This window comes from Myotis daubentonii, chromosome X (genome assembly GCF_963259705.1).
Source record: "Myotis daubentonii chromosome X, mMyoDau2.1, whole genome shotgun sequence".
Taxonomy (NCBI): Eukaryota; Metazoa; Chordata; class Mammalia; order Chiroptera; family Vespertilionidae; genus Myotis; species Myotis daubentonii.
Genome location: NC_081861.1, coordinates 138,587,094 through 138,648,041, shown reverse-complemented (window position 1 = coordinate 138,648,041; position 60,948 = coordinate 138,587,094). Strand labels below are relative to the sequence as shown.

The window sequence follows — 60,948 nt, the reverse complement described above, 5'->3', positions numbered from 1 at the left end:
GTGGTGGTGGGAGCCTCCATGGCAGCACTATAGCGGGCCTAAACTGTCCGTTGGACATCCCTCAAGGGGTCCTGGATTGGGAGAGGCTGAAGGTTTGTCTGAGGGACCCCCCTGAGTGCATAAATTTTGTGCACTGAGACTCTAGTACTATTATAATAACTCTGTATGGTGTCAGATGGGTATGGGATTAATTCCATGATTTCTGAGTCCATTATATAATGTCCAATCATTGGGGTGTACCCCTGAAATGAACCGAAGGTTCTATGTTAACTCATTTAAAAATGTTTTTAAAATTCCATAGGACCATGTTACCTTCATAGAGTCATATTTTACCTTAAATATTTTGTAGAGTTTTTTCAAGAAGAGAGATCTAAAGCTAAAAAGAAAGAAAAGTTGAGATTTATAAATTTGCAAAATAAACCAAAGGCAACCACAAGCACAACGGTAAAAACCAACAAGATAAAAGCCGAGGTAAAATACCTTTGGAGACCCGATCCCCTGTCTTTTGATGGCAGGACCGAAGAAGCGAGGGGCTCTGAGAAGCTGTGGCTGTTGCTCCGTTGTCCACGGAGGGGTCATGGCCGAGCTCCCATCAAAGGTGCACCTCACCTCGCACCCGATCTGTCTGAAGATCCGTGGCCCCTTGATGTATGAGGACGAGAACCAGTGCACGTGGCATCATTTTGTCATGGACCAAGGAGGTGACCTGCAAGTACGGTTGTGCCAGGTGAACATCCCCAGTGGGCATATGGCACTCACCACCAGCCCGCTGACCTCCAGCACCATGCCTTCGATGTGGACACTACACCTTGGCAAACGGTACCTGGACTCCATGGGCTGGTTCTGGCGCATCGTGAACCACGTCAAGGAGGATGACATGGAGGAAATGAACCTTAAGCTGATGAAAGATTCGTAGAACATGTGATGGGGTCCCTGGCTCTTGTCAACCTGAGCCCCAGTCCTGCTGGCCTGCCGGTGGGACGTGTATAGTTCTGTTCACCTCTTTACTAAGCTCAGTTGTTCTATCTGCCACCCACTGCGTGCGAGGGCACATTAATCTCTCTCTCTTTCTTCTTCTTCTTCTTCTTCTTCTTATTATTATTATTATTATTGTTATTGTTATTATCCTTTCTCTCTCTCTCTGTCTCTTTGTCTCTCTGTCTCTCTCTGTCTCTCTCCCTCTCTCTCAAATCAATAAAAGCATTTTGAGCCAAGCTGGTGTTTCTCAGTGGTAGGGGGATGACCTAGGAACCCGGAGGTCACGGTTCGATTCCTGGCCAGGGTACAGACAAGAATTAACCAATGAGACCTAGCTTGTCTGGCTCAGTGCATAGAGAGTTGGACTGTGGACTCTGGAAGGTCCCAAGTTCGATTCTGGTCAAGGGCACATCCTCTGCTTGTTGACTCGATCCCCAGTAGGGGGCGTGCAGAAGGCACCCGATGTATGATTCTCTCTCATCATGGATGTTTCTCTCTCCCTTCCTGTATGAAATCAATCCTATACAATAAAAGCCTAATATGCTAAGTGTCCAGTCAACTGGTCATCTGTTCAACCAATCAAAGCATAATATGCAAATGATATACTAAGGTTGCTCAACTGCTCACTATGACATGCATTGACCACCAGGGCAAGTCATTCAGACTGGTAGGTCAGCTTGCTGCTGGGGTCTGGCTGATCGGGACTGAGTGAGACATGCTGGACACACCCTGGAGCCCTCCTATGGTCCCTCCCCAGATGGCCAAACTTCCGTGTCCATCCCCAAACCTAATGGGGCACCAGTGGGGTATCTTGGCCTGGCCTGTGCCCTCTCATAATCTGGGACCCCTCGGGGGATGTCAGAGAGCCAGTGTCGGCCAGATCCCTGAAGCCAGGCCTAGGCACCACACTGGTGCAGGAATTCCCCCAAACATTCGTTCTTCTTTTGGAGAGGGTAGAATCCTTGCACGAACCTCAGGAGATCAAACAATGAGAAAGCTGGTCATTGAAATGAAAACTATTTCCAGTGATGTCTTCGAGCCTTGTCTACCGGGGCTGGGCTAATATTCTAAGCCTTAAGGACTTTTTCTTTTTTCCCCCTGTTTAATATGTTTTTATTAGAGGCCCAGGTTTAGGGCTCGATCGCTAGTATGGGACGTGTGGGAGGAGGCCGACCCATGATTCTCTTTAATGCAACCTTGGATGTCCTGAAATTGATTTCTGGGATCCCTCCGGCTCCCCCTCCATCCTCCTCTCGCTGATGCAATGGTAGATGAATTTTATGATCGCTGGGCTTTGTTTGGGGCTGCTCAGTGTTAAACACAATTAAAAACCCAAATGCACACAGAGCTATACACTAAAGCTGTGATTCTCTCTCATCAAGGATGTTTCTCTCCCTCTCGATTTCCCTTCACTGTGTCAATAAAATCATTTAAAAAAATATTAGCAATGGTTGCATTCAGAGAGCATGCACATTGTTTTAAAATATTTTATTATTATTTTGGTTTAACATACCATGTGGGTAGTCATTTAGAGATGACCTAGAGCCCTTGATGGTTTGGTGGAGTGGATAGGGTGTCCGCCTGCAGACTGAAGTGTCCTGGGTTCGATTATACTCAAGGGCACATGCCCGGGTTGTGGGCTCAATCCCCCATTGGGGGCGTGCATGAGGCAGCCAGTCCATGACTCTCTCGCATCTTCACTGAGGTTTCTAACTCTCTCTCCCTTCCTCTCTAAAATCAATAAAATATATATATATTTTTTTATAAAAGAGCCCTCGCCTCGAGATCTGTCATGTGTCGCACTGCAGACGCTCTGTCTCATGACCCATTTGGGCTCAATTCCTTTGAGGGAAGTATGACGGTGACATTTGAACTCTGTTTTTTTCTCCCATTTTTTTTTTGTTTCTCCTTAATGCCAACAGGCAAATCTCTGACATTTCCATAGGACTCCATTCATCTTCCCTTCGTAATTGGGGAAGAGTTTTCCTCAGTTCAGGTCATTGAGCTGGGAGTTGTTTTTAATTATTTTTTTTTTTTAGAGAGGAATGGAGAGAGAGAAACATCCATGATGAGAGAATCATGGATCGGCTGACTCCTGCACGTCCCTCACTGGGTATCAAGCCCACATCCTGGGCATGTTCCCTTGACTGGGAATCAAACCCGGGATCCTTGAGTTCACAGGCCGACACTCTATCCACTGAGCCAAACTGGCCAGGGAAATTTGACTTTTTCAAAGGGTGCAAATGACTTGAATAAGAACGAAGCATCTCAGCATTCATGACACAGTGGGAATTACAACTCACCTCGCCATTCTTTCCAAATTGCTCCTGTAACTGCAGACTCTGACTAATAATGAAGCTTGTAGATAAACAGCATGTTTGTATAAGAATCCTAGGAGCTAATTTTAGAAGATATGAACTCTGACCTTCGCAGTTCTGGGAGATTTGATGACCTTCAACCTTAGAACCAGGAGGACAAAGTCTCAGATGACACACACTGGACCGTCACCTGACCACTTGCAAGATCCTTATCAGATTGTACTGTGCCTGTCGACACTTAGAGGACTTCTCAAGCCCCTCCCCCTGACCTCTTTTCTCTGTTTGGCCTATCCCTCCTTATAAAAGCCTTTGCCTGCAATGAATTGTGCAGATCGGTTTGGGGACGAGCTTCCCCCATCTTCTCAGGTTGCCGGCACCTGAATAAACCTCTTTCCTTCCTGAGGACCACCTGTCTCCGGGACTGGTTTCTGGGGTGTGAGTCAGGGGAACCTTGTTTTTCTGGACACATTCCTGGCACAAGGACTCCTGGTAAGATATGTATCATGGTCATGTCCTTTCTTCTGCAGGTGATAGGTAAAAGCAGAGACCGGTAACAGAGGAAAGGAGAGAAGAATAGTGCTTTGCCTTTAGAGCAAGAAGAACAAGTAAGAAAAAGATGGATGTGAGGAGGAGGAGGACGAAGTACTGGGGATGGAGTCTGATCTGAGGGAGGAATTTGGACTTTGTGGACTGAAGTGAGTTTACCAGAAAAACCATACAGCTCTTGCCAAGAGCATGGCTGAGGTTTGGGGAAGCGAGAGATAATTCTATATGTGATGCTATGGAACCTCAGGAATCCTACTTGCTCTTTCAACTTCTCTTTGCTTCCTGTATGCCTGATCAGCTATTCCAGGTATCTGTCTTTCACTGAATATTTTGGTCTTGCCTCTCTCACCTGCACTTGAGAAGCAAGACGGCTGTTAAGAAGTCCACCAGGACGCAGACATTCCCTTTGTTCCTCTGCCAGCTGTTAAAGATAAAGCATATTATCTGCATGGGGTGGGTTGTTCTATGATGTGTGAGTTCCATTGAGATGATCAGAAAGAAAATGGTGGTAGTGTCATGACAAAAATTTGAACCAACTACAAAGTTTTTATTAAGAAAAAAGAAAAAAAAGAGCCCGAGTGGCATGGCTCAGTTTTTTAGCTTAAACCCAGGAACCAGGAGATGTGGTTTCGATCCCCAGTCATGGCACAACCTGGGTTACAGTCTTGATCCCCAGTAGGGGGCATGCAGGAGGCAACTAATCCGTGATTCTCTGTCATCATTGATCTTTCTTTCTCTCCCTCTCCCTTTCTCTCTGAAATCAGGAAAACTATATAAAAAAAAGAAAGAGTAGTCATGGAACAGTAAAGTAGAGCATTGAGTCAATCCTATATAATAAAAGGCAAATATGAAAATCGATAAAATGGCAGAATGACTGAACGCTATGAAACGCACTGACCACCGGGGGCATATACTTATGACAGGAGCTGTCCATCAGTGTTCAGTGAACTCCCACAGGGGGAGCACCGCTCAGCGAAAAGCCAGGCTCAAAGATGCTGAGCACAGGGAATTGCGGTAGTATCCACGGCAGCATTAAAGCCAGCCTAAGCCGTCAGTTGGACATCCCTCAAGGGATCCTGGACTCTGAGAGGCTGCAGGGCTGACTGAGGGACCCCCCCAAAGTGCATGAATTTTGTGCACTGAGCCACTAGTAATATTATAATAACTGTGTATGGTGTCAGATGGGTATGAGATTAATTGCATGATTTCTTAGCCCATTATATAATGTCTAATCATTGGGGTTTACCACTGAAATGAACCTAATGTGCTATGTCAACTGTCATTTAAAAAATATTTTTAAAATTCCATAGGATCATGTTACCTTCATAGAGTCATATTTTACATTAAGTACGTTTAGTACAGTTTGTTGAAGAAGAGAGATCTACAGCTAAAAAAGAAAGAAAAGTTGAGATTTATAAATTTGAACCAAAGGCAACCACAAACACAACGTGAAAAACCATAAAGATAAAAGTAGATGTAAAATGCGTTTGGAGACCCCGTGACCTGTCTTTCGATTCCAGGACCGAAATAGCAAGAGGCTCTGAGAGGCTGTGGCTGTTGCTCCTTGGACCGCGGAAGGGTCATGCCAAGGCTCTCATCAACTTTGCATCTCACCTCACACCCCATCTACCTGGATATCCGTGGGCCCTCGGTGTATGAGGATGACAAGCATCGCACATGGCTGCATCTCGTCATGGAGACAGGAGGTGTCCTGCAAGTACTGTTGCACCAAGAAGACATCCCCGGTGGGTATATCCCACTCACCACCGGCCCGCTGACCTCGAGCACCATGCCTTTGATGTGGACGATCCAACCTGGCAACCAGTACCTGGACTCCATGGGCCGGTTCTGGCGTATTGTGCGCCACGTCAAGGAGAATGGTTTGGAGAAAATGACCCTTGAGCTGAAGGAAGACTCGTAGGACACATGATGGGGTCTATGGCACTTGTCAACCTGAGCTCCAGTCCTGCTGGCTTGCTGGTAGAATGTGTATAGTTCTGTAAACCTTTTTACTAAGCTCTGTTGTTCTTTCTGCCACCACCTGGGTGCGAGGGTATATTGATGTCTCTCTCTCTCTCTCTCTCTCTCTCTCTCTCTCTCTCTCTCTCTCTCTCTCTCCCTCTCTTTCTATCTTCATGTTCTTATTATTCTTGTTGTTCTTGTTCTTATTATTCTTGTTGTTCTTGTTCTAGTTCTTCTTCTTCTTCTTCTTCTTCTTCTTCTTCTTCTTCTTCTTCTTCTTCTTCTTCTTCCTCTCTCTCTCTCTCTCTCTCTCTCTCTCTCTCTCTCTCTCCGTCTCTCTCAAATTACTAAAAGCATTTTGAGCCAAGCTGGTGTTTCTCAGTGGTTGAGGGACAACCTATGAACCCGGAGGTCACGGTTCGATTCCTGGTCAGGGCACACACAAGAATAAACCAATGAGCCCTAACTTGTTTGGCTCAGTAGATAGAGGGTTGGGCTGTGGACTCTGAAATGTCCCAGGTTTGATTCTGGTCCACAGCACATGCTCTGGTTGTGGGCACGATTCCAGTAGGGCACCTGATGTATGATTCTCTCTCATCATTGATGTTTCCCGCTCCCTTCCTGTATGAAATTAATCCTATATAATAAAAGCCCAATATGCTAAGTGTCCAGTCTACTGGTCATCTCTTCAACCAATCAAAGCATAACATGCAAATGATATACTGAAGTTGCTCAACTGCTCGCTATGACATGCATTGACCCCCAGGGAGCAGACATTCAGACTGGTAGGTCAGCTAGCTTCTGGGGTCTGCCTGATCTGGACTGAGTGAGAAGGGCTGGACACACCCTGGAGCCCTCCTATGGTCCTGACCAAGGTGGACAACCGCCCACATCCCACCCGGGCCCCAATCGTGCACCGTTGGAATCCCGTGGCCTGGCCTGTGCCCTCTCATAATCTGGGACCCCTCTGGCGATGTCAGAGAGCCAGTTTCGGCCAATCCCCACAGGCCAGGCAGAGGCACCACACTGGTGCATGAATTCTTCCATCGGGCCTCTAGTAAAAATATATTAAACAGAGAAAGACAAAGAAAAAGACATTAAGCCTGAAAATATTCACCCATCCCCAGTAGACAAGGCTCAAAGATATCACTGGAAATAGTTTTCATTTCAATGGCCAGCATTCTCATTCTTTGATTTCCTGAGGTTCGTCAACCGATACTACTGTCTCCAAAAAAAGAATGAATATTTGGGGGATTAGGGGTGTTTTATGCTGATCATCTCTTTCCTTTGAGGAATTATGAGGGATGCCAGGGCTCGTCTCCTGAAGGCTCGACCTGGCTCTGTGTATGGCTTTAGCATCTAGCTCTGGATGCATATGGGTTTTTAGTTGTGTTTAGCACTAAATAGCCCCAAACAAAGCCAAGCGATCATAAAATTCATCCAGCATCGCACCAGAGTGAGGCGGCTGGATTAGGAGCTGGAGGGAGCCCCAGAAATCAATTTCAGGGTATCCATGGTTGCATTAAAGATATCACTGACTGCTGATTAAATTCTCCTCTTGCAGGAAAGTATGCAAAAATGCAAATTGAGACCTGTAAGGCTGAGGACTGGGGATCGTGAGGGATGTGTTTCTAAGGTGTGTTTCTCATATTCAAAATACTGAACTTCCTGCTCGGCCACCATTGCTCAATGGTTGAGCTTTGACCTATCAAGAAGGAATTCATGCATATGAAAACATGCTCAAAGTCACTAATCATCCGAGAGGTGCAAATCAAAACAACAATGAGATACCATCTCACACCTGTCAGACTGGCTATCATCAACAAATCAACAAACGACAAGTGCTGGAGAGGATGTGGAGAAAAAGGAACACTTGTGCACTGCTGGTGGGAATGCAGACTGGTGCAGCCACTATGGAAGACAGTATGGAGTTTCCTCAGAAAACTGAAAATGGAACTCCCATTTGACCCTGTGATCCCACTTCTAGGAATATATCCCAAGAAACCAGAAACACCAATCAGAAAGGATATATGCACCCCTATGTTCATAGCAGCACAATTCACCAGAGCTAAGATCTGGAAACAGCCTAAGTGCCCATCAGTAGATGAATGGATTAGAAAACTGTGGTACATCTACACGATGGAATACTATGCTGCTCTAAAAAGGAAGGAACTCTTACCATTTGCAAGGGCATGGATGGAACTGGAGAGCATTATGCTAAGTGAAACAAGCCAGTCAATGAAGGGAAAATACCACATGATCTCACTCATTCATGGATAATAGAGACCATTATAAACTTTTGAACAATAATAGATACAGAGGCAGAGCTGTCTCAAACAGATTGTCAAACTGCAGCGGGAAGGCCGTGGAGGGTTAGGGAGCAGGAGGTAGGGGGGTAAGAGATCAACCAAAGGACTTGTATGCATGCATATAAGCATAACCAATGGACATAAGACACCAGGGCATAGGGGAGGCTAGGGGACTGTCTAGGGCAGGGGGGAGAAAATGGACACATATGTAATACCCTTTGAGATACTTTAAGCAATAAAAAAAATCATAAAAAAATAATAAAAATAAAAAAGAGAGAAGGAGGTCATGGTTTGATTCCTGGTCAAGGGCACATACCCTGGTTGCTGGCTCATTCGCCAGTAGCTGGCGTGGGGGAGGTGACCGACCTGTGATTCTCTCTCAACATGGATGTTTCTCTCCCTGTCGCTTTTCCTTCCACTCTGAGACAATAAAAAAATTTAAAAAAATATTAAGCAAGTGTTCCACTCAGATTAAATGCACATTGTTTTAAAATAGTTTATTATTTTTTTTGGTTCAACATACCAGGTGGGTAGTCATTTAAAGACTACATAGCCCCCGAGCTAGTTTGGCTCAGAGGATAGGGGGTCGGTCTTTTTTTTTTCAAATATATTTTTATATTTGATGAGAAAATCATGGATCGGCTGCCTCCTGCAAGTCCCTCAGTGGGGACCAAGCCCCACAATCTGGGCATGTTCCCTTGACCAGGAATGAAACCCAGGACCCTTCAGTTCGAAGGCCAACACTCTATCCACTGAGCCAAACCGGCTAGGGCCTATTTGACATTTTCAAAGGGTGGAAACGCCTTGAAGCATCTCAGCATTCATGTCACAGTGGGAATTACAACTCACCTCACCATTCTTTCATAATTGTTCCTGTAAATGAAGACTCTGACTAATAATGAAGCTTGTAGGTAAACAGCATGTTTGTATATGAATCCTAGGAAAAATTTTACAAGGTACAAACTCTGACCTTCCCAGTTCTGGCAGATTTGATGACCTTCAACCTTAGAACCAGGAGGACAAAGTCAAGGATGACGCACACTAGACCATCACCTGACCACTTGCAAGATCCTTATCAGGTTGGATTGTGCCTGTCGGCACGTAGAGAACATCTCAAGCCCCGCCCCCTGACCTCTTTTCTCTGTGTGGCCTCTCCCTCCTTATAAAAACCTCTGCCTGCACTGAGACGTGCAGATGGGTTTTGGGACAAGCTTTGCCCATCTTCTCAGGTTGCCGGCACCTGAATAAACCTCTTTCCTTCCTCACCACCACCTGTCTCCAGGGCTGGTTTCTGGGGTGTGAGTCAGGGGATCCTTCTTTTCTGGACACATTCCTGATACATTGACTCACTGGAACAGGTGTATCATGGCCATTTTCTTTCTTCTGCAGGCAACTGGGGGAAGCAGAGACCGGTCACAGAGGAAAGGAGTGAAGAACGGTGCTTTGACATCAGAGCAAGAAGAACAGGTACGGAAAAGGTGGATGGGCGGAGGAGGAGGTGGAAGGATTGGGGATGGAGTCTGATCTGAGGGAGGAATTTGGACTTTGTGGACTGAAGTGAGTTTAGCAGCAAAACCATAGAGCTCTTGCCAAGAGCATGGCTGAGGTTTAGGGAAGGGAGAGATCATTCTATAAGTTATGTTATGGGACCTCAGGAATCCTACTTCCTGTTTCACCTGTCACTTTGCTTCCTGTTTGCCCGATCAGGTATCCCAGGTATCTGTCTGTCCCTGAATATTTTGGTCTTGCCTCTCTCACCAGCACTTGAAAAGCAAGACGGCTGTTAAGAAGGCCACCAGGACGCAGACATTACCTTTGTTCCTCTGCCAGCTGTTAAAGATAAAGTATATTATTTGCATGGGGTGGGTTGTTCTATGGTGTGTGAGTTCTATTGAGATGATCAGAAAGAAGATGGTGGTAGTGTCATGACAAAAATTTGAACCAACTACAAAGTTTTTACTTTGAAAAAAGAAAAAAAAAAGAGCCCGAATGGCATGGCTCAGTTTTTTAGCTTAAACCCAGGAACCAGGAGATGTGGTTTCAATCCCCAGTCATGGCACAACCTGGGTTACAGTCTTGATCCCCAGTAGGGGGCATGCAGGAAGCAACCAATCCGTGATTCTCTGTCATCATTGATCTTTCTTTCTCTCCTCCTCCTTTTCTCTCTGATATCAGTAAAACTATATAAAAAAGAAAGAACAGTCATGGCACAGGAAAGTAGAGCCTTGAGTCAATCCAATATAATAAAAGGCTAATATGAAAATTGACAAAACGGCAGAATGATTGGACGCTATGGCACGCACTGACCACTGGGGCAGATACTCATGACAGGAGCTCTCCACCAGTCATCAGTGCACTCCCACAGGGGGAGCACTGCTTATCCAAAAGCCAGGCTCAAAGCTGCCGAGCACAGGAGTTGGTGGGAGCCTCCACGGTATCACTAAAGAGGGCCTAAGCGATCAGTTGGCCATCCCTCAAAGGGTCCCGGACTGCGAGAGGTTGCAGGACTGACTGAGGGACCCCCCTCAAGTGCATGAATTTTGTGCACTGAGCCACTAGTAATATTATAATAACTGTGTATGGTGTCAGATGGGTATGAGATTAATTGCATGATTTCTTAGCCCATCATATAATGTCTAATCATGAGGGTTTACCACTGAAATGAACCTAATATGCTATGTCAACTGTCATTTAAAAAATATTTTTAAAATTCCATAGGATCATGTTACCTTCATAGAGTCATATTTTACATTAAGTACGTTTAGTACATTTTTTTGAAGAAGAGAGATCTAAAGCTAAAAAAGAAAGAAATGTTGAGATTTATAAATTTGAACCAAAGGCAACCACAAACACAACGTTAAAAACCATAAAGAGAAAAGTCGATGTAAAATGCGTTTGGAGACCCCATGCCCTGTCTTTCGATTCCAGGATCGAAGTAGCGAGAGGCTCTGAGAGGCTGTGGCTGTTGCTCCTTGGACCACGGAAGGGTCATGGCCAGGCTCCCGTCGAAGGTGCATCTCACCTCACACCCCATCTACCTGGATATCCGTGGGCCCTCGGTGTATGAGGATGACAAGCATCGCACATGGCTGCATCTCGTCATGGAGACAGGAGGTGTCCTGCAAGTACGGTTGTGCCAGGTAAACATCGTCAGTTGGTATATCTCACTCACCACCACCCCGCTGACCTCGAGCACCATGCCTTTGATGTGGACGATCCAACCTGGCAACCAGTACCTGGACTCCATGGGCCGGTTCTGGCGCATTGTGCGCCACGTCAAGGAGAATGGTTTGGAGAAATTGACCCTTGAGCTGAAGGAAGACTCGTAGGACACGTGATGAGGTCTATGGCACTTGTCAACGTGAGCCCCAGTCCTGCTGGCTTGCCGGTGGGATGTGTATAGTTCTGTAAACCTTTTTACTAAGCTCTGTTGTTCTTTCTGCCACCACCTGGGTGAGAGGGTATATTGATGTCTCTCTCTCTCTCTCTCTCTCTCTCTCTCTCTCTCTCTCTCTCTCTCCCTCTCTCTCTTTCTTCATGTTCTTATTATTCTTGTTCTTGTTCACCTTCTTCTTCTTCTTCTTCTTCTTCTTCTTCTTCTTCTTCTTCTTCTTCTTCTTCTTCTTCTTCTTCCTCTCTCTCTCTCTCTCTCTCTCTCTCTCTCTCTCTCTCTCTCTCTCCCTCTCTCTCTTTCTTCATGTTCTTATTATTCTTGTTCTTGTTCACCTTCTTCTTCTTCTTCTTCTTCTTCTTCTTCTTCTTCTTCTTCTTCTTCTTCTTCTTCTTCTTCTTCTCTCTCTCTCTCTCTCTCTCTCTCTCTCTCTCTCTCTCTCTCTCTCTCTTCTCCTTCTCTCTCTCTCTCTGTATATCTTTGTCTCTCTCAAATCAGTAAAAGCATTTTGAGCCAAGCTGGTGTTTCTCAGTGGTTGAGGGACAACCTATGAACCCAGAGGTCACGGTTCGATCCCTGGTCAGGGCACACACAAGAATTAACCAATGAGCCCTAACTTGTTTGGCTCAGTAGATAGAGGGTTGGGCTGTGGACTCTGAAATGTCCCAGGTTTGATTCTGGTCCACTGCACATGCTCTGGTTGTGGGCACGATTCCAGTAGGGCACCTGATGTATGATTCTCTCTCATCATTGATGTTTCCCGCTCCCTTCCTGTATGAAATTAATCCTATATAATAAAAGCCCAATATGCTAAGTGTCCAGTCTACCGGTCATCTCTTCAACCAATGAAAGCTTAACATGCAAATGATATACTGAGGTTGCTCAACTGCTCGCTATGACATGCATTGACCCCCAGGGAGCAGACATTCAGACTGGTAGGTCAGCTTGCTGCTGGGGTCTGCCTGATCGGGACTGAGTGAGAAGGGTTGGACACACCCTGGAGCCCTCCTACGGTCCTGACCAAGCTGGACAACCGCCCACATCCCACCCGGGCCCCAATCGTGCACCGTTGGAATCCTGTGGCCTGGCCTGTGCCCTCTCATAATCTGGGACCCCTCTGGCGATGTCAGAGAGCCAGTTTCGGCCGATCCCCGCAAGCCAGGCAGAGGCACCACACTGGTGCATGAATTCTTCCATCGGGCCTCTAGTAAAAATATATTAAACAGAGAAAGACAAAGAAAAAGACATTAAGTCTGAAAATATTCACCCATCCCCGGTCGACAAGGCTCAAAGACATCACTGGAAATAGTTTTCATTTCAATGGCCAGCGTTCTCATTCTTTGATCTCCTGAGGTTCATCAACCGATACTACTGTCTCCAAAAAAAGAATGAATATTTGGGGGATTAGGGTTGTTTTATGCTGGTCATCTCTTTCCTTTGAGGAATTATGAGGGATGCCAGGGCTCGTCTCCTGAAGGCTCGACCTGGCTCTATGTATGGCTTTAACATCTACCTCTGGATGCATATGGGTTTTTAGTTGTGTTTAGCACTAAATAGCCCCAAACAAAGCCAAGCGATCATAAAATTCATCCAGCATCGCACCAGAGTGAGGCGGCTGGATTAGGAGCTGGAGGGAGCCCCAGAAATCAATTTCAGGGTATCCATGGTTGCATTAAAGATATCACTGACTGCTGATTAAATTCTCCTCTTGCAGGAAAGTATGCAAAAATGCAAATTGAGACCTGTAAGGCTGAGGACTGGGGATCGTGAGGGATGTGTTTCTAAGGTGTGTTTCTCATATTCAAAATACTGAACTTCCTGCTCGGCCACCATTGCTCAATGGTTGAGCTTTGACCTATCAAGAAGGAGGTCATGGTTTGATTCCTGGTCAAGGGCACATGCCCTGGTTGCTGGCTCATTCGCCAGTAGATTGCGTGCGGGAGGTGGCCGACCCGTGACTCTCTCTCAACATGGATGTTTCTCTCCCTGTCGCTTTTCCTTCCGCTCTGAGTCAATAAAAACATTTAAAAAAATATTAAGCAAGTGTTCCACTCAGATTAAATGCACATTGTTTTAAAATAGTTTATTATTTTTTTTGGTTCAACATACCAGGTGGGCAGTCATTTAAAGACTACATAGCCCCCGAGCTAGTTTGGCTCAGAGGATAGAGCATTGGTCTTTTTTTTTAACAAATATATTTTTATTGATTTCAGAGAGGAAGGGAGAGGGGGAGAGGTAGAAACATCCATGTTGAGAAAATCATGGATTGGCTGCCTCCTGCTAGTCCCTCAGTGGGGACCAAGCCCCACAACCTGGGCATGTTCCCTTGACCAGGAATGAAACCCGGGACCCTTCAGTTCGAAGGCTGACACTCTATCCACTGAGCCAAACCGGCTAGGGCCTATTTGACTTTTTCAAAGGGTGGAAAAACCTTGAGAAGAATGAAGCATCTCAGTATTCATGTCACAGTAATTACATGAATTCATGTAATTCATGGGAATTACAACTCACCTCACCATTCTTTCCACATTGTTCCTGTAAATGCAGACTCTGACTAATAATAAAGCTTGTAGATAAACAGCCTGTTTGTGTAAAAATCCTAGGAACTAATTTCTAGAAGATATGAACTCTGACATTCCCAGTTATGGGAAATATGATGACCTTCAACCTTAGAACCAGGACAAGAAAGTCTAGGATGATGCACACTGGACCGACACCTGACCACTTGCAAGATCCTTATCAGATTGGACTGTTCCTGTGGCCACGTAGAGAACATTTCAAACACAGCCCACTGACCTCTTTGCTCTGTTTGGCCTGTCCCTCCTTATAAAAGGCTCTGCTTGTACTTACATGTGCAGATGAGTTTTGGGACGAGCTTCCCCCAACTTTTCAGGTTGCCGGCACCTGAATAAACCTCTTTCCTTCCTGACGACCACCTTTCTCACGGGACTGGTTTCTGGGGTGTGAGTTAAGTGAACCTTGTTTTTCTGGACACATTCCTGATACATGGACTCCTGGGAATATGTGTATCATGGTCATGTTCTTTCTTCTGCAGGTGACAGGGGAAGCAGAGACCGGTCACAGAGGAAAGTAGCTACGACAGTGCTTTGCTTTCAGAGCAAGAAGAACAAGTAAGTTAACGGTGGATGGGAGGAGGAGAAGGAAGGATTGGGGATGGAGTCTGATCTGAGGGAGGAATTTGGACTTTGTGGACTGAAGTGAGTTTAGCAGCAAAACCATACAGCTCTATAAGTGATGTTATGAGAACTCAGGAATCCTACTTGCTCTTTCACCTGTCACTTTGCTTCCAGTTTTCCCGATCAGTTATCCCAGTGTCTGTCTGTCCCTGAATATTTTGGTCTTGCCTCTCTCACTAGCACTTGAGAAGCAAGACCACTGTTAAGAAGCCCACCTGGACGCAGACGTGAGCTTTGTTCCTCTGCCAGCTGTTAAAGGTAAAGCATATTATTTGAATATTACTAGCATAGGGTGGGTTGTTCTATGGTTTGTGAGTTCCCTCTGAGATGATCAGAAAGAAGGTGGTTTTGTCAGGACAAAAAGAAAAGTTGAACCAACTACAAAGTTTTAATTAGGAAAAGAAAAAAAGAAAAGAAAACTAAGAGTCTGGTCAGCGTGGATTAGTTGTTTCGCTTCAACTGAGGAACCAGGAGATCACAGTTCGATTCCCTGTCAGGGCACATGCCCGGGTTACAGTCTTGATCCCCAGTAGGAGGTGTGCTGGAGGCAACAAATCTGTGATTCTCTGTCATCATTGATCTTTTTTACTCTTTCTCTCTCTCTCTCCCTTCCTATCTGAAATCAGTAAAACTATATGAAAAAAATGGAAGAATAGTCATGGCACAGTAGAGTAGAACATTTAGTCAATGCAATCCTATATAATAAGAGACTAATATGCAAATCGACCAAATGGCAGAACAACTGGTTGCTATGACACACACTGATCATCGGGAGCAGATGCTCATGTCAGGAGCTCTCCACTGGTGGTCACTGCACTCCCACTTGGGGAGCACCGCTCATCCAAAACCAGGCTCACAGTTGCCGAGCACAGGGGTTGGTGGGAGCCTCCGCAGCAGCACTAAAGCAGGCCTAAGATGTCAGTTGGACAGCCCTCAAAGGGTACCACAATGCGAGTTGCCGCAGAACTGACTGAGGGACCCCCCCCAAGTACATGAATTTTGTGCACTGAGCCTCTAGTAATATTATAACTGTGTAGGGTGTCAGATGCGTCTGAGATTAATTGCATGATTTCTTAGTCCATTATATAATGTGTAATCACTGGGGTGTACCCCTGAAATGAACCTAAGGTTGTATGTGAAATCATATAAAAAATGTTTTAAATGTTCTAAAGGACCGTGTTACCTTCACAAAGTCAAATTTTACTTTAAGTAGGTTTTGTACAGTTTGTTCCAGAAGAGATATCTAAAGCTAAATACAAAGAAAAGCTGAGATTTATAAATTTGCAAAATAAACAAAAGGCAACCACAAACACAACCGTAAAAACCATAAAGATAAAAGCCGAGGTAAAATGAGTTGCGAGACCCCATCCCGTGTCTTTCGATACCAGGACCGAAGTAGCGAGAGACTCTGAGAAGCTGTGGCTGTTGCTACTTGGACCACGGAGGGGTCAGGGCCGAACTCCCGTCAAAGGTGCACCTCACCTCGCACCCCATCTTACTGAGGATCCATGAGCCCTCGGTGTACAAGGACGAGACGCAGCGCACGTGGCTGCATCTCGGCATGGAGACAGGACGTGTCCTGAAAGTACGGTTGCGCCAGGAAGTCATCCCCAGTGAGGATATCGCACTCATCACCAGCCCCCAGATTTCGGGCACCATGCCTTCGATGTGGTCGCTCCAGTTTGGCAGCCGGTACCTGGACTCCATGGGCCGGTTCTGGCGCATCGTGCACCACGTCAAGGAGAATGGCGTGGAGGAAAATGATCCTTGAGCTGATGGAAGAGTCGTAGGACATCTGATGGGGTCCCTGTCTCTTGTCAACCTGATCCCCAGTCCTGCTGGCCTGCTGGTGGGACGTGTATAGTTCTGTTCACCTTTTAACTAAGCTCTGTTATTCTATCTGTCACCCCAGGGTGCAAGGGCACATTGATGTCTCTCTCTGTCTCTGTTTCATCTTGTTGATTTTCTTCCTGTTATTGTTTTTGTTTTTATTGTTGTTGTTGTTCTTCTTCTCCTCCTCCTCCTCCTCCTCCTCCTCCTCCTCCTCCTCCTCCTCCTCCTCCTCCTCCTCCTCCTTCTTCTTCTTCTTCTTCTTCTTCTTCTTCTTCTTCTTCTTCTTCTTCTTCTTCTTCTTTTTCTTCTCCCCCTTCTCTCTCTCTCACCGTCTCTTTGTCTCTCTGTCTGTATCTTTCTCTCTCAAATCAATGAAAGCATTTTGAGCCTAGCTGGTGTTTCTCAGTGGTTGAGGGATGACCCATGAACCTGGATGTCACGGTTCGATTCCTGGTCAGGGCACAGACAAAAATTAACCAATTAGCCTTAGCTTGTTTGTCTCAGTCGATAGAGAGTTGGACCAGGAGGTCACGGTTTGATTCCCGGTCCAGGGCACATGCCCAGGTTGCGGGCTTGATCGCCAGTAGGGGGCATGTGGGAGGCGGCCGATCTGTGATTATCTTTCATCATGGATATTTCTCTCACTCTCGCTTTTCCTTCATCTCTGAGTCAATAAAAACATTTAAAAAAATATTAAGCAAGTGTTGCATTCAGATTGAATGCACATTGTTTTCAAATAGTTTATTATTTTTTTTGTTTAACATACCAGGTGGGTAGTCATATAAAGACTACCTAACACCTGAGCCGGTTTGGCTCAGTGGATAGAGTGTCCACTTTTTTTCTAAATATATTTTTATTGATTTCAGAGAGGAAGGGAGAGGGAGAGAGTTAGAAACATCCTTGATGAGAGAATCATGGATCGGCTGCCTCCTGGTAGTCCCTCAGGTGGGATAAAGCCCACAACCTGGGCATGTGCCCTTGACCAGGAATCGAACCCAGGGCCCTCAGTTCGCAGGCTGACACTCTATCCACTGAGCCAAACCAACCAGGGCCAATTTGACTTTTCAAAGGTTGCAAATGCCTTGAAGAAGAAGTAAGCATCTCATTATTCATGTCACAGTAATTCCATGAATTCATGTAATTCATGGGAATTACAACTCACCTCACCATTCTTTCCACATTGTTCCTGTAACTGCAGACTCTGACTAATAATGACCCTTGTAGGTAAACAACCTGTTTGTATAAGAATTCTAGGAACTAATTTTACAAGTTATGAACTCTGACCTTCCCAGTTCCAGGAGATTTGCTGACCTTCAACCTTAGAAAGAGGATGACAAAGTCTGGGATGACGCACACTGGACCATCACCTGACACCTTGCAAGAACCTTATCAGATTGGACTGTGCCTGTTGGCACGTAGAGAACTTCTCAAGCTCCAGCCCCTGACCTCTTTGCTCTGTTTGGACTCTCCCTCCTTATAAAAGCCTCTACCTACACTGAGCTCTGCAGATGGATTTTGGGACAAGTTTCCCCCATCTTCTAAGGTTTCTGGCACCTGAATAAACCTTTCTTCCTCACCAACACCTGTTTCCCGGGACTGGTTCCTGGGGTGTGAGTTAGTGGTACTGTGTTTTTCTCGACTCATTTCTGGTACATGGACTCCTGGGAATATGTGTATCATGGTCATGTTCTTTCTTCTGCAGTTGACAGGGGGAAGGAGAGACAGGTCACAGAGGAAAGGAGCGAAGAACGGTGCTTTGCCTTCAGAGAAAGAAGAACAGGTAAGACAAAGATGGATGGGAGAAGGAGGAGGAAGGATTGGCGATGGGGTCTGATCTGAGGGAGGAATTTGGACTTTGAGGACTGAAGTGAGTTTAGCAGCAAAACCATACAGCTCTTCCCAAGAGCAAGGCTGAGGTTTGGGGAAGGGAGAGACAATTCTATAAGTGATGTTATGAGACCTCAGGAATTCTACTTGCTGTTTCACCTTTCACTTGCTTGCTGTTTGCCCGATCAGCTATCCCAGGTATCTGTCTGTCCCTGAATATTTTGGTCTTGCCTCTCTCAGCAGCACTTGAGAAGCAAGACGGCTGTTAGGAAGTGCACCTGGACGCAGACGTTAGCTTTGTTCCTCTGTCAGCTGTTGAAGATAAGGCATATTATTTGCATGGGGTGGGTTATTCTATGGTTTGTGAGTTCCCTCTGAGACGATCAGAAAGAATGTGGTGGTGGTGTCATGACAAAAAGTTGAACCAACTACAAAGTTTTAATTAAGAAAAAAGAAAGGAAAAGAGCCCGGCTGGCATGGCTCAATTGTTTAGCTTAAACCTAGGAACCAGGCGATGTGGTTTCGATTCCCAATCATGGCACAAGGCGGGTTTACAGTCTTGATTCCCAGTAGGGGGCATGCAGGAGGCAACCAATCCATGATTTTCTTTCATCATTGATCTTTCTTTCTTTTGCTCTCCCTTCCTCTCAGAAATCAGTAAAACCATATGAAAAATAACGAAAGAATAGTAGTGACACCATAAAGTAGAGCATTGAGTCATTGCTATATAATAAAAGGCTAATATGCAAATCGACCAAAAGCACAACTGCTGGTAGCTGTGGCACGCACTGACCAGCGGGGCCAGATTCTCCTGGAAGGAGCTGTCCACCAGTGGTCAGTGCACACCCACAGAGGGAGAGCCGCTCAGCCAAAAGCCAGGCTCACAGCTGCTGAGCACAGGGTGGTGGTGGGAGCCTTGAGGGCAGCACTAAAGCGGGCCTAAGCCGTCAGTTGGACATCCGTCAATGGGTCCCAGATGGGGAGAAGCTGCATCATTGGCTTCGGGACCCCCCTGAGTGCATAAATTTCGTGCACTTAGCTTCTAGTAATATTATAATAACTGTGTAATGTGTCAGTTGGGTATGAGATTAATTGCTTGACTTCTTAGTCCATAATATAATGTCTAATAATTGGGGTGTACCCCTGAAATGAACCTAAAGTTGTATAACAACTGTCATTTAAAAAATGTTTTTAAAATTCCATAGGACCATGTTACCTTCATAGAGTCATATTTTACCTTAAGTACTTTTTGTACAGTTTTTTTTTTTTTGAGAAAAGAGCTTAAAACTGAAAAGAAAGAACAGTTGAGATTTATAAGTTTGCAAAATAAACCAAAGGCAACCACAAACACAACCATAAAAACAATAAAGATAAAAGCCGAGGTAAAATACGTTTGGAGACCCCATCCCCTGTCTTTCGATACCAGGACCGAAGTAGCGAGAGGCTCTGAGAAGCTGTGGCTGTTGCTCATTGGACCACGGAGGGGTCATGGCCGAGCTCCCGTCAAAGGTGCACCTCACCTCGCACCCCATCTGCCTGAGGATCCGTGGGCCCTCCGTGTATGAGGACGAGAAGCAGCGCACATGGCTGTACCTCCTCATGGACACAGGGGGTGTCCTGCAAGTACGGTTGTGCCAGGAAGACATCCCCAGTGGTCATATTGCAGTCACCAAAAGCCTGCTCACCTTGAGCATCATGCCATTGATGTGGACGCTCCACCCTGGAGGCCAGTATGTAGACCACATGTGCCGGATCTGGAGCATCGTTCACCACGTCAAGGAGAATGGCGTGGAGGAAATGATCCTTGAGCTGGTGGAAGACTCCTGGACATGTGATGGGGTCCATGGCTCTTGTCAACCTGAGCCCAAGTCCTGCTGACCTGCCGGTGGGACGTGTATAGTTCTGTTCACCATTTACTAAGCTCCGTTGTTCTATCTGCCACCACCTGCGTGCGAGGGCACATTGATCTCTCTCTCTCTCTCTCTCTCTCTCTCTCTCTCTCTCTCTCTCTCTCTCTTTCTTCTTCTTCTTCTTTTTCTTCACCTCCTTCTCTTTTCTCTCTCTCTCTCTTTCTCTTTGTCTCCCTGTATCTCTATCTCTCTCCCTCTCTCTCAAATCAATAAAAGCATTTTGAGCCAAGCTGTTATTTCTCAGTTGTTGAGAAACAACCTATGAGCCTGGAGGTCATGATTCGATTCCTGGACAGGGCACAGACAAGAATTTACCAATGAGCCCTAGCTTGTTTGGCTCATGGATAGAGGGTTGGACTGTGGACTCTGGAAGGTCCCAGTTTCTATTCAGGTCAAGGGCACATGCTCTGGTTGTGCGCTCCATCCCCAGTAGGGGGCGTGCAGGAGGCACCCGATGTATGATTCTCTCTCATCATTGATGTTTCTCGCTCCCTTCCTGTATGAAATAAATACTATATAATAAAACCTCATATGCTAAGTGTCTAGTCGACTGGTCATCTGTACAACCAATCAAAGCATAATATGCCAATGATATACTAAGGTTGCTCAACTGATCACTATGACATGCATTGACCACCAGGGACAAGACATTCAGACTGTTAGGTAGCTTGCTGCTGGGGTCTGGCTGATCAGGATTGAGTGAGACATACTGAACATACCCTGGATCCCTCCCATGGTCCCTCCCTACCTGGCCAACTTCCTGTGTCCCTCCCCAGACCTAATGGGGCACCGCTGGGGTGCTTTGGACTGGCCTGTGACATCTCATTATCTGGGACCCCTCGGGTGATGTCAGAGAGCCAGTTCCGGCCGATCCCCGCAGGCCAGGCCGGGGCACCACACTGGGGCATGAATTCCCCCAAACATTCGTGTTTTTATTTATTTACTTATTTATTTATTTTTGGAAAGGGTAGTATCGGTTGACGAACCTCAGGAGATCAACAATGAGAACGCTGGTTATTGAAATGAAAACTATTTCCAGTGATGTCTTCGAGCCTTGTCTACCCGGGCTGGGCTAATATTTTCAGGTTTAAGGTATTTTTCTTTTTCGTTCTCTGTTTAATATATTTTTACTAGAGGCCCATGTTTCGGGCTCGATCGCCAGTAGGGGGCTTTTGGGAGGAGGCCAATCCGTGATTCTCTTTAATGCAAACATGGATGTCCTGAAATTGATTTCTGGGGCTCCCTCCGGCTGCCCCTCTAGCCTCCTCTGGCTGGTGCCATGGTGATCAATTGTATAATCGCTGGGCTTTGTTTGGGGCTGTTTAGTGCTAAACACAATTAAAAACTGAAATGCACACAGAGCTAGACGCTAAAGCCACGATTATCTCTCATCATGGATGTTTCTCTATCTCTCGATTTCCCTTCCTCTCTGAGTCAATAAAGTCATTTAAAAAAAATATTACCAATTTCTAGGGGACTGTCAAGGGCGGGGGGAAAAATGGACACATATGTAATACCCTTTGTAGTACTTTAAGCAATAAAAAAAAATATTAGCAATTGTTGCATTCAGATCGCATGGACATTGTTTTAAAATAGTTTATTATATTTTTGGTTTCACAGCCCAGGTGGGTAGTCATTTAAAGACTACCTATCGCCCATGCTGGTATGCTCAGTGGATAGAGCGTCGCCCTCGGACTGACGGTTCCCGGGTTTGATTCCAGTCAAGGGCACATGCCTGGGTTGCAGGCTCGGTCCCCAGTGGGGCGGCGTGCAGGAGGCAGCAGGTCAATGATTCTCTCTTATCATCACGGATGTTTCTATCTCTCTCTCAGTTCCTATCTAAAGTCAATAACACATAAATATATTTTTTAAATAAAAGTTCCCACGCCTCGAGATCTGTCATGTGTCGCACTGCAGACACTCTGTCTCATGACCCCTTTGGGCTCAATTCCCTTGAGGGCAGTATGAGGGTGATATTTGAATTATGTTTTTTTCACCCATTTTTTTCTTTTTTTGTTTCTTCTCCTAAATGCCAACGGGCAGATGCCTGAAATTCTCTTAAGACCCCATTCATCTTTCCTTCCTAATTGGGGAAGAGTTTGCTTCAGTCCATGTCATTGAGCTGAGAATTGTTTTTAATTTTTTTTCAGAGCGGAATGGAGAGGGAGAGAGTTAGAAACATCCCTGATGAGAGAATCATGGAACCGCTGCCTCCTGCACGTCCCTCCCTGGGGATCAAGCCCACAACCTGGGCATGTGCCCTTAACTGGGAATCAAACCCGGGACCATTCAGTTCGCAGGCCAACACTCTACTCACTGAGCCAAACTGGCTAGGCCCTATTTGACTTTTTTAAGGGGTGGAAATGCCTTGAAGAATTAAGCATCTCAGCATTGATGTCACAGTGAGAATTACAACTCACCTCCTCATTCTTTCCACATTGTTCCTGTAAATGAAGACTCTGACTAATAATGAAGCTTGTAGGTAAACAGCATGTTTGTATAAGAATCCTAGGAACTAATTTTACAAGATATGAACTCTGACCTTCCCAGTTCTGGGATATTTGATGACCTTCAACCGTAGTTACAGGATGACAAATCTCAGATGACGCACACGGGACCGTCACCTGACCACTTGCAAGATCCTTATCAGATTGGACTGTGCCTTTTTGGACATAGAGTACATCTCCAGCCCCGCCCCCTGACCTCTTTGCTCTGTTTGGCCTCTCCTTCCTTATAAAAGCCTCTGCCTGCACTGAAATGTACAGATGGGATTTGGGACGAGCTTCCCCCATCTTCTCAGGTTGCGGGCACTTGAATAAACCTCTTTCCTTCCTCACGACCACCTGACTTCGGGACTGGTTTCTCGGGTGTGAGTCAGCATAACCTTGTTTTTCTGGACACATTCCTGGTACATGGACTCCTGGGAATATGTGTATCATTGTCATATTCTTTCTTCTGCAGGTGATAGGTGGAAGCAGAGACTGGTCACAGAGGAAAGGAGCGAAGAACGGTGCTTTGCCTTCAGAGCAAGAAGAACAGGTAAGAAAAAGATGGATGGGAGGAGGAGGAGGAAGGATGGGGGATGGAGTCTGATCTGAGGGAGGAATTTGGACTTTGTGGACTGATGTGAGTTTAGCAGCAAGACCATACAGCTCTTGCCAAGAGCATGGCTGAGGTTTGGGGAAGGAAGAGATCATTCTATAAGTGATGTTATGAGACCTCAGTAATCCTACTTGCTGTTTCACCTGTCACTTTGCGTCCTGTTTCGCGATCAGCTATCCCAGGTATCTGTCTGTCCCTGAATATTTTTGTCTTGCGTCTCTCACCAGCACTTAAGAAGAAAGACCGCTATTAGGAAGCCCACCTGGATGCAGACTTTAGCTTTGTTCCTCTGCCAGTTGTTAAAGGTAAAGCATATTATTTACATTGGGTAGGTTGTTCTATGGTTTGTGAGTTCCCTCTGAGATGATTAGAAAGAAGTTGGTTGTGTTAGGGCAAAAAGAAAAGTTGAACCAACTACAGAGTTTTAATTAAGAAAAAAAGAAAAGAAATGAAAAGAAAAGAGCCCAGCTGCCATGGCTCAGTTGTTTAGCTTAAACCTAGGAACCAGGAGATGTCAATTCGATTCCCAGTCATGGTACAAGCCCGGGTTACAGTCTTGATCCCCAGTAGGGGGCATGCAGGAAGCAACCAATCCGTGATTCTCTGTCATCATTGATCTTTCTTTCTCTCCCTCTCATTTTCTCTCTGAAATCAGTAAAACTATATGAAAAAAACGAAAAAATAGTCATGGCACAGGAAAGTAGAGCATTGAGTCAATCCTATATAATTAAAGGGTAGTAGGCAAGTCGACCAAAGGGCAGAATGACTGGTCGCTATGACACACACTGACCACCAGGGGCAGATGTTCATGTCAGGAGCTGTCCACTGGTGGTCAGTGCACACAAACAGGGGGAGCGCTGCTCAGCCAAAAGCCAGGCTCACAGCTGCAGAGCACAGGGGGATGGTGGGAGCCTCCACGGCAGAACTAAAGTGGCCCTAAGCCGTCTGTTAGACATCCGTCCAGGGTTCCCAGACTGGGAGAGGCTGCAGGAATGGCTGAGAGACCCCTCTGAATGCACAAATTTTGTGCACTGAGCATGTTGTAATATTATAAGTGTGTATTGTGTCAGATGGGTATGAGAAAAAATTGCATGATTTCTTAGTCCACTATATAATGTCTAATCATTGGGGTGTACCCCTGAAATGAACCAAAGGTTCAATGTTAACTGTCACATAAAAATGTTTTCAAAATTCCATAGGACCATGTTACCTTCTTAGAGTCATATTTTACCTTACGTAATTTTTGTACAGTTTGTTCGAGAAGAGAGCTCTAAAACTGAAAAGGAAGAAAAGTTGAGATTTATAAATTTGCGAAATAAACCAAAGCCAACCACCAACAACTGTAAAAACCATAAAGATAAAAGCCAAGGTAAAATGCGATTATAGACCTGATGCTCTGTCTTTTGATACCAGGACCGAAGTAGCGAGAGGCTCTGAGAAGCTGTGGCTGTTGCTCCTTGGACCACGGCGGGGTCATGGCCGAGCTCCCGTCAAAGGTGCACCTCACCTCGCACCCCATCTGCCTGAGGATCGACGGTCCTTCGGTGTACAAGGACGATAAGCAGCGCACGTGGCTGCATCTTGTCATGGACACAGGTGTCCTGCAAGTACGCTTGAGCCAGGAAGACATCCCCAGTGGGCATATCGCACTCACCACCAGTCCGCTGCCCTCGAACACCATGCCTTTTATGTGGATACTCTACGCTGATAGCCAGTACGTGGACTCCATGTGCAGGTTCTGGCGCATCGTGCACCACATCAAGGAGAATGGAGTGGAGGAAATGATCCTTGAGCTGATATCCAACCCGTAGGACATGTGATGGGGTTCCTGGCTCATGTCTACATGAGCCCCAGTCCTGCTGGCCTGCTGGTGGGACGGTTATAGTTCTGTTCACCTTTTTACTAAGCTCTGCTGTTCTATCTGCCACCCCCTGAATGCGAGGGCACATTGACATCTTTCTCTCTCACTCTCTTTCTCTTTCTTCTCTCCTCCTCCTCCTCCTCCTCCTCCTCCTCCTCCTCCTCCTCCTCCTTCTTCCTCCTCTTCTCATCCTCCTCCTTTCTCTCTGTCTCTCTGTCTCTCTCCCTCTCTCTCAAATCATTAAAAGGATTTTGAGCCAAGCTGGTGTTCCTAAGTGGTTGAAGGATGACCTATGAACTTGGAGGTCACGGTTCGATTCCTGGTCAGGGAACACAGAAGAATTGACCAATGACCCCTAGCTTGTTAGGCTCAGTGGATAGAGGGTTGGAATCTGGACTCCGGAAGGTCCCAGGTTCAATTCTGGTCAAGGGCTCTTGCTCTGGTTGTGGGCTTGATCCCCAGTAGGTGGAGTGCAGGAGGCACCCGATGTATGATTCTCTCTCATCATTGATGTTTCTCGCTCCCTTCCTGTATGAAATCAATCTTATATAATAAAAGCATTATATGATAAGTGTCCAGTCGACTGGTCGTCTGTTCATCCAATAAAAGCATAATATGCAAATGATATGCTAAGGTTGCTCAACTGCTCACTATGACATGCATTGACAGCCAGGGACAAGACATTCAGACTGGTAGGTCAGCTTGCTGCTGGAATCTGGATGACTGGGACTGCGTGAGACGGGCTGGACATTCCCTGTTGCCCTGCTATTGCCCCTCCGCAGCTGGCCAACCTCCCCCATCACACCCTGGCCTCGATCTTGCACCAGTGGGGTCCCTAGGCTTGGCCTGTGCTATCTCCCAATCTGGGACCCCTCGGGGGATGTCAGAGAGCCGGTTTCAACCATATCCCACAGGCCAGGTCAAGGGACCCCACTGGTGCACGAATTCGTGCACTGGGCCTCTAGTAAAAATATATTTAAAGAACACAACAAGTCTTCGATTTCCATGGGCGATGAAATTGGGAACCAGTACTTAAGACCCCTCGTTATTCTTCCAAGAATATGAACAGGAATTTAAGCTCAGATTCCGCAAATACAGAGACTGCCCACAGTATATATATTTTATTGCGTTGGCGATTAGTTACCTCTGAGGGAGCTTCCATTTCCATTAGAAAAAAGCCCACGATTTCAAATAAAGGGGAAGTCGTGTTAATTGTGTCTATAATTTGTCTCCCATAACTTTTCCACTCATAGAACTTATTTGTTCTCATTGTGTGTGGCGTTTCTTGTCCCACAAACCCTAGAAATTTTCTTTTCTCACCTTCCCCCAAAAGTTTACATTTGGTTTTTTTTGTTTGTTTTTACTGGTAATTTTTATGCGTTTGAAGTGGATTTCATATCTTTGTTGGGTTTTTAGGGTCTGATGCATGATCAGCCTTTTTAAAGGAGTGTGATGGATAATTTCAGATTATCACACACTACCCTCCCCCCGTGTCTTCAAAGAAATGAAAACATCGTGTTCTCTACTGCCCTTCAGAAAAAGTTCTGGTTTTATGTGTGTGTATGTGTGTGTTTTTAATAAATATGTGCTTACTGATTTCAGAGAGGAAGGGAGAGGGAGAGAGAGAGAGAAACATCAATGATGAGAGAGAACCATGGATTGGCTGTGTCCTGCACGCCCCCAACTGGGGATCGAGCCTGCAACCCAGGCATGTGCCTGACCTGAAATCAAACCTGTGACCTCCTGGTTCATAGGTGTACACTCAACCACTCAGCCACAACAGCTGGGCATCATAGTTTTTTTTTACTTTTTTTTTGTTGTCATTACTACTGATGTCCCGATTTTCCCTCTCTTATCCCACCTCGACCATGTCTTCCCCTCCCCATTTCCTGTGGCCATCTCCACAGTTTTGACTGCGTCTATGGGTTATGCATATATGAATTTTGTGCACTGAGCCTCTAGTAATATTATAACAGTGTATGGTGTCAGATGGGTCTGAGATTAATTGCATGATTTCTCAGTCCATTATATAATGTGTAATTATTGGGGTGTAACCCTGAAATGAACCTAAGGTTGTATGTCAACTCGTAAAAAATGTTTTAAATTTTCTATAGGACCGTGTTACCTTCATAGAGTCAAATTTTACTTTATGACCGTTTTGTACAGTTTGTTCTATGAGATCGATCTAAAGCTCAAAAGAAAGAAGAGTTGAGATTTATAAGTTTGCAAAATAAACCAAAGGCAACCACAAACACAACCGTAAAACCATAAAGATAAAAGCCGAGGTAAAATGTGTTTGGAGACTCCATCCCCTGTATTTCAGTACCTGGACCAAAGTAGCGAGAGGCTCTGAGAAGCTGTGGCTGTTGCTCCTTGAACCACAGAGGGATCACGGCCGAGCTCCCGTCGAAGGTGCACCTCACCTCGCACCCCAGCTTACTGAGGATCCAGGAGCCCTCGGTGTACAAGGACGAGAAGCAGGGCACGTGGCTGCATCTCGGCATGGAGACAGGAGGTGTTCTGCAAGTACGGTTGCGCCAGGAAGTCATCCCCAGTGAGCATATCGCACTCGCCACCAGCCCCCAGATTTCGGGCACCATGCCTTCGATGTGGTCGCTCCAGTTTGGCAGCCGGTACCTGGACTCCATGGGCCAGTTCTGGCGCATCGTGCACCACGTCAAGGAGAATGGCGTGGAGGAAATTGATCCTTGAGCTGATGGAAGAGTCGTAGGACATCTGATGGGGTCCCTGGCTCTTGTCAACCTGATCCCAAGTCCTGCTGGCCTGCTGGTGGGACGTGTATAGTTCTGTTCACCTTTTTACTAAGCTCTGTTATTCTATCTGCTACCCCAGGGTACGAGGGCACATTGATGTCTCTCTCTCTCTCTGCTTCATATTGTTGATTTTCTTCCTGTTTTTGTTGTTGTGGTTATTGTTGTTGTTGTTGTTCTTCTTCTTCTTCTATTCTTCTTCCTCTTCTTCTTCTTCCTCTTCTTCTTCTTCTTCTTCTTCTTCTTCTTCTTCTTCTTCTTCTTCTTCTTCTTCTTCTTCTTCTTCTACTTCTTCTTCTTCTTCTTTCTCTCTCTCTCACTGTCTCTTTGTATCTCTGTCTCTCTCCATCTCTCTCAAATCAAAAAAAAATCATTTTGAGCCTAGCTGGTGTTTCTCAGTGGTTGAGGGATGACCTATGAACCTGGATGTCACGGTTCGATTCCTGGGCAGGGCACACACAAGAATTGACCAACGAACCCTAGCTTGTTTGGCTCAGTCGATAGAGAGTGGGACTGTGGACTCCAGAAGGTCCCAAGTTCGATTCTGGTCAAGGGCACATGGTCTGGTTTTGGTCTCGATCCCCAGTAGGGGGCGTGCATGAGGCACCCGATGTATGATTCTCTTTCATCATTGATGTTTCTCGCTCCCTTCTTGTAGGAAACCAATCCTATATAATAAAAGCCTAATATCTAAGTGTCCAGGTGACCGGTCATCTAATCAACCAATCAAAGCATTATATGCAAATGATATACTAAGGTTGCTCAAATGCTCACTGTGAAATGCATTGACCACCAGTGACAAGACATTCCGACTGGTAGTTCAGATTGCTGGGGTGGTCTGGCTGACTCGGCCTGAGTGAGACGGGCTGGACATGCCCTGAAGCCCTCCTATAGTCCCTCCCCAGCTGGCCAACCACCCACATCACACCCCAGCCCTGATCCTGCACTGGTGGGGTCCCTTGGCCTGGCCTGTGCCCTCTCATAATCTGGGATCCCTCGGAGGATGTCAGAAAGCCCGTTTCAGCCAATTCCCGCAGGCCAGTCCGAGGCACCACACTGGTGCACAAATTCGTGCACTGGCCTCTAATCAAAATATTTGAAATAGAGAAAGAGAAAGGAAAAGACCTTAAGCATGAAAATATCATCCCATCCCCGGTAGACAAGGCTCGGAGATATCCCTGGAAATAGTTTTCATTTCAATGACCAGCGTTCTTATTGTTTGATCTCCTGAGGTTCGTCAACCAATACTACCCTCTCCAAAAAAAGAACGAATATTTTAGGGATTACAGGTGTTTTATGCTGATTGTCTCTTTCCTTTGAGGAATTATGAGGGATGCGAGGGCACGTCTCCTGAAGGCTCGAGCCGTCTCTGTATGTGGCGTTAACATCTAGCTCTGTGTGCATTAGGGTTTTTAAATGTGTTTAGCAATGAACAGCCCCAAACAAATCCCAGCGATCATAAAATTCATCTACAATCAAACCAGAGAGAGGTGTCAGGCGGAGGGCCCAAGGGGAGCCCCAGAAATCAATTTCAGGGCTTCCATGGTTGTATTAAAGAGATCACTGACTGCTGATTAAATTCTCCTCTTGCAGGAAAGTGTGTGAAAATGCAAATTGAAACCTGTAAGGCTGAGGACTGGGGAGCGTGAGGGATGTGTTTCTAAGGTATGTTTCTCATATTCAAAATATTGCACTTCTGGCCCAGCCGGCGTCGCTCAGTTGTTGAGCATCGACATGTGGACCAGGAGGTCACGGTTCGATTCCCGGTCCAGGGGACATGCCCAGGTTGCAGACTCGATCCCCAGTAGGGGGCGTGTTGGAGGCGGCCGATCCGTGATTCTCTCTCATCATGGTTGTTTCTCGCCCTCTCGCTTTTCCTTCCTCTCTGAGTCAATAAAAACATTTTAAAAATATTAAGCAAGTGAAGTGTTGCATTCAGATTGAATGCACATTGTTTTCAAATCGTTTATTATATTTTTGTTTTAACATACCAGGTGGGTAGTCATTTAAAGACTACCTAGCGCCTGAGCCGGTTTGGCTCAGTGGATAGAGTGTCCGCTTTTTTTTCTAAATATATTTTTATTGATTGCAGAGAGGAAGGGAGAGGGAGAGAGTCAGAAACATCCTTGATGAGAGAATCATGGATCGGCTGCCTCCTGCAAGTCCCTCACTTGTGATAAAGCCCACAACCTGGGCATGTGCCCTTTACCAGGAATTGAACCCAGGAACCTTCAGTTCGTAGGCTGACACTCTATCCACTGAGCCAAACCAACCAGGGCCAATTTGACTTTTCAAAGGTAGCAAATGCCTTGGAGAAGAAGTAAGCATCTCATTATTCATGTCACAGTAATTCCATGAATTCATGTCATTCATGGGAATTACAACTCACCTCACCATTCTTTCCACATTGTTCCTGTAACTGCAGACTCTGACTAATAATGACACTTGTAGGTAAACAACCTGTTTGTATAAGGATCCTAGGAACAAATTTCATAAGGTATGAACTCTGACCTTCCCAGTTCTGGGAGATTTCCTGACCTTCAACCTTAGAACCAGGAGGACAACGTCTAGGATGACGCACACTGGACCATCAACTGACCACTTGCAAGATCCTTATCAGATTGGACTGTGCCTGTGGGCACATAGAGATCTTCTCAAGCCACGCCCCCTGACCTCTTTGCTTTGTTTGGCCTCTCCCTCCTTATAAAAGACTCAGCCTGTTCTGAGATGTGCAGATGAGTTTTGGGACTAGCGTCCCCTATCTTCTCAGGTTGCCTGCACCTAAATAAACCTCTTTCCTTCCTAACGACCACCTGTTTCCAGGGACTGGTTTCTGGGATGTGAGTCAGTGGTATCTTGTTTTTTCTGGACACATTCCTGGTACATGGAATCCGGGAATATGTGTATCATGGTCATGTTCTTTCTTCTGCAGGTGACAGGGGGAAGCAGACACTGGTCACAGAGGAAAGGAGCTACGAACGGTGCTTTACCTTCAGAGCAATAAGAACAGGTAAGAAAAATATGGATGGGAGGAGGAGTAGGAAGGACTGGAATGGAGTCTTGCCTGAGGTAGGAATTTGCACTTTGAGTACTGCAGTGAGTTTAGCAGCAAAACCATACCGCTCTTGTCAAGAGCATGGCTGTGGTTTGGGGAAGGGAGAGATCATTCTATGAGTGATGTTATGAGGCCTCAGGAATCCGACTTGCTGTTTCACCTGTCACTTGATTCCTGTTTTCCCAATCAGCTATCCAAGGTGTCTGTCTGTCTCTGAATATTTTGGTCTTGCCTCTCTCACCAGCACTTGAGAAGCAAGACGGCTGTTAAAAAGCCCACCTGGACGCAGACGTTAGCTTTGTTCCTCTGCCAGCTGTTAAAGATAAAGCATATTATTTGCATGGGGTGGGTGGTTCTATGGTTTGTGAGTTCCCTCTGAGATGAACAGAAAGAAGGTGTTGTTGTCAGGACAAAAAGAAAAGAACCAAGTACAAACTTTAATTAAGAAAAAAAGAAAAGAAAAGAAACAAAAAGAGCCTGGTGCCATGTCACAGTTGTTTAGCTTAAGCCTAGGAACCAGAAGATGTTGATTAGATTCCCAGTCATGACACACGCCCGGGGTACAGTCTTGATCCCCAGTAGGGACATGCAGGAGGAAACCAATCCTAGATTCTCTGTCATCATTGATCCTTCTCTTTCTCTCCCTCTCCCTTTCTCTCTGAAATCAGTAAAACTATATAAAAAAAGAAAGAATAGTCCTGGAGCAGGAAAGTAGAGCCTTGAGTCAATCCAATATAATAAAAGGCTAATATGCAAATCAAAAAACGGCAGAATGACTAGTCCTTATGACATGCACTGACCACCAGGGGCATATACTCATGGCAGGAACTACCCACTGGTGGTCAGTGCGCTCCCAAAGAGGGAGCACCGCTCAGCCAAAAGCCAGGCTCACAGCTGCCGAGCACAGGGAGGTAGTGGGAGCCTCCACGGCAGCACTAAAGAGGGCCTAAGCCTTCAGTTGGACATCCCTCAAGGGGTTCTGGACTGGGAGAGGCCACAGGGTTGGCTGAGGGAACCCCTTAGTGCATGAATTTTGTGCACTGAGCCTCTAGTAATATTATAACAACGGTGTACATTGTCAGATGGGTATGAGATTAATTGCATGATTTCTTAGTGCATTATATAATGTGTAATCATTGGGGTGTACCCCTGAAATGAACCTAATGTTCTATGTTAACTTATTTAAAAAATGTTTTTAAAATTACATAGGACCATGTTACCTTCATAGAGTCATATTTTACATCAAGTATGTTTTGTACAGGTTTTTTGAGAAGAGAGATCTAAAACTAAAAAGAAAGAAAAGTTGAGATTCATAAATTTACAAAATAAACCAAAGGCAACCACAAACACAATGGTAAAAACCATAAAGATAAAAGCCGAGGTAAAATGCATTTGGAGACCTGATCCCCTGTCTTTCGATGCCAGGACCGAAGTAGCCAGAGGCTAAGATAAGCTGTGGCTGTTGCTCCTGGGACCACGGAGGAGTCATGGCCGAGCTCCCGTTGAAGGTGCACCTCACCTCTCACCCCATTGGCCTGAGGATGCGCCGGCCCTCGGTGTACCAGGACGAGAAGCAGCGCACGTGGCTGCATTTCGTCATTGAGACAAGAGGTGTCCTGCAAGTACGGTTGCGCCAGGAAGACATCCCCAGTGGGCATATCGAATTCACCATCAACCCGCTGTCCTCGAGCACCATGCCTTTGCTGTGGACGCTCCAAACTGGCAACCAGTACCTGGACTGCAGGTGCCGGTTTTGGCACATCGTGCACCACATCAAGGAGAATGGCGTGGAGGAAATGATACTTGAGCTGATGGACAACTCGTAGGACATCTGATGGGGTCCCTGGCTCTTGTCAACCTGAGCCCCAGTCCTGCTGGCCTGCCGGTGGGACATGTATAGTTCTGTTCACCATTTTACTAAGATCTGTTGTTCTATCTGCCACACCCTTGGGGTGAGGGCACATTGATCTCTCTCTCTCTCATTCTCTCTCTCTCTCTCTTTGTTGTTTTTGTTGTTGTTGTTGTTATAGTTGTTGTTGTTGTTGTTGTTGTTGTTGTTGTTGTTGTTCTTCTTCTTCTTCTTCTTCTTCTTCTTCTTCTTCTTCCTCTTCTTCTTTCTTCTTCTTCTCTTCCTCCTCCTCCTCCTCCTCCTCCTCCTCCTTTCTTTCTCTCTCTCTCTGTCTCATTGTCTCACTGTCTCTCTCTGTTTCTCTCCCTTTCTCTCAAATCAATAAAAGCATTTTGAGCCAAGCTGGTGTTTCTCAGTGGTTGAGGGACTACTTATGAATGTGGAGGTCATGGCTCAATTCCTGGTCAGGACACAGACAAGATTTAACCAATGAGCCCTAGCTTGTTTGGCTCAGTGGATAGAGTGTTGGACTGTGGACTCTGGAAGGTGCCAGGTTCGATTCTGGTCAAGGGAACACACTCTGGTTGTGGGCTCGATCCCCAGTAGGGGCTGTGCGTGAGGCACCCGATGTATGATTCTCTCTCATCATTGATGTTTCTCAGTCCCTTCATTTATGAAATCAGTCCTATATCATAAAAGCCTAATATGCTAAGTGTCAAGTCGACCGGTCATCTGTTCAACCAAGCAAAGCATAATATGCAAATGAAATACTAAGTTTGCTCAACTGATCACTATAACATGCATTGACGACCAGGGACAAGAAATTCAGACTGGTAGGTCAGATTGCTGCTGGTGTCTGGCTGATCTGGACTGAGTGAGATGGGATGGATATGCCCTGGCGTCTTCCAATGGTCCTTCCCCAGCTGGCCAACCTCCCATTTCCCTCCCCAGGTCTAATGGTGCAACGGTGGGGTCCCTTGGCCTAGCCTGTGGCCTCTCCTGATCAGGGACCCCTCGAGGGATGTCCGAGAGCCAGATTTGGCCGATCCCCACAAGACAGGCCAAGGCCCCAAACTGGTGCACGATTCATGCTCCGGAACTCTATTAAAAATATATTAAATAGAGAAAGAAAAAGAAAAAGACCTTAAGCCTGAAAATATTAACCCAGCCCCGATAGACAAGGCTCAAAGACATCAATGGAAATAGTTTTCATTTCAATGACCAGAGTTCTCATTGTTTGATCTCCTGAGGTTCGACAACCAATACTACCCTCTCAAAAAAAAGAACGAATGTTTGGGGGATTATGGATATTTTATGCTGATCATCTCTTTCCTTTGAGAAATTACAAGGGGTGCCAGGGCTCCTCTCCTGAGGGCTCGAGCCGGCTCTGTGTGTGGCTTTAGAGTCTAGCTCTGGGTGCATTTGGGTTTTTAATTGTGTTTAGCAATGAACAGCCCCAAACAAAGACCAGCAATCATAAAATTCATCTTCCATTGCACCAGAGAGAGGCATCAGGAGAGGGAACTGGAGTGAGCCCCAGAAGTCTATTTTAGGTCATCTATGGTTGCATTAAAGAGATCACTGACTGCTGATTAAATTCTCCAATTGCAGGTCAAAACCGGTTTGGCTCAGTGGATAGAGCGTTGGCCTGCAGATTGAATGGTCCCAGGTTCAATTACAGTCAAGGGCATGTACCTTGGGTGTGGGCTCATCCCCAGTAGGGAGTGTGCTGGAGGCAGCTGATCAATGTTGCTCTCTCATCGATGTTTCGAACTCTCTTTTTCTCTCCCTTCCTCTCTTCAAAAAATCAACAAAATATATTTTTAAAAAAAATAAATTCTCCTCTTGCAAGAAAGTGCTTGCAAATGCAAATTGAGACCTTTAAAGCTGAGGACTGTGGAGAGTGAGGCATGTGTTTCTAAGGTGTGTTTCTCATATTCAAAATATTGCACGTCGCGACCAGCTGGCATGTTTCAGTGGCTGACTGTCGAAGTATCAACCAGGAGGTCATGGTTCGATTCCTGGTCAAGGGCACATGCCCGGGTTTCAGGATCGATCACCAGTAGTGGGTGTGCGGGAGGCGGCTGATCCATGATTCTCTCTCATCATGGATGTTTCTCAACCGCTCGCGTTTCCTTCCTCTCTGAGTCAATTAAACATTTAAATATTTTAAGCAAGGGTTGCATTCAAATTAAATGCACATTGTTTTAAAATAGTTTATTATTTTTTTGGTTTAACATACCAGGTGGTTAGTCATTTAAAGACGACCTAGCGTCGGTGCTGGTTTGGCTCAATGGATAGAGCATCGGTCTGCGAACTGAAGAGTCCCCAGTTTGATTCCCAGGCAAGGGCACATGCCTGGGTTGTGGGATCGATCCCCAGTGGGGGGCGTGAGGAGGCAGCAGGTCCATGATTCTCTCTTATCATCACTGATGTTTCTTCTCTCTCTCCCTTCCTCTCTAAAATCAATAAAAAATTATATTTTTTATAAAAGAGCCCACGCCTCGAGATCTGACCTGTGTAGCACTGCAGACACTCTGTCTCGTGACCCTTTTGTGCTCTATTCCTTCGAGGCCAGTATGAGGGTGTCATTTGAATTAAATATTATTTTCTGCCCTTTTTTTCGTTTTTCTTCTTATTTTGCTTCTTCTAAATGCCAACGGGCAGATGCCGGACATTTCCTTAGGACCCCATTCATCTTTTCTTCCTAAGTGGGGAAGAGTTTGCCTCAAATGAGGTCATTGAGCTGGGAGTTGTTTTTAATTTTTTTTTTTCAGAGAGGAATAGAGAGGGAGAGAGTTAGAAACTTCCATGTTGAAAAAATCATGGATCGGCTGCCTCCTGCACGTCCCTCACTGGGGATCAAGCCCACAACCTGGGCACGTGCCCTTGACCAGGAATCAAACCCGGGATCCTTGAGTTCCCAGGCTGAAACTCTATCCACTGAGCCTAACTGACCAGGGCCAATATGACCTTTTCAAAGGGTGCAAATGCCTTGAAGAAGAACGAAGCATCTCAGGATTCATGTCACAGTGGGAATTACAACTCACCTCATCATTCTTTCCAAATTGTTCCTGTAAATGCTGACTCTGACTAATCATGAAGCTTGTAGGTAAACAGCATGTTTGTATAAGAATCTTAGGAACTAATTTTAGAAGATAGGAACTCTGACCTCCCCAGTTCTGGGAGATTTGCTGACCTTCAACGTTAGAACCAGGAGGACAAAGAGTAGGATGACGCACACTGGACCGACACATGACCATTTGCAAGATCCTTATCAGATCGGACTGTGCCTGTTGTCTCTTAGAGAATTTCTCAAGCGCTGCCCCCTGACGTCTTTGCTCTGTTTGGCCTCTCCCTCCTTATAAAAGCCTCTGCCTGCACTGATATGTGCAGACGGGTTTTGGGATGAGCTTCCCCCATTTTCTCAGGTTGCCGGCACCTGAATAAACCTCTTTCCTTCCTCACCACCACATTTCTCACAGGACTGGTTTCTGGGGTGTGAGTCAGGGGAACCTTGTTTTTTCTGGACACATTCTTGGTACATGGACTCCTGGGAATATTTGTATCAAGGTCATTTTTTTTTTCTTCTGCAGGTGACAGGTGGAAGCAGAGACCGGTCACAGAGGAAAGGAGCAAAGAACGGTGTTTTGCCTTCAGAGTAAGAAGAACAGGTAAGAAAAAGATGGATGGGAGGAGGAGAAGGAAGGAATGGGGATGGAGTCTGATCTGAGGGAGGAATTTGGACTTTGTGGACTGCAGTGAGTTTAGCACCAAAACCATACAGCACTTGCCAAGAGCATGGCTGAGGTTTGGGGAAGGGAGCAATCATATAAGTGATGTTATGAGACCTCAGGAATCCTACTTGCTGTTTAAACTGTCTCATTGCTTTGTGTTTGCCTGATCAGCTATGCCAGGTATCTGTCTGTCCCTGAATATTTTGGTCTTGCCTCTCTCACCAGCACTTGAGAAGGAAGATTGCTGTTAAGAAGCCCACCTGGATGCAGACGTTAGCTTTGTTCCTCTGCCAGCTGTCGGAGGTAAAGCATATTGTTTCCATATTATTTCCATGGGGTGGGTTGTTCTGTGGTTTGTCAGTTCCCTCTGAGATTATCAGAAAGAAGGTGGTTGTGTCAGGACAAAAAGAAGAGATGAACCAACTGCAAAGTTTTAATTAAGAAAAAAAGAAAAGAAAAGAAAAGAAAAGAAAAGAAAAGAAAAGAAAAGAAAAGAAAAGAAAAGAAAAGAAAAGAAAAGAAAAGAGCCCGGCTGGCATGGCTCAGTTTTTTAGCTTAAACCAAGAACCTGTAGATGTGGATTCGATTCCCAGTCATGGCACATGCCTGGGTTACAGTCTTGATCCCCAGTAGGGGGCATGCAGGAGGCAACCAAACCGTGATTCTATGTCCTCATTGATGTTTCTTTCTCTCCCTCTCCCTTTCTCTCTGAAATCAGTAAAACTATATGTAAAAAATGAAAGAATGGTCATGGCACAGTAAAGTAGAGCATTGAGTCTATGCAATTGTATATAATAAAAGGCTAATATGCAAATCGACCGAACAGCAGAATGAATGGTTGCTATGACACGCACTGACTACTGGGGGAATATGCTCATGAGAAGAGCTGTCCACCAGTGGTCAGTGTACTCCATCAGTGGGAGAACCTTTCATCCAAAAGCCAGGCTCACAGGTGCCGAGCACAGAGGAGTGGTGGGAGCCTCAATGGCAGCTCTATAGCGGGCCTAAACTGTCAGCTGTACATCCCTCAAGGGTTCTTGGACTGGGAGAGGCTGAAGGGTTGGCGGAGTGACCCCCCTGAGTGCATAAATTATGTGCACTGAGACTCTAGTATTGTTATAATAACTGTGTATGGTGTCAGATGGGTATGGGATTAATTCCATGATTTCTTAGTTCATTATATAATGTCTAATCATTGGGGTGTACCCCTGAAATGAACCTAAGGTTCTATGTTAACTGTCATTTAAAAATGTTTTTAAAATTTCATAGGACCATGTTACCTTCATAGAGTCATATTTTACCTTACGTACTTTTTGTACAGTCTGTTCGAGAAAGAGCTCTAAAACTGAAAAGAAAGAAAAGTTGAGATTTATACATTGGCAAAATAAACCAAAGGCCACCACAAACACAACCGTGAAAACCGTAAAGATAAAAGGTGAGGTAAAATGCGTTTGGAGACCCCATCTTCTGTCTTTCGATACCAGGACCGAAGTAGCGAGAGGCTCTGAGAAGCTGTCTCTGTTGCTCCGTGGACCACGGAGGGGTCATGGCCGAGCTCCCATCCATCGTGCACCTCATCTCGCATCCCATGTACCTGAGTATTTGTGGGCCCTCGGTTTATGAGGACGAGAACCAGCGCACATGGCTGCATCACGTCATGGACACAGGAGGTCACATTCAAGTACAGCTGTGCCAGGTCGACTACCACAGTGGGCATAATGGACTCCCCACCAGCCCACTGACCTCGAGCACCATGCCTTCATGGTGGACGATCCACCTTCACAGCAGATACCTGGACTCCATGGACCGATTCTGGCGCATCATGCACCACATCAAGAAGGATGACATGGAGGAAATGATCCTTGAGCTGATGCACGACTCTTAGGACATGTGATGGGGTCGCTGGCTCTTGTCAACCAGAGCCCCAGTCTTGCTGGCCCACTGTTGGGATGTTCATAGTTCTGTTCACCTTTTTAATAAGCTCTATTGATCTACCTGCAACCCCCTCTGTGTGAGGGTACATTGTTCTCTCTCTCTCTCTCTCTCTCTCTCTCTCTCTCTCTCTCTCTCTCTCTTCTCTCTCTCTCTCTCTCTCTCTCTCTCTCTCTCTCTCTCTCTCTCTCTCTCTCTCTCTTCTTGTTGTTCTTGTTCTTCTTCTTCTTCTACTACTACTTTTCTTCTTCTACTGTTTCTCTCTATATATCTCTTTGTCTCTTTGTCTCTCTCACACTCTCTCAAATCAATAAAACCATTTTGAGCCAAGCTGGGGTTTCTCACTGGTTGAGGGACAAACTATGAACCTAGAGGTCACAGTTCGGTTCCTGGTCAGGGCACAGACAAAAATTAACCAATGAGTCCTAGCTTGTTTGGCTCAGTGGATAGAGGGTTGGACTGTGGACTGTGGAAAGTCCCAGGTTTGATTCTGGTCAAGGGCACATGCTCAGGTTTTGTGCTCGATCCCCAGTAGGAGGCGTAGAGGAGGCACACGATGTATGATTCTCTCTCAGCATTGATGTTTCTCACTCCCTTCCTGTATGAAATCTATCCTATATAATAAATGCCTAATATGCTAAGTGTCCAGTTGACCAGTCATCTATTCAACCAATCAAACCATAAGATTCAAATGATATACTAAGATTGCTCAACTGCTCGCTATGACATGCATTGACCACCAGGGACAAGACTTTCAGACTGGTAGGTCAGCTTGCTTCTGAGGTCTGGCTGATCGGGACTGAGTGAGACATGCTGGACACACCCTGGAGCCTTCCCATGGTCTCTCCCCAGCTGGCCTACCTCCTGTGTCCATCGCCAGACCCAATGGGGCACCATTTTGGCGCCCTGGCCTGTGCCCTCTCCTAATCTGGGACCCCTGGGGGATGTCAGAGAGACAATTTTGGTTGATCCCCGCAGGCCAGGTCAAGGCACCACACTGGGGCACTCATTCCCCCAAACATTTGTTCTTTTTTTGGAGAGGGTAGTATCGGTGGATGAACATCAGAAGATCAAACAATGAGAATGCTGGTCATTGAAATGAAAACTATTTCCAGTGATGTCTTTGAGCCTTGTCTACCGGGGATGGGCTAATATTGTTCAGCCTGAAGGACTTTTTCTGTTTTACCCCCTGTTTAATATATTTTTATTAGAGGCCCAGGTTTAGGGCCCAATCGCCAGTAGGGGGCATGTGGGAGGAGGCCACTCCGTGATTCTCTTTAATGCAAACTTGATGTCCTGAAATTGATTTCTGGGATCCCTCCAGCTCACCCTCCAGCCTCCTCTCGCTGGTGCGATGGTAGATGAATTTTATGATCGCTGGACTTTGTTTGGGGCTGCTTAGTGTTAAACACAATTAAAAACCTAAATGCACACAGAGGTAGACCATAAAGCCGTGATTTTCTCTCATCATGGATGTTTCTCTCCCTCTCGATTTCCCTTTATCTCTGAGTCAATAAAATCATTTAAAAAAATATTAGCAATTGATGCATTCAGATGGCATGCACATTATTTTTAAATAGTTTTTTATTTTTTGGCTTAACATACCAGGTGGTTAGTCATTTAAAGACTAACCTAGCACCTGTGTTCATTTGGCTCAGTGGATAGAGCCTCATCCTGCGGACATAAGGGTCCCGGGTTTGATTCCAGTCAAGGGCATATGCCCGGGTTGTGGGCTCCATCCCCAGTGGGGGGGCGTGCAGGAGGCAGCTGGTCCATGATTCTCTCTCATCATCACTGATGTTTCTATCTCTCTCTCCCTTCCTCTCTAAAATCAATACAAAACTATATATTTTTTAATAAAAGAGCCCACGCCTCAAAATCTGTCATGGGTCGCACTGCAGGCAGTCTGTCTCGTGTCCCCTTTGGGCTCGATTCCTTCATGGGCAGTATGAGGGTGACATTTGAATTATGGGTTTTTTTTCTCCAATTTTTAATTTCTTGTTTCTTTTGCTTCTCCTAAATGCAAACAGGCAGAGGTCTGACATTTCCTTAGGGCCCCATTCATCTTCCCTTCCTAATTGGGGAAGAGTTTGCCTCAGTGTAGGTCATTGAGCTGGGAGTTGTTTTTTATTTTATTTTTCTTCAGAGAAGAATGGAGAGGGAGAGACTTAGAAACATTCATGATGAGAGAAGCATAGATCTGCTGCCCCCTGCAAGTCCCTTACTGAGTATTGTGCCCAAAATCTGGGCATGTAACCTTGATGGGGAATCGAACGCGGGACACTACAGTTTTCAGGCCGACACTCTATCCACTGAGCCAAACCGGCCAGGTCTAATTTGACATTTTGAAAGGGTGCAAATGCCTTGAAGAAGAACGTAGCATCTCAGCATTCTTGGGAATTACAGTGGGAATTACATCTCACCTCACCATTCTTTCCAAGTTGTTCCTGTAAATGCTGGCTCTGACTAATAATGAACCTTGCAGATAAACAGCATGTTTGTATAAGAATCCTAGGAACTAATTTTAGAAGTCATGAAGTCTGACCTTCCCAGTTCTGGGAGATTTGCTGACCTTCATCCTTAGAAACAGGATGACAAAGTCAGGGATGACGCACACTGGACCATCACCTGACCACTTGCAAAAACCTTATCAGATTGGACTGTGCCTGTCGGCACTTAGAGAACTTCTCAAGCCCCAGCCCCTGACCTCTTTGCTCTGTTTGGACTCTCTCTCCTTATAAAATCCTCTACCTACACTGAGCTCTGCAGATGGGTTTTGGGATGAGCTTCACCCATCTTCTAAGGTTACTGGCACCTGAATAAACCTCTTTCCTTCCTCCACACCACCTGCCTCCCAGGACTGGTTTCTGGGGTGTGAGTTAGTGGTACCTTGTTTTTCTAGACACTTTTCTGGTACATGGACTCCTAGAAATATGTGTATCATGGTCATGTTCTTTCTTCTGCAGTTGAGAGGGGGAAGCAGAGACCAGTCACAGAGGAAAGGATCGAAGAACAGTGCTTTGCCTTCAGAGCAAGAAGAACAGGTAAGAAAATGATGGATGGGAGGAGGAGGAGGAAGGATTGGGGTTGGGGTCTGATCTGATGGAGGAATTTGGACTTTGTGGACTGAAGTCAGTTTAGCAGCAAACATATACAGCTCTTGCCAAGAGCATGGATGAGGTCTTGGAAAGGGAGAGATCATTCTATGAGTGATGTTATGAGACATAAGGAATCGGACTTGCTGTTTCACCTGTCACTTTGCTTCCTGTTTGCCTGATCACCTATCCCAGTATCTGTCTGTCCCTGAATATTTTGGTCTTCCCTCCCTCACCAGCACTTGAGAAGCAAGACCGCTGTTAATAAGCCCACCTGGATGAAGACATAAGCTTTGTTCCGCTGCCAGCTGTTAAATGTAAAGCATATTATTTGCATATTACTAGCATGGGTCGGTTGTCCTATGGTTTGTGAGTTCCCTCTGGAATGATCAGTAAGAAGGTGGTGGTGTCAGGACAAAAAGAAAAGTAGATCCAACAACAAAATTTGAATTAAGAAAACAAAAAAAGAAAAGAAAACTAAAAGCCTGGTCAGCATGGATTAGGTGTTTAGCTTAATCTGAGTAACCAGGAGATCACAGTTCGATTCCCTTTCCGGGCACATGCCCGGGTTACAGACTTGATCCCCAGTAGGAGGTGTGCAGGAGGCAACCAATCCGTGATTCTCTGTCATCATTGATCATTTTTTCTCTTTCTCTCCCTCTCCCTTCCTCTTGGAAATCAGTAAAACTATAGGAAAAAAATGAAAGGATAGTCATGGCATAGTAAAGTAGAGCATTGAATCAATGCAATCCTACATAATAAAAGGCTAATATGCAAATCGACCAAATGTCAGAACAACTGGTTGCTTTGACACACACTGAACATTGGGGGAAGATGCTATATCAGGAGCTCTCCACTGGTGGTCAGTGCACTCCCACAGGAGGAGCACCGCTCAGCAAAAGCCGGGCTCACAGTTGCCGAGCACAGGGGTTGGTGGGAGCCTACACAGCAGCACTAAAGCGGGCCTAAGCTGTCAGTTGGACATCCTTCAAGGGGTTCCGGACTGCGAGACCAGACTGAGGGACCCCCACAAGTGCATGAATTTTGTGCACTGAGTCTCTACTAATATTATAACTGTGTATGGTGTCAGTTGCGCATGAGATTAATTGCATGATTTGTTAGTGCATTATAAAATGTGTAATCATTGGGGTGTAACTCTGAAATGAACCTAAGGTTGTATGCCAACTCATATAAAAAGTGTTTTAAATATTCTATAGGACCGTGGTACCTACACGGAGTCAAATTTTACTTCAAGTACGTTTTGTACAGTTTGTTCTAGGAGAGAGATCTAAAGCTCAAAAGAAAGAAGAGTTGAGATTTATAAGTTTTCAAAATAAACCAAAGGCAACCACAAACATAACCACAAAAACCATAAACAAAAGCCGACGTAAAATGCGTTTGGAGACCCCATCCCCTGTCTTTTGATACCAGGACCGAAGTAGCAAGAGGCTCTGAGAAGCTGTGCCTGTTGCTCCTTGGACCACAGAGGGGTCATGGCCGAGCTCCCATCGAAGGTGCACCTCACCTCGCACCCCATCTTCCTGAGGATCCGTGGGCCCTCGGTGTACAAGGACGATAAGCAGCGCATGTGGCTGCATCTCATCATGGAGACAGGAGGTGTCCTGCAAGTACGGTTGCGCCAGGAAAACATCCCCCGTGAGAATATCGCACTCATCACCAGCCCGCAGACCTCGAGCACCATGCCTTCATTGTGGTCGCTTCTGCTTGGCAGCCGGTACCGGGACTCCATGGGCCGGGTTTGGCATATCGAGCACCACGTCAAGGAGGATGACATGGAGGAAATGATCCTTGAGCTGATGGACAACTCGTAGGACATGTGATGGGGTCAATGGCTCTTGACAACCTGAGTCCCAGCCCTGATGGCCTAGTGGTGGGACATGAATAATTCTGTTCACCTTTTTACTAATCTCTGTTGTTCTAACTGCCAGCCCCTGGGTGCGAGGGCACCTTGATGTTTCTCTCTCTCTCTCTCTCTCTCTCTCTCTCTCTCTCTCTCTCTCTCTCTCTCTTTCTCTCTCTCTTTCTTCTTCTTCTTCTTCTTCTTCTTCTTCTTCTTCTTCTTCTTCTTCTTCTTCTTCTTCTTCTTTCTTCTTCTTTTACTTCTTTTCCTTCTTCTTCTCCTTTCTCTATCTCTCTGTCTCTTTCTCTCTCTCACTCTCTCTGTCTCTCTCCATCTCTCAAATCAATAAGAGCATTTTGAGCCCAGCTGGTGTTTCTCAGTGGTTGAGGGACGACCTATGAACCCGGAGGTCACGGTTCAATTCCTGGTAAGGGCAAAGACAAGAATTAACCAATGAGCCCTTGCTTGTTTGGCTCAGTGGGTAGAGGGTTGGACTGTAGACTCTGGAAGGTCCCAGGTTCGATTCTGATCAAGGGCACATTCTCTGGTTGTGGGCTCAATCCCCAGACAGGGGCGTGAAGTAGGCACCTGATGTATGATTCTCTCTCATCATTGATGTTTCTTGCTCCCTTCCTGTATGAAATCAATCCTATATAATAAAAGCCTAATATGCTAAGTGCCCAGTCAAACGGTCATCTGTTCAACCAATCAAAGCATAATATGCAAATGATATACTAAGTTTTCTCAACTGGTCACTATGACATGCATTGACCACCAGGGACAAGACATTCAGACTGGTAGGTCAGATTGTTGCTCTAGTCTGGCTGATCGGGACTGAGTGAGACATGCTGGACAAACCCTGGTGCCCTCACAAGGTGCCTCCCCTGCTGACCAACCTATCGAGTCCCTCCCCAGACCAAATGGGGCACCAGTGGGGTCCCTTGGCCTGGCCTGTGCCCTCTCATAATCTGGAACACTCGGGGGATGTCAGAGAGCCAGTTTCGGTCGATCCCTGCAGGCCAGGCCCAGTCAGCACACTGTTGCACGAATTCGTGCACCAGGCCTCAAGTAAAAATATATTGAACAGCGAAAGACAAACAAAAGGATCTTAAGCTTCAAAATATTAGCACAGCCCCGGTAGACAAGGCTCGAACACATCACTGGAAATAGTTTTCATTTCAATGACCAGCGTTCTCGTTGTTTGATCTCCTGAGGATGGTCAAAGGATACTACCCTCTCCAAAAAAATAAAGAATGTTCTGAGGATTACGGATGTTTTATGCTGATCATCTCTTTCCTTTGAGGAATTACGAGGGATGCAGGGTTTGTCTCCTGAATGCTCGAACCGGCTCTGTGTGTGGCTTTAGCATCTAGTTATGTTTGCATTTGGGTTTTTAATTGTGTTTAGCACTAAAGAGCCCTAAACAAAGCCCAGCGATCATAAAATCCATCTAGCAACCCACCAGAGAGTGGTGGCTGGAGAGGGAGCTGGAGGGATCCCCAGAAATCAATTTCAGGACATCTATTGTCCTATTAAAGAGATCACTGACTGCTTATTAAATTCTCCTCTTGCAGGAAAGTGTGTAAAAATACAAACTGAGACCTGTAAGGCTGAGGACTGGGGAGCGTGAGGGATGTGTTTCTAAGGTGTGTTTCTCATATTCAAAATATTGCACTTCTGGCCCAGTCGGCCTGGCTCAGTGGTTGACCATTGACCTATCAACCCGGAGGTCATGGTTCATTTCCCAGTAAAGAGAACATGCCCGGGTGTCGGGCTCGATCCCCAGTAGGGGGCGTGTGGGAAGCGGCCAATCAGTGATTATCTCTCATCATGAATGTTTCTCTCCCTCTCGATTTTTCTTCCTCTCTGAGTCAATAAAAACATTTTAAAAAATATTAGCAATTTTTCCATTCAGATTAAATGCACATTGTTTTAAAAACGGTTTATTATTTTTTTGAATTAACGTACCATGTGGGTAGCCATTTAAAGACTACCTAGCAGCTGAGCTGGTTTGGCTCAGTGGATAGAGCGTTGGTCTTGTTTTTCAAAGATATATTCATTGATTTCAGAGAGGAAGGGAGAGGGAGAGAGTTAGAAACATCCATGATGAGAGAATCATGAATTGGCTGCCTCCTGAACGTCCCTCACTGGGGATCAAGCCCACAACCTGGGCAAGTGCCCTTGACCGGGAATTGAAACCAGGACCCTTCAGTTTGCAGGCCGAACTCTATCTACTGAGCCAAATGGGCCAGGGCCAATTTGACATTTTCAAACGGTGGAAACGCCTTGAAGCATCTCAGGATTCATGTCACAGTGGGAATTACAACTCACCTCAGCAATCTTTCCACATTGTTCCTGTAAATACAGACTCTGACTAATAATGAAGCTTGTAGGTAAACAGCATGTTTGTATAGGAAACCTAGGAACTAATTTTAGAAGATATGAACTCTGAACTTCCCAGTTCTGGGAGATTTGTTGACCTTCAACCTTAGAACCAGGAGGACAAAAGCTAGGATGACACACAACGGACCGTCACCTGACAACTTGCAAGATCCTTATCAGTTTGGACTGTGCCTGGAGGCACAAAGAGAACTTCTCAAGCCCCGCCCTCTGACTTCTTTGCTCTGTTTGGCCTCTCCCTCCTTATAAAAGCCTCTGCCTGCACTGAGATGTGCAGATGGGTTTTCGGACGAGTATCCTCCATCTTCTCAGGTTGCCGGGACTTGAATAAACCTCTTTCCTCCCTCAACACCACCTGTCTCACGGGACTGGTTTCTGGGGTGTGAGTCAGGGGAACCTTGTTTTTTCTGGACACATTCCTGGTACATGGACTCCTGGGAATACGTGTATCATGGTCATGTTCTTTCTTCTGCAGGTGACAGGGGGAAGCAGAGAACGGTCACAGAGGAAAGGAACTACGAATGGTGATTTGCCTTCACAGCAAGAAGAACAGGCAAGAAAAAGATGGATGGGAGGAGGAGGAGGAAGGATTGGGGATGGAGTTTGATCTGATGGAGGAATTTTGGCTTTGTGGACTGAAGTGAGTTTAGCAGCAAAACCATACAGCTCTTCCCAAGAGCTTGGCTGAGGTTTGGGGAAGGGAGAGCTCATTCTATAAGTGACGTTATGAGCCCTCAGGAATCCTATTTTGTTTCAGCTGTCATTTGCTTCCTGTTTGTCCCTTCAGGTAACATTGGTTTCTGTCTGTCCATGAATATTTTGGTCTTGCCTCTCTCACCAGCACTTGAGAAGCAAGACCGCAGTTAAGAAGCCCAGCAAGACGCTGACGTTAGCTTTGTTCCTCTGCCAGTTGTTAAGGGCAGAGCATATTATTTGCATGTCATTTGCATGATTTGGGTGGTTCTATGGTTTTTGAGTTTCCTCTGAGATGATCATTAAGAATGTGGTGTTGTCAGGACAAAAAGAAAAATTGAAACAACAACAAAGTTTTAATTTTAAAAAAAAGAAAATGAAAGGAAAGAAAAGAAAGAAAAAGAAAAGATAAGATAAGAAAAGAAAAAATAAGGAAAGAAAATAAAAGGAAAGAAAAGAGCCTGGCTGGCATGGCTCAGTTTTTAGCCTAAACCTAGGAACCAGGAGATGTGGATTTGATTCCCAGTCATGGCAATTGCCCGGGTTACAGTCTTGATCCCCAGTAGTGGGCATGCAGGAGGCAACCAATCCGTGATTCTCTGTCATCATTGATCTTTCTTTCTCTCCCTCTCCCTTTCTCTCTGAAATCAGTAAAACTATATCTAAAACACGAAAGAATAGTCATGGCATAGTAAAGTAGAGCATTGAGTTAACGCAATCGTATATAATAAGAGGTAATATGCAAATCGATCAAACAGCAGAATAACTGGTTGCTATGACACGCACTGACGACTGGGGGCAGATGCTCATGACAAGAGCTGTCCACTGGTGATCAGTGCACTCCCACAGTGGGTGCACCACTCAGCCAAAAGCCAGGCTCACAGCTGCCGAGCACAGGAGGCTGGTGGGAGACTCCATGGCAGCACTATAGTGGGCCTAAACAGTCAGTTGGACATCCCTGAAGAGGTCCCGACTGGGAGAGGGTACAGGTTTGGCTGATGGACCCCCCTTATTGCATATATTTTATGCACTGAGCCTCGAGTAATATTATCAGAACTGTGTATGCTGTCAGATGGATATGAGATTAACTCTATGATTTCTTAGTCCATTATATAATGTCTAATCATTGGGGTGTACCCCTGAAATGAACCTAAGGTTCTATGTTAACTGTCATTTAAAAATATTTTTAAAATTCCAGAGGACTATGTTACCTTCATAGAGTCATATTTTACCATACGTACTTTTTGTACAGTTTGTTCAAGAAGAGAGCTCTAAAACTGAAAAGGAAGAAAAGTTGAGATTTATAAATTTGCGAAATAAACCAAAGCCAACCACAAACACAGCCGTAAAAATCATAAAGACAAAAGCTGAGTTAAAACTCGTTTGTAGACCCGATCCCCTGTCTTTCGATACCAGGACCCAAGAAGCGAGAGGCTCTGAGAAGCTGTGGCTGTTGCTCCTTGGACTACGGAGGGGTCATGGCCGAGCTCCCATCGAACGTGCACCTCACCTTGCACCCCATGTACCTGAGTATCTGTGGACCCTGGGTTTATGAGGATGAGAACCACCGCACATGGCTGCATCTCATCATAGAGACAGGAAGTGTCCTGCAAGTACTGTTGCGCCAGGTTGACTATCCCAGTGAGCATATTGCACTCACCACCAGCCTGAAAACCTCGCACACCATGCCTTCGATGTGGACGCTGCACCATGACAGCCAGTACCTGGACTCCATGGGCCGGTTATGGCGCATCATGCAGCATGTCGAGGATGACATGGAAGTAATGATCCTTGAGCTGATAGACAACTCATAGGACATCTGATGGGGTCCCTCGCTCTTGTAAACCTGAGCGACAGTCCTGCTGGCCTGCAGGGGGGACGTTTATAGTTCTGATCACCTTCTTAAAAAGCTCTGTTGTTCAAACTGCCACACCCTGGGTATGAGGGCACCTTGATCTCTCTCTCTCTCTGTTTCTTCTCGTTCTTGTTCTTCCTGTTCTTGTTGTTGTGTTGTTGTTGTTGTTGTTGTTGTTGTTGTTGTTCTTCTTCTTCTTCTTCTTCTTCTTCTTCTTCTTCTTCTTCTTCTTCGTTTTTATATATTTTATTGATTTTTTACAGAGAGGAAAGGAGAGAGATAGAGAGTTAGAAACATCGATGAGAGAGAAACATCGATCAGCTGCCTCCTGCACATCTCCCAGTGGGGATATGCCCGCAACCCAGGTACATGCCCTTGACCGGAATCGATCATGGGACCTTTCAGTCCGCAGGCCGACGCTCTATCCACTGAGCCAAACCGGTTTCGGTTTCTTCTTCTTTTTTTCTTCTTCTTCTTCTTCTCCCCCTCCTCCTTTCTCTCTCTCTCTCTGTCTTTCTCTGTCTCATTGTCACTCTGTCTCGCTCCCTTTCTCTCAAATCAATAAAAGCATTTTGAGCCAAGCTGTTGTTTCTCAGTGTTTGAGAGACGACCTATGAAACTGGAGGTCAAGGTTCGATTCCTTGTCCAGGCACAGACAAGAACTGACCAATGAGCCTTAGCTTGTTTTGGTCAGTGAATAGATGGTTGGACTGTGGATTCTGGAATGTTACAGGTTCGATTCTCATCAAGGGCACATGCTCTGGTTGGGGGTTTGATCCCCAGTAGGGGGTGTGCAGGAGGCACCCGATGTATGATTCTCTCTCATCATTGATGTTTCTCTCTCCCTTCCTGTATGAAATCAATCATATATAATAAAAGCTTCATATGCTAAGTGTCCAGTCGACCGGTCATCTGTTCAACCAATCAAAGCATAATATGCAAATGATATACTAAGATTGCTCAACTGCTCGCTATGACATGCATTGACCACCAGGGAGAAGACTTTCAGACTGGTAGGTCAGCTTGCTGCTGGGATCTGGCAGATCAGGACTGAGTGAGACAGGCTGGACACACCGTGGAGCCCTCCTGTGGTCCCTCCCCAGCTGGCCAAACTCCCGAGTCCATCCACAGATATAATGGTTCACCAGTGGGGTCCCTTGGCCTGGCCTGTGGTCTCTTGTAATCTGGGACCCCTTGGGGGATGTCAGAGAGCCATTCTCGGCCAATCCCCGCAGGTAGGCTGAGGCATCCCACTGGTGCACGAATTCGTGCACTGGGCCTCTAGTAAAAATATATTAAACATAGAAAGACAAAGAAAAAACCTTAAGCGTGAAAATATTAGCCCAGCCCTGGTAGACAAGGCTCATAGACATCACTGGAAATACTTTTCATTTTTTTTAGGTTTTTTTTATTGCTTTATGTATTACAAAGGGTATAACATGTGTGTCCTTCTTTTTTCCCTGCCCTTGACAATCCCCTGGCCTCCACTGCACCCTAGTGTCTTATGTCCATTGCTTATGCTTATATGCATGCATACAAGTCCTTCGTTTTTATTTCAATGGCCAGCATTCTCATTATTGATCTCCTGAGGTTCGTCAACCGATATTACTCTCTGCAAAGAAAAAGAACAGATGTTTGGGAGATTATGGGTGATTTATGCTGATCATCTCTTTCATTTGAGGAATTACGTGGGATTCCAGGGCTTGTCTCCTAAAGGCTCGAACTGGCTCTGTGTATGGCTTTAGCATCTAGGTCTGTATGCATTTTGGTTTTTCGTTGTGTTTAGCACTAAACAGCCCCAAACAAAGCCCAGCGATCATAAACTTCATCTAGCATCGCACCAGATAGAGGTGGCTGGAGAGGAAGGTGGAGGGAGTCCCAGAAATCAATTTCAGGGCATCCATGGTTGCATTAAAGAGATCACTGACTGCTGATTAAATTCTCCTCTTGCATGGAAGTGTTTGCAAATGCAAATTGAGCCCTTTAAGGCTGAGGACTGGGGATCGTGAGCGATGTGGTTCCAAGTTGCGTTTCTCACATTCAAGATATTGCACTTCCGGCCCGGCCGGCGTGGCTCAGTGGCTGAGCATCATCCTATCAACCAGAAGATCATGGTTTGATTCCAGGTCAAGGGCACATGCCCAGGTTGAGGGCTCGATCGACAGTGTAGGGGGAGTGTGGTAGGGGGCCGATCCGTGATCTCTCTCATCATGGATGTTTCTCTCCCTCTATCTTTCCCTTCCTCACTGAGTCAATAAAATCATTTTAAAAATATTAGCAATTGTTGCATTTAGATGACATGCACATTATATTAAAATAGTTTATTAGTGTTTGGTTTAATATACCAGGTGGGTAGTCATTTAAAGATGACCTAGCACCCGAGCTGGTTTGACTCAGGGGATAGAGCGTCCACCTTTTTGTTTTTTTTTCAAGTATATTTTTATTGATTTAAGAGAGGAAGGGAGAGGCAGAGAGTTAGAAACATCCAAGATGAGAAAATCATGGATCAGTCGCCTCCTGCAAGTCCCTCACTAGGTATCAAGCCCACAACCTGGGCATGTGCCCTTGAACGGGAAGCAAACCCGGGACCATTCAGTTCACAGGCCTACACTCTATCCACTGAGCCAAACCAGGTAGGGCCAATTTGACTTTTTCAAAGGGTGGAAACGCCTTGAAGAAGAATGGACCATATCAGTATTCATGTCAGTAATTACATGAATTCATGTAATTCATGGGAATCACAAGTCACCTCCCCATTCTTTCCACATTGTTCCTGTAAATGCAGACTCTGACTAATAATGAAGCCTGTAGATAAACAAGCTGTTTGTATAAGGATCCTAGGAACTAATTTTACAAGATATAAACTCTGACCTTCCCAGTTCCTGGAGATTTGCTGACCTTCAACCTTAGAACCAGGAGGACAAAGTCTAGGATGACGCACACTGGACCAACACCTGAAAACTTGCAAGATCCTTATCAGATTGGATTGTGCCTGTGATCACGAAGAAAACTTCTCCAGCCCCATCCCCTGACGTCTTTGCTCTGTTTGGCCTCTCCCTCCTTATAAAATCCTCTGCCTGTACTAGATGTGCAGATGAGTTTGGGGACGAGCTTCCCCCATCTTCTCAGGTTGCCGGCACCTGAATAAACATCTTTCCTTCCTCAGCACCACCTGTCTCACGGGACTGGTTTCTTGGGAGTGAGTCAGGGGAACCTTGTTTTTTCTGGACACATTCCTGGTACATGGACTTCTGGGAATATGGGTATCATGGTCATGTTCTTTCTTCTGCAGGTGACAGGGGGAAGCAGAGACCAGTCACAGAGGAACGGAGTGAAGAACGGTGCTTTGCCTTCAGAACAAGAATAAAAGGTAAGAAAAAGATGGATGGGAGGAGGAGGAGGAAGGAATGGGTATGGAGTCTGATCTGTTGGAGGAATTTGAACTTTGTGGATAGAAGTGAGTTTCGCAACAAAACCATACAGCTCTTGCCAAGAGAATGGCTGAAGTTTGGGCAAGGGAGAGATCATTCTATAAGTGATGTTATGAGACCTCAGTAATCCCACTTGCTGTTTCACCTGTCTCTTTGTCTCTTGTTTTCCTGATCAGGTATCCCAGGTATCTGTCTGTCCCTGAGTATTTTGGTCTCGCCTCTTTCACCAGCACCTGAGAAGCAAGACCGCTGTTAAAAAGCCCACCTGGCCGCTAAGGTTAGCTTTTCTTCTGCCAGCTCTTAAAGGTAAAGCATATTGTTTTCATATTACTTGCATGGGGTGGGTTGTTCTATCGTTTGTGAGTTCCCTCTGAGATGATCAGAAAGAAGGTGGTGTAGTCAGGACAAAAAGAAATGTTGAACCAACTCCAAAGTTTTAATTAAGAAAAAAAGAAAAGAAAAGAAATGAAAAGAAAAGAAAAGAAATGAAATGAAATGAAGATAAAAGAGCCCGGCAGGCATGGCTCAGTTGTTTAGCTTTAACCTAGGAACCAGAGATGTCAATTCAATTTGCAGTCATGGCACATACCCGGGTTACAGTCTTGATTCCCAGTAGGGGGTATGCAGGGGGCAACACATCCGTTATTCTTCGTCATCATTGATCTCTCTCTTTCTCTCCCTCTCCCTTCCTCTCTGAAATCAGTAAAACTATATGAAAAAAATGAAAGAGTCCTCATTGCACAGTAAAGTAGAGCATTGAGTCAGTCAATATAATAAATGGCTAATATGCAAATCGACCAAAGAGCAGAATGACTGGTCTCTATAACACGCACTGACCACTGGGAGCAGATGCTCATGGCAGGAGCTGTGCACCGGTGGTCAGTGCACTCCCACAGGGAGAGAGCCGCTCAGCCAAAAGCCACGCTCACAGGTGCCGAGCACAGGGGGTTAGTGGGAGCCTCCACGGAAGCACAAAAGTGGGCCTAGGTTGGCAGTTTGACATCCCTCAAGGGGTCCCGGACTGGGAGAGGGTGCAGGGTTGGCTGAGGAACACCCCTGATTGCATAAATTTTATGCACCGGGCCTCTAGTAATATTATAATAACTGGGTATGGTGTCAGATGGGTATGAAATTAATTGCATGATTTCTTAGTCCATTAGATAATGTCTAATCATTGGGGTGTACCCCTGAGGAGAACCTAAGGTTCTATGTTAACTGTCATTTGAAAAATGGTTTTAAAATTCCATATGACCATGTTTCATTCATAGAGATATATTTTCCATTAAGTACATTTTGTACAGTTTGTTCTAGGAGAGAGATCTAAAGCTAAAAAGAAAGAAAAGTTGAGATTTATAAATATGCAAAATTAACCAAAGGCAACCACAAACACAACCATAAAAATCATAAAGATAAAAGCCGAGGTATAATGCATTTGGAGACCCCATTCCCTGTCTTTCGATACCAGGACCGAAGTAGCGAGAGTATCTGAGAAGCTGTGGCTGTTGCTTCTTGGACCACGGAGGGGTCATGGTCGAGCTCCTGTCGAAGGTGCACCTCACCTCGCACCCCATCTGCCTGAGGATCCGTGGGCACTCGGTGTATGAGGACGAGAACCAGCGCACATGGCTGCATCTCGTCATGGACCTAGAAGGTGACCTGCAAGTACGGTTGTGGCAGAACGACATCCCTAGTGGGTATATCGCACTCAGCACCAGCCCGCTGACCTCAAGCACCATGCCTTCGATGTGGACGCTACACCTTGGCAGCCAGTACCTGGACTCCAAGGGCCGGTTCTGGCGCATTGTGCACCATGTCAAGGTCGATGACCTGGAAGAAATTGTCCTTGAGCTAATTGACAACTCACAGGACATGTGATGGGTCCCTGGCTGTTGTCAACCTGAGCCCCAGTCCTGCTGGCCTGCCAGTGGGTCGTGTATAGTTCTGTTCACCTTCTTAATAAGCTCTGTTGTTCTATTTGCCAACCCCTGGGTGCAAGGGCACATTGATGTCTCTCTCTCTCTTTCTTCTTGTTCTTGTTGTTGTTGTTGTTGTTGTTGTTGTTGTTGTTGTTGTTGTTCTTCTTCTTCTTCTTCTTCTTCTTCTTCTTCTTCTTCTTCTTCTTCTTCTTCTTCTTCTTCTCCTACTTCTCCTCCTCCACCTCCTCCCCCTCTCCGCCTTCTCCTCCTCCTCCTTTCTCTCTTTGTCTCGCTGTCTCTATCTTTACCCCTCTCTCTCAAATCAATAAAAGCATTCTGAGGCAAGCTGGTGTTTCTCAGTGGTTGATGGACGACCTATGAGCCCGGAGGTCGTGGTTCGATTCCTGGTCAGGGCACAGACAAGAATTCACCAATGAGCCCTAGCGTGTTTTGCTCAGTGGATTGAGGGTTCGAGTGTGGACTCTTGAAGGTCCCAGGTTCAATTTTGGTCAAGGGCACATGCTCTGGTTGTGGGCTCGATCCCCAGCAGGGGGCGTGCAGGAGGCACCCGATGTATGATTTTCTCTCATCATTGATGTTTCTCGCTCCCTTCCTGTATGAAATCAATCATATATAATAAAAGCTTCATATGCTAAGTGTCCGGTCGACCGGTTGTCTGTTCAACCAATCAAAGCATAATATGCAAATGATATACTCAGTTTGCTCAACTTCTCACTATGAAATGCATTGACCAACAGGGACAAGACATTCAGACTGGTAGGTCAGCTTGCTGCTGGGGTCTGGCTGTTCAGGACTGAGTGAGATAGGCTGGACACACCCTGGAGCCCTCCCATGGACCCTCCCCATCTCGCCAACCCTCCGTGTCCCTCCCCAGACCTACTGGGGCAAAGGTGGGGTGCCTTGGCCTGGCCTGTGCTCTCTTGTAATCTGGGACCCCTTGGGGGATGTCAGAGAGCCAGTTTTGGCTGATCCCCAAAGGCCAGGCGGAGGCACCACAATGGTGCACGAATTCCCCCAAACATTCGTTCTGCTTTGGGGAGGGTAGTATTAGTTGCTGAACCTCAGGAGATAAGATAATGAGAACGCTGGTCATTGAAATGAAAACTATTTCCAGTGATGTCTTTGAGCCTTGTCTACTGGGGCTGGGCTAATATTTTCAGGCTTAAGGTCTTTTTCTTTGTCTTTCTCTGTTTAATATAATTTTACTAGAGGCCCAAGTTTCGGGCTTGATCGAAAGTATGGACCATGTGGGAGGCGGCCAATCCGTGATTCTCTTTAATGCAACCATGGATGTCCTGAAATTGATTTCTGGGGCTCTCGCCAGCTCACCCTCCAGCCTCCTCTAGCTGGTGCGACGGTAGATGAATTTTATGATCACTGGGCCTTTTGTGGGTGTGTTTAGTGCTAAACACAATTAGAAACCCAAATGCACCAGAGCTAGATGCTAAAGCTATGATTCTCTCTCATCATGGATGTTTCTCTCCCTCTCGATCTCCCTTCCTCTCTGAGTCAATAAAAACATTTAAAAAAAATATTAGCAATTGCTGCATTCAGATGGCATGCACATTGTTTTAAAATAGTTTATTATTTTTTTGCTTTAACATACTAGGTGGGTAGTCATTTAAAGACGACCTAGCGCCCGTGCTGGTTTGGCTCAGTGGATAGAGCATCGGTCTGCGAACTGAAGTGTCCCCAGTTCAATTCCCGGTCAAGGGCCCATGCCCGGGTTGGGGGCTCGATCCCAGGTGGGAGTCGTGAAGGAGGAAGCCGGTCCATGATTCTCTCTCATCATCACTGATGTTTCTATCTCTTTTTCCCTTCCTCTCTAAAATCAATAAAAAATATATATTTTTAATAAAAGAGCCCACACCTCAAGATCTGTCATGTGTCATACTGCAGACACTCTGTCTCATGTCCCCTTTGGGCTCAATTCCTCCAAGGGCAGTATGAGAGTGACATTTGAATTATGTTTTTTTCACCCATTTTTTCTTTTTTCTTCTTATTTTGCTTCTCCTAAATGCCAACAGGCAGATGTCTGACATTTCCTTAGGACCCCCTTCATCTTTCCTTCCTAATTAGGGAGGAGTTTGCCTCAATCCAGGTCATTGAGCTGGGAGTTGTTTTTTATTTTTATTTTTTTTTCGGAGAGGAATGGAGAGGGATAGAGTTAGTAACATCCATGATGAGAGAATCATGGATCGGCTGCCTCCTGCACGTCCCTCACTGGGGATCAAGCCCACAACCTGGGCGTGTGCCCTGGACCCAGAATCAAACCCGGGAACCTTCATTTCGCAGGCCAACACTCTATCCACTGAGCCAAACTGGTTAGGGCCATTTTGACCTTTTTAAAGGGTGGAAACGCCTTGAAGCATCTCAGCATTCATGTGACAGTTGGAATTACAACTCACCTCACAATTCTTTCCACATTGTCCCTGTAAATGCAGACTCTGACTAATAAATGAAGATTTTAGGTAAACAACCTGTTTGTATAAGAATCCTAGGTAAAAATTTTACAAGGTATGAACTCTGACATTCCTCGTTCTGGCAGATTTGATGACCTTCAAGCTTAGAACCAGGAGGACAAAGTCTAGGATGATGCACACTGGACCATCACCTGACCACTTGCAAGATCCTTATCAGATTGGACTGTGCCTGTGGTCAATAGAGAACACCTCAAGCCACGCCCCCTGACCTCTTTGCTTTGTTTGGCCTCTCCCTCCTTATAAAAGCCTCTGCCTGCACTGAGATGTGCAGATGGGTTTTGGGACAAGCTTCCCCCATCTTCTCATGTTGCCGGCACCTGAATATACCTCTTTCCTTCCTCACCACCACCTGTCTACGGGGCTGGTTTCTGAGGTGTGAGTCAGTGGATCCTTCTTTTCTGGACACATTCCTGATACATGGACTCCCTGGAACAGGTGTATCATGGCCATTTTCTTTCTTCCGCAGGCGACTGGGGGAAGCAGAGACCGGTCACAGAGGAAAGGAGCGAAGAACGGTGCTTTGACATCAGAGCAAGAAGAACAGGTATGGAAAAGGTGGATGGCAGGAGGAGGTGGAAGGATTGGGGATGGAGTCTGATCTGAGGGAGGAATTTGGACTTTGTTGACTGAAGGGAGTTAAGCAGCAAAACCATAGAGTTCTTGCCAAGAGCATGGCTGAGGTTTAGGGAAGGGAGAGATCATTCTATAAGTTATGTTATGAGACCTCAGGAATCCTACTTCGTGTTTCACCTGTGACTTGCTTCCTGTTTTCCCAATCAGGTATCCCAGGTATCTGTCTGTCCCTGAATATTTTGGTCTTGCCTCTCTCACCAGCACTTGAAAAGCAATACGGCTGTTAAGAAGTCCACATGGGCGCAGACATTACCTTTGTTCCTCTGACAGCTGTTAAAGCATATTATTTGCATGGGGTGGGTTGTTATATAGTTTGTGAGTTCCATTGAGATGATCAGAAAGAAGGTGGTGGTGGTGTCATTACAAAAAGTTCAAGCAACTACAAAGTTTTAACTAAGAAAAAAGAAAAGAAAAGAGCCCGAATGTTATGGCTCAGTTTTTTAGGTTAAACCTAGAAACCAGGAGATGTGGTTTCAATTCCCAGTCATCGCACATCCCTGGGTTACAGTCTTGATCCCCAGTAGGGGGCATGCAGGAGGCAACCAATCCGTGGTTCTTTGTCATTTTTGATCTTTCTTTCTCTCCCTCTCCCTTTCTCTCTGAAATCAGGAAAACTATATATATAAAAAAAAGAATAGTCATGGCACAGTAAAGTAGAGCATTGAGTCAATTCTATATAATAAAAGGCTAATATGAAAAATGACAAAATGGCAGAATGACTGCATGCTCTGACACGCACTGACCACCGGGGGCAGATACTCATGACAGGAGCTCTCCACCGGTGGTCAGTGGACTCCCACAGGGAGAGCGCCACTCAGCCAAGGGCCAGGCTCAAAGCTGCCGAGTACAGGGGTTGGTGGGAGCCTCCAAGGCATCGCTAAAGAGGGCCTAAGCCATCAGTTGGACATCCCTCAAGAGGTCCTGGACTGTGAGAGGCGGCAGGGCTGACTGAGGGACGCCCCCTCCCCAAGTGCATGAATTTTGTGCACTGAGCCTATAGTAATATTATAATAACTGTGTATGGTGTCAGATGGGTATGAGATTCATTGCATGATTTCTTAGTCCATTATATAATTTCTAATAATTGGAGTTCAGCACTGAAATGAACATAATGTGCTATGTCAACTGTCATTTAAAAAATACTTTTAAAATTCCATAGGATCATGGTACCTTCATAGGGTCATATTTTATATTAAGTACGTTTTGTACAGGTTGTTCGAGAAGAGATATCTAAAGCTAAAAACAAAGAAAAGCTGAGATTTATAAATTTGCAAAATAAACAAAAGTTAACCACAAACACAATGTTAAAAACCATAAAGATAAAAGCCGAGGTAAAATGCGTTTGGAGACCCCATCCCCTGTCTTTCGATCCAGGACCGAATTAGGGAGAGGCTCTGAGAAGCTGTGGCTGTTGCTCCTTGAACCACGGAGGTGTCATGGCCGAGCTCCCATCGAAGAAGCACCTCACCTCACACCCCATCTGCCTGAGGATCCGTGGGCACTCAATATATGAGGACGAGAACCAGCGCACATGGCTGCACATTCTCATGGACACAGGAGGTGACCTGCAAGTACGGTTGTGGCAGGACGACATCCCCAGTGGGTATACCGCACTCACCACCAGCCCTCTGACCTCGAGCACCATGCCTTCGATGTGGAAACTCCATCTTGGCAGTCAGTACGTGGACTCCATGGGCCAATTTTGGCGCATTGTGCACCACATCAAGGAGGATGACACGGAGGAAATGATCCTTGAGCTGAAGGACGAATCGTAGGACATGTGATGGGGTCCCTGGCTCTTGTCAACCTGAGTACTAGTCTCCCTGTCTCTTTCTCTAGCTGACCCTCTCTGTCTCTCCCCTTCTCTCTTAAGTCAATAAAAGCATTATGAGCCAAGCTGGTGTTTCTCAGTGGTTGATGGACGACCTATGAACCCGGAGGTCACGGATCAATTCCTGGCCAGGGCACAGACAAGAATTAACCAATGAGCCCTAGTTCTTTTGGCTCAGTGGATAGAGGATTAGACTGTGCACTCTGAAAGGTCCCAGGTTAGATTCTGGTCAAGGGCACATGCTCCGGTTGTAGGCTCGATCCCCAGAAGGGGCGTGCAGGAGACAACCGATGTATGATTCTCTCTCTTCATTGATGTTTCTCGCTCCCTTCCTGTATTAAATCAATCCTATATAATAAAAGCCTAATATGCTGAGTGTCCAGACAACCGGTCATCTGTTCAACCGATCAAAGCATAATATGAAAATGATATGCTAAAGTTGCTCGACTGCTCACTATGACATGCTTTGACCACCAGGGACAATCCATTCAGACTGGTAGGTCAGCTTGGTGCTGGGGTCTGGCTGATCAGGACTGAGTCAGATGAGCTCAAAACACCCTGGAGCCCTCCCATGGACCCTCCCCAGCAGGCCAACCTCCCATGTCTCTCCCCAGATCTAATGGTGACCGGTGGTGTCCCTTGGCCTGGACTGTGGCCTCTCATAATCTGGGACCCCTTGGGGGATGTCAGAGAGCCACCTTCATCTCTCCCCGCAGGCCAGGCTGAGGTAACACACTGGTTCACGAATTCGTGCACTGGGCCTCTAGTACATGAATATTAAACAGAGAAAGAAAAAGAAAAAGACCTTAGGCCTGAAAATATTAGCCCAGCCCCAGTAGGCAAGGCTCAAAGACATCACTGGAAATAGTTTTCATTTCAATGACCAGCGTTCTCATTGTTTGATATCCTGAAGTTCATCAACCAATACCACCTTCTCTAAAAAAAGAAGGAATGTTTGGGGGATTACGGGTGTTTTATGCTGATCATCTCTTTCCTTTGAGGAATTACGAGGAATGCCAGGGCTCGTCCCCTGAAGGCTCGAGCTGGCTCTGTGTATGGCTTTAGCATCTAGCTCTGGATGCCTATGGGTTTTAATCATGCTTAGCACTGAACAGCCCCAAAAAAAGCCAAGCGATCATAAAATTCATCTACCATCGAACCAGACAGAGGTGGCTGGAGTAGGAGCTAGAGGGAGCCCCAGAAATCAATTTCAGGGCATCCATGGTTGCATTAAAGAGATCACTGACTGCTGATTAAATTCTCCTCTTGCAGGAATGTGTTTGCAAATGCAAATTGAGCCCTTTAAGGTTGGTGACTGGGGAGCGTGAGGGATGTGTTTCTAACATGTGTTTCTCATATTCAAAATATTGCATTTCCGGCCCCTCCAGCGTTACTCAATGGATGAGCATTGACCTAACAAGAAGGAGGTCATGGTTCAATTCCTAGTCAAGGGCACATTCCTGGTTTGCAGGCTCAATCCCCAGTAGAGGCAGTGTGGGAGGCGGCCGATCCTTGATTCTCTCTCCTCACGGATGTTTCTCTCCCGCTCGCTTTTCATTCCGCTCTGAGTCAATAAAACATTTAAAAAAACATTAAGCAAGAGTTGCATTCAGATTAAATGCACATTGTTTTAAAATAGTTTATTATTATTTTTTTTTTTTTTGGTTTTAAACACCAGGTGTGTAATCATTTAAAGACGACCTAGCCCACAAGCTGGTTTCGATCAGTGGATACAGTGTTGGCCTTTTTTTAAAAAATATATTTTTATTGATTCAAAGAGTAAGGGAGAGGGAGAGAATTAGAAACATCCATGAAGACACAATCATCGATCGGCCAACTCCTGCAAGTCCCTCCCTGGGGATCAAGCCAAGAACCTTGGCATGTGCCCCTTGACCAAGAATCAAACACTGGACCCTTCAGTTCGAAGGCCGACACTCTATCCACTGAGCCAAACCGCCTAGTGCATATTTGATTTTTCAAAGGGTGGAAACGCCTTGAAGAAAAACAGAGTATCTCAGCATTCATGTAACAGGAATTACATGAATTCATGTAATTCATGGGAATTACAACTCACCTCCCCATTCTTTCCACATTGTTCCTGTAAATGCAGACTCTGACTAATAATGAAGCTTGTAGATAAACAGCCTGTTT

The 60,948-nt window shown here is 45.8% G+C and overlaps 9 protein-coding genes across 9 annotated transcripts; all 9 read left to right on the top strand.

Moving 5' to 3' along the window:
* The first annotated feature begins 577 nt into the window (after window positions 1–577).
* LOC132223759 (protein p13 MTCP-1-like) lies at window positions 578–916 on the top strand. The gene has a single exon (XM_059678781.1). It carries the CDS (start codon window positions 578–580, stop codon window positions 914–916), a length of 339 nt encoding a protein of 112 aa, XP_059534764.1.
* A 4,508-nt stretch (window positions 917–5,424) lies between these two features.
* On the top strand, window positions 5,425–5,763 carry LOC132223758 (T-cell leukemia/lymphoma protein 1A-like). Its single transcript, XM_059678780.1, has one exon. It carries the CDS (start codon window positions 5,425–5,427, stop codon window positions 5,761–5,763), a length of 339 nt encoding a protein of 112 aa, XP_059534763.1.
* A 14,086-nt stretch (window positions 5,764–19,849) lies between these two features.
* Window positions 19,850–20,239, top strand: LOC132223757 (protein p13 MTCP-1-like). The gene has a single exon (XM_059678779.1). The coding sequence runs from the start codon at window positions 19,850–19,852 to the stop codon at window positions 20,237–20,239; it is 390 nt and encodes a 129-aa protein (XP_059534762.1).
* Window positions 20,240–32,547: 12,308 nt separating this feature from the next.
* LOC132223756 (T-cell leukemia/lymphoma protein 1A-like) lies at window positions 32,548–32,886 on the top strand. Its single transcript, XM_059678778.1, has one exon. The coding sequence runs from the start codon at window positions 32,548–32,550 to the stop codon at window positions 32,884–32,886; it is 339 nt and encodes a 112-aa protein (XP_059534761.1).
* Window positions 32,887–38,192: 5,306 nt separating this feature from the next.
* Window positions 38,193–38,531, top strand: LOC132223755 (protein p13 MTCP-1-like). Its single transcript, XM_059678777.1, has one exon. It carries the CDS (start codon window positions 38,193–38,195, stop codon window positions 38,529–38,531), a length of 339 nt encoding a protein of 112 aa, XP_059534760.1.
* Window positions 38,532–43,166: 4,635 nt separating this feature from the next.
* Window positions 43,167–43,505, top strand: LOC132223754 (protein p13 MTCP-1-like). The gene has a single exon (XM_059678776.1). It carries the CDS (start codon window positions 43,167–43,169, stop codon window positions 43,503–43,505), a length of 339 nt encoding a protein of 112 aa, XP_059534759.1.
* Window positions 43,506–48,105: 4,600 nt separating this feature from the next.
* LOC132223752 (T-cell leukemia/lymphoma protein 1A-like) lies at window positions 48,106–48,441 on the top strand. The gene has a single exon (XM_059678775.1). The coding sequence runs from the start codon at window positions 48,106–48,108 to the stop codon at window positions 48,439–48,441; it is 336 nt and encodes a 111-aa protein (XP_059534758.1).
* Window positions 48,442–53,440: 4,999 nt separating this feature from the next.
* LOC132223751 (protein p13 MTCP-1-like) lies at window positions 53,441–53,788 on the top strand. The gene has a single exon (XM_059678774.1). The coding sequence runs from the start codon at window positions 53,441–53,443 to the stop codon at window positions 53,786–53,788; it is 348 nt and encodes a 115-aa protein (XP_059534757.1).
* Window positions 53,789–58,402: 4,614 nt separating this feature from the next.
* LOC132223750 (T-cell leukemia/lymphoma protein 1A-like) lies at window positions 58,403–58,741 on the top strand. The gene has a single exon (XM_059678773.1). The coding sequence runs from the start codon at window positions 58,403–58,405 to the stop codon at window positions 58,739–58,741; it is 339 nt and encodes a 112-aa protein (XP_059534756.1).
* The last annotated feature ends 2,207 nt before the right edge of the window (window positions 58,742–60,948 follow it).

Coding starts and splice junctions, on each gene's coding strand:
- LOC132223759 (XM_059678781.1), top strand. CDS start 578: ATGGCCGAGCTCCCATCAAAGGTGCACCTCACCTCGCACCCGATCTGT.
- LOC132223758 (XM_059678780.1), top strand. CDS start 5,425: ATGCCAAGGCTCTCATCAACTTTGCATCTCACCTCACACCCCATCTAC.
- LOC132223757 (XM_059678779.1), top strand. CDS start 19,850: ATGGCCGAGCTCCCGTCAAAGGTGCACCTCACCTCGCACCCCATCTGC.
- LOC132223756 (XM_059678778.1), top strand. CDS start 32,548: ATGGCCGAGCTCCCGTTGAAGGTGCACCTCACCTCTCACCCCATTGGC.
- LOC132223755 (XM_059678777.1), top strand. CDS start 38,193: ATGGCCGAGCTCCCATCCATCGTGCACCTCATCTCGCATCCCATGTAC.
- LOC132223754 (XM_059678776.1), top strand. CDS start 43,167: ATGGCCGAGCTCCCATCGAAGGTGCACCTCACCTCGCACCCCATCTTC.
- LOC132223752 (XM_059678775.1), top strand. CDS start 48,106: ATGGCCGAGCTCCCATCGAACGTGCACCTCACCTTGCACCCCATGTAC.
- LOC132223751 (XM_059678774.1), top strand. CDS start 53,441: ATGGTCGAGCTCCTGTCGAAGGTGCACCTCACCTCGCACCCCATCTGC.
- LOC132223750 (XM_059678773.1), top strand. CDS start 58,403: ATGGCCGAGCTCCCATCGAAGAAGCACCTCACCTCACACCCCATCTGC.